Below are 61,487 nucleotides of genomic sequence, written 5' to 3'. Positions count from 1 at the left end.
TGGTGCTTTCTAGTTGCTTGTATATGATCAAGGTGAATATTGTGATTTTCTTGGTGTAACCTATGACGTTTCAATTAGTTATGTATTGACTCTTTCCAGTTGCTTGTATAGGACTAGGGTGAATATTGTGATTTTATGAGATATAATTTTTATGAGCTTAGGGTAGGTTATATATGTGTATGTTGGGAAGTGGCTTGCAATAGATGTTGGAGCCCTATAGATGTTTCTTGCGTAACCCATTATAAGTTGTATTAATAAGTGATATCTTTTCATTAATGGGGTTTAAATGAATTAACAAGAGTCAGTGTAATACCTTTCCCATGCCTTGAGTGCTAGTAAAAGCTAAAATGGGAGTAGAGAGGATGTTTGGTTGTGACCTTGCCTCATTAGTATGCCTTGTCTATAAGAAAGGATACAGATGCTGCATAGAGTCACTAGGGGACCGAAGTCTAGAGAGACTGCTAGAGTAACCTTAGATTTGACTCATGTGATGACACTTTCCCACATGCATATTAGGTTTCCTATGTGTCTTTGTTGCCTCTAGGATTATATGTTATTTGTGTACTTGGTACCTTTGACATAGATTGGTATCAGGACTCCTTGACCTAGACTCTTGTTATGACTTTTGGATTGTTATCTGTTTGGGACTTGGGATTATCTCCTCAACATGGTGGGAGTGGGTTATTTAGGTTCGCGGTAGTGTTTCTTATACCATTGAGTGGATGTCGATGTTGGTTGTATGTTGTGCAGTTGCTCTATTCTTCTTGTCTTGTGATTATGCTCTATGGTCATATTCTGGTATATTATATAATGATTATTTGAGATCCTATGGGATGTTGTATCTTATCATGATGTATAATCTTTTGTCATTTCATACCCTACGACGTTTGCAGAGGATGAGAATGCATTCTAGTTATACCATATGACATCTTTTGTACTTGTATATTCTTTCATGTGATTTTGTACCTATGGTTATTCTATGACATGGACTTTGTTTACTTATTAGATTTAATCTTAATAAAACTTATGTGTTTGATTCAATGTTATGGGAACCTTGAGAGATGTAATTGTTATTGTATTACTTATCTATGTATGCGAGTTTTTGCTTCCACTTTGTTATCTCTTGATTGTTTTAATCTTTGAAAAAAATGTTTAACACACTTAGTGACATTATAGGTTAATTTCTCTTGGGTTCGTTGGTGGGGTGTTACAAACAACATGTAGAATAAACTCAACTTGCAGCCTTCTACTCCTTCTTAGAGTTACACATGGAAGCTACACATTAGATAAATGAAACCACAAAAAACACAAGGCCATATGCATCATATTTTAGATGTAATTATTTCACTTCACATATAGAATATCTGTAACATGCCTAGCTATGAGGCCTTCTGAGTTTAGGCCTTAAATAAAATAAGAAATATACAAAATCAAAGCCTAAGCTCACATCTTCCTATTCAATAGGATATTTATTCTTCATAATCTCTCTTATCTTCTACTCTCTAAAATTCTACTTTCCTACATCTAACCAAGCTTCCTTTATAGCCAGCCACGCCACAAGTCGGCTAGTCAAGCATTAATTACAATTTAGGACCATACTTGGAAGAGTAAACAAAAAAATACACAAACAATCATATAAAGTGATGTGCACTTGAAGGTAGGTCCACATGTGTGTTAGAAGTAAGCTCCTAACTAGAAAAGATTCCATGTAAGCAATCAAAACTGATCTAATTAGATCAAAATGTTATGCTAGGTGGAAACAACATCAAAATAGAACCGTAAAGTTTGGCACAAAAATTGAGAAATATCCAACATAAGAATTGTTCCACTTAGGAAAAGCATCCAGGATAGGTCCTCAACATGATGAAACTATGCATAACTAAAAACAAAAGAAGAAATGGCTACTTCATGAATGACAAACTAGTATAGAAAATTAGAAATATTTTTGGTTGATGCAAGATTACTCAAAGATCCAAGATGCTCTACCATCAGAAGAGGAAGACATATTTAAGATTTAAGTGATGAAGAAATGAAAGAAGTCATTGTTGGAAATTTTGAACCTTTACTTGGACAAGGGGATGAATTATTTCTAAGAACCCTGACTAGAGTTAATGTCAGGGTACATTTCAACTTACCAGATTATGATGGTAAGCTATATTCTAATGGAAAAGTATTTCAAATATGAAAGTACAAATACATATAAGAATATAAAAAATTCTAACAAGATATTAAATTGAAATGGTGTTTATCATTATGGTGGGATCATTTACAAATTTACAGATACAGAAGAGAAAAGGAGAAGATCAAGTGTTGGTATAGGATGATGAATAACTTGAAAGATAAATTCTTTCCTGGTGATTATCAAGTTAATTTATTGAGGAATATCTAAAATCTCTAGTGAAAATAATCTACTATAAAGGCATATATCAAAGAATTTTATTGGTTGGATATCATATCTAGACATATGGATGATGAGGTCAACACAATTGAGAGATACCTTGATGGTTTGAGAACCCCTATTCAAGATGATATTAGTTTAATTAAGATGGAAAGTATTGAGGAAGCTTATTAATTTTCCCTAAATTTTAAGGAGAAGTTGAACAAGAGACAAGAACATAGATAAAGAGGAAGAGGTGGTAGATGTCAGAGAGGTGTGACATTTACCAGAGTACAAAGATAAAGTATTCAAATTTGAACAAAGGACAATCAGAATAAAAAGAAGAGATTTCATTTTGTGAAAGAGTAGGTTACCCTAGAGGTAATAATTACAGACAACAATATAAGAGTTTTTCAAAAGGAACTTACTTTAAATGTAGAGAAGCACATAGAGAATATGAACACACACAATAAAATTCAAACTTAAGAAGATTGATAAAGGTATAGAGGAATGCATTTATGGAGAAAGAATCACCATAATCTATGAATCAACTCAATGATGGAAATTCCCTTATGGTTAGAAGAGAATTGTAAAATTAGAAACTTGGTCACAAACCAACATTGAGGAAAATTTTGTTCAAGACAAAATGTAAAGTTTCAAGAAAAGGTTGTAAAGTCATCATTAGTGAGAGTTTAGACAACCTAGCATCAAAGGAATTGGTTATTAAGTTGCAATTGTAAAGGATGAAGTATCCAGATCCATATAAGATTGCATGGATAAGACATGATAATTGTGGTATTAGTAAGTGAACAATGTGTAGTAAAATTTAAGTTTAGATCTTATCATGATGAAGTTCTTTGTGATATAACATTATAGGATTGTTGTGATAATCTTGTTGGGTATACCTTGGTAGTATGATAGAGAAGCTATATATGATGGTAGATTAAGAAGGCATACTATATTAGAAAATGGGATGAAGAAAGTAATGTTACCTTTGATAGGAGATCCTAAGAATGAAAATTGCACCATAGTAGGGATTTTCTTAGTTGAAGGAAGAAAATTCTTTTGAATGGTATAAAGAGAAATGTATGTATTATGTTTTGATGTTGAAGAAACTTGATTTGGGAATAATATATAAACATCCTAATAGATAACAAAGTTAGTAGAAAAATTTAAAGATATTATATCATATAATGTACCAAATAGACTACCTCTTGTTAGAAGTATCAGTCATGATATGGATCTAGTTCCAAGAGAAAATTTTCCAAATAAAGGACCTCACCAAGTTACACCTCTAAAAAAATAAGGAACTGAGTAGACAAGTGCAAGAATTATTGAGAAAGGGTCAAATTAGGGAAATTTTATTTCTTATGTGAATGGAGATTGGAAAATGTGTATTGATTTTAGAGCTATAAAAAAAATCAGAGTAATCTATAAATTTATTTTGCCTAGAATGAATGACATAATAGATTATTTTAGTTGAACAAAGGGTTTTATCAAGTTTGATTCCAAGAGTCATTATCATCACATAAAAATTAGAGAAGGTGATAAATGGAAGACAACATTAAAGACTAATGAGGGTTTGTATGAATAGGTAGCTTCCCAAGAACACATTTAGGGTAGTTTTCCAATGAGAATTCAATGATATTACGATAGGAAAATAGTGGCATTCTAACAAATTCTTGAAAAAGATGATCATCGATAAAACATTGGTGGAAGGTCTGGCAAACACATTTTGCAATTCTAATGACTAAAATGTCAAAAATTATGAGTTATGCAATGGGGATTTTAGGTCATCAAAAAAGTGAAAAAAAATGGCTAGAGTTTGTCAAATTTTTGACAAAAGAATCCAACATGGGCACTGACAAAGTTATTGTGCTTGCGATGAAAAAAACATCATAGACCTACTACATTCTTATCAATTCTATGTGGGGGTTGATAAAAATTCTAACGAACTAACCCAAAACAAGCACTAATGAGAGTTTTGTGATAGTGACAAAAAAATGTTGCAATTACAATACTCTCATTGGCACCTACGTATGGGTTCGTCGATATTGTGAAAAACCCCAAGATTTATATATATATTTTGATATTAATGAATTATTTTGATCCAATAAAGATGATCAATAATCTAAAGTGTTTTCAAATTTAGAGAATCATAACCTAGTTCTATAGTTGATGAGTTGCGAAAATCATTGATGGATAGCTTTGTCATTCATTCTTTTGGATATAAAACTTTTATTTTAGTAGTATTTTTTTTTCTTATTTAGATCTATACAAGAATTAGTATAGAATATAATATCCACCTATGGAACAAGGTTAGAGAGGTGGAACAAGAGGATGTGATAGCCATCATTGTGTACCTCTCTCTCATGTCAATGTCTCATTCAACCAATTTAACTTGGAGGAAAACTCCTAAGGGAAGGAAAACCATTGGTACATAAAAAAAATCATGATACTAGATCGGATACCATAAAATAGTTTTTTGAGGTGTAAAAATATGGCATGACAAGAGTTGTCTTACAGTTATTGGAGAATTTGAATGTAAATTATTTATTATATGTGCATACATTCTTTATCAGAAAGTTGACGTATCAGTCCATAAAAAGCTTAGTAAATCTCACACATCCTCAATTTGAGAGATTTTCCTATGAACCTATTTGAGGGAGGGATTATTAGTCAATTAAGTTTGTCTATTTAAAAAATAAATAAAGATCAATTATTTTTGAAGTATTAGATAGCAGCCAAAAGGACAGGGGGTTAACCCCAAAGTACAAAAAAATAAGAGATTAGTCGGAGGTTACCTTCCAATCATCTAACCAATACCATTTTTATACTTCCAAAAGACAGTATGATCCAACAAAGAACTAACAACATCAGTCCTATTGCTAACAAGTAGATAAAAAGGAAAAGCATTCCAATAGTAAGGATGTTGAAATCTGATTGAAAAGGTCATTGATTGAAGAAGCGAGATTGTTGATAAAGAATGCTTTCAATCATTATTTTGTCACTGATGTCAAACCTGCTATTTACTGGAATGACAATTTCTTATAAGATCCAAGTACTATCACTTAGTTGATTGATGAAGAGGACTTAATCAACAAGATGTAACAAAAGCACCTAAGGGAAAGGTTGAGTTATGGTTTTGTAATGAAGTACAAGAATTAGTTAAGACAATGGTAAAATGATGTATTTGAAGAGGTTGAATACACTTAGAAACTCTAGAAGAATAAGTTGTAACAAAGTTGTCTACTAAGCTTGACTAGATTCATTAGTGGGTGCCAAGCAAGTTAGTTCATGCCAAGCAGATTATTAGTAAGTGCCGAGCAAATGTAAAATCTAGTGTAGGCCAAGTGAGATAGAAGGCGCCAAGCAAGTTCAAGTGTTGAATTATGCAATGGGTGTCAAGCTATGCAATGGATGCCAAGCATCAGTAAAACTTAGTTGATGTCAAGTGAATCCACAATAGGTGTCGATGAACATAGTATGTACCGAGCATCAGAAAGTCAATAGTGTTGAGCTGTTGCATTATTTGAAAAATTGAAGATTCACCAGATCTGAGCTGACAAGTTTTTTACCTTGAATTTTGTGAACTAGATGGAAGATAAGAATGTTGAGCTAGTGGCACAGAATTCTAGGTGAACCATTTTTGGGTGAATACAAGTGGATTCTACATGATGTTTCTAGAAGAAACAAGATAAGGGGTAGATACATCATATCTTACCTAATCCATTTGAACCAAAAATAAGAGTGGGATGAATTCCAAACATCTATTTAAGGAGTTACAGGTCAAGAAGCAAGAGTGGTTGGTCAGAGAGAGTATGTGGTGTCAAGGAGAAGGCATTAAGAAAGAAGAATAGAGTACAGAGACTCTACTTCGATAGGTGACCATAGAGGTTATTGCATTGGTACAATGAGCATGGAGACTCAAGGAGACAAAGCTTGAAAAGAGGACAAGTTGTTAGAGTTGTAGAGACTGAAAGCCAAGAAAATTTGTGAACTAAATTCAGATCTGAAATCTACAAGTTATGTTGTGAGTTATATCAGGTCAAAAGCCCTTATTATTACTCTTTAGCAATTGTATCAGTTAGGGAAAAATCATATGGACTTAGGTTGGTTTAACAACCATGTTGTAAATCCTTTAATAGGGTGACATTCCAAGTGAATATTCTAAAGTCCTTAAACCAAGCACACTTTTAACAGGGTGGTTGAAATCCCTTAATCGGGTCACATTTAACAGTGTGTTTTGTAGCCTTTCACAGGGCATCACTTCAAAAGAGTGAGAAAGGAGTAGCATGTTACTAGTGGTTTTTCCCAAATTGGGTTTCCACATAAATCACTATGTTATGTGTTGATCTTTCATGTCTTATTCCTGCATGTTGGTTTTTCAATAACTTGCCAAAATGAATGTTTAGCTTGGATGCATGGTTAGTTTAAGTGGGCTCACTATACTTAGTGAAAAAAAATTATCAGGACATTTGGACCTTGAATAATTGATTCATACCCCCCCCAATTATTATAAAACATTTCTAACAATTGGTATCAGAGCCATTTGCTAATTTGGTTTAAAGGTACTAGAAGCAAAAAGATCAAGATGTCCAAGAGAGAAGTCCCCAAGCTCAACAAAGATAACTTCACTGCATGGAAAAGTTTAATGAAGTTGTATCTTGGATCAATATATGATTATGCACAAACCTCAATTGAAGTGGAACATGTTGATCTAGCTGATGCTCCTACTGTAGAAGATATGAAGAAAAAGAAGGAGCACAATCAAGCAATGCTGAAGATTGCCTCTGCCCTCAACTATACTAAATTTGAAGACATCAAGGGATTTAACTCTGCATTCAAGATGTGGAAAGCCTTGTCAAATATTTATGGAGGGGATCAGAACGTCCAAAGAGCAAAAAGAGAAAGTCACAGAGGAAAATTTGATGACATGAGAATGGAGGAATGTGAGAACATTGCTCAATATGCCTCTAGAATAAAGGAAGTAGTAAGTACAATAAGAAGTTTGATTGGTCATTTAGATGATGATACTATTAATAGAAAATTATTAAGAACCTTGCTCCCCATCTATGCTATTAGAGTATCAACCATCCAAGAATTAAGATGCATACCAGGAAACAATCTAACTCTTGAAGGTATAGTAGGAAGACTTACTACATTTGAGTTATCCAACTTTGATAACTACAAACCTGAGCATCTTAAATTTTCTTTCAAGGCCAAGCTATTGTTGAAAGATACTGAAGAAGTGAAACCAAAGAAGAAGGAAAGAAAGATAAAATATGCATCCAATGACAACAGCACAGATGAAGAAGATGTGGAACAACTGGAAGCATTGCTGGCCGGAAGATTTCACAGAGGTAAAGGTAAATTCAAAGGTAATATGCCTATCATTTGTTTTAATTGCAATGAAGTAGGACATATTGCTGCAAGGTGCACACAGAAAAAGAACTATAGAGAAGGCAACAAGCAAAAGAGTAGAAGAGAAGATGATAATCGAGATTACAAAGACAAAGGAAAAAAGTGCTACATTGTTAAAGAAGAAGATTCTAATGAAAATAATGATGAGGTAATCTATGAAGCCATGAAGGATGAGTTAGATGAAGATGAGCCAATAACACTGGTAACCTATGTAAAAAAGAATGACAGGTGGATCATAGATAGTGGGTGCTCACATCATATGACAGGAGACAAAAGTAAGTTTGTTACTTTTACTTAGTATGATGGAAATAGTGTTAGATTTGGAAATGATGCTCCATGTCTAATCAAAGGAAAAGGTTCCATTACGATTATAGAGAAAATTTCATGTGATAATGCATATTATGTTGAAGGATTAAACTAATATTTGGTGAGTGTGTCACAGTTAGGCAATGTAGGATGCAAAGTAGAATTTAGAAAAAAAATTGTCAAAATCTATGATACTGATGGAAATCTTATAGGAAAAGGAGACCAAACTAGGAGTAATCTATTTTACCTAGATATGGAGGATGTTTCCTATCTCATTGTAAGATTTGATGATGTGTGGCTATGGCATAAAAGGCTATGTCAAGTCAATTTTGATAATCTGATTAACATCAATAAAATGAAGAAAGTTAGAGGTTTACCCAAACTAAAAAAGCCTGACAGTACAATGTCCAAATACTATCAGCTAGGAAAGATGACCAAGTCAAGTTTCAAAAGAAAAAACTATACTTCCAAAGAAGTACTAGAGTTAGTCCATCCTGATTTATGTGGTCCAATAGAGGTGCAAAGACACAAAGGACACAGATATATAATGTTGCTTGTTGATGACTGTCATGTTCTTATAGCAAAAATCTGATGCTTTTCAATTGTTTAAGTGGTATTTGGCTAGGATTGAGAAGAAAACAAGGAAGAGTTTGAAGTGCCTAAGATCAAACAGAGGAGGAGAGTTCACATCAAAATAATTTGAGACATTTTGCAATGAAAAAGAAATTAAGAGACAAACATCAGCACCTAGAACTCCCCCACAGAATGGAATTTCTGAGAGAAGAAATAGATCAGTGATAGACTGTGTTAGAACATTAATGATAGAAAAGAATGTTGCTCTAAAGTACTGAAGAGAAGCTATAAGTACAACTATCTACACCCTGAATCGAGTACAAATTAAGAAAGGTACAAATGTAGCACTTTTTGAATTATGGTATGGAGACTCACCCAATGTAAAACATTTCAAAGTATTTGGTTGTAAGTGTTATATTCTTAAAGATTCTAGAAATAGAAATTTTGATGCAAAGAGTGATAAAGGCATATTCCTTGAATACTCCACTAGAAGTAAAGCATATAAGTATTTAAATACTAACACTAAAAAAATTGTGGAGAGTGCAATTGTAAACTTTGATGAACATACAAAAGTTCAAGTTGAAGAATCCAAGAAACTAGAAGAGTACAGATCCTTTGTATACGTCTATGAAGGAATGCTTGCTGAAGAAGAAGCTGCCAATCAAGTTGGGAATTGACAAAAAGTTTTAGTATCAGCTAAGTCACAACTAGTGAATGCCAAGTTACATTCAGAAGCCAAGTTGCAGAATGAAGATAGTGTACATTCTAACTCTAAAATTAGTATACATGGAAGAGATGTAGAGCTACCTAAAAGAGATGTGCATAGTGACTTTGAAACTGAAATACCAAACATGGAAACAAGGATAGGACCAAGGTTATCCAAGTATGTGAGAAGACATCACCCTGCTGAACAAATAATTGGTGACAAGTAAGCTAGACCAATGACAAGGAACAAAGTAAGAAATGAATCCTGTCTGCTGAGCAAAAATGAACCCAAAACAGTGAAAGATGCACTACTAGATGATGACTGGTGTAAAGCTATGGAAGAAGAGATTGATTAGATAGAGAAGAACAAAACTTGGACTTTAGTTCCAAGACCAACTGATAAGAATGTGATTGGTACCAAATGGGTATTTACGAACAAGCTAGATGAGAATGGTGAGATCACAAGAAATAAGGCTAGACTAGTCTGTAAAGGTTATGCACAAGAAGAAGGACTAGACTATGGGGAAACATTTACCCCTATTGCAAGAATGGAAGGAGTAAGAACTCTACTTGCATATGCTGCCTACAAATGTTTTAAAGTCTACCAAATGGATGTAAAGTCTACTTTTTTGAATGGTATACTAGAAGAGGAAGCCTATATAGAACAACCAGAGGGATTTATTCATGAAAACAAGAAGGATATGGTTTGCAAACTGCATAAAGCACTTTATGGTTGGAAACAAGCACCTAGAGCATGGTATGAGGGACTTCACAAATATCTTGTGAAGATAGGATTTGAGAAAACAGATGACAACAACAACCTATATATCAAGGAAGAAAAAGGTAAAGACATTTTAATATCTGAAATCTTTGTTGATGATATAATACTTGGAGGAAAAGATGCCCTATGCAAAAATTTTGTTGATCAGATGAAACATGAGTTTGAGATGTCAATATTTGGATAAATCAAATTCTTTGTTGGATTGCAAGTACATCAATGAAAACATGGAATATTTGTTACTCAATCAAAATATATCAAGGAGATACTCAAAACATTTGGCTTAGAGGACTCAAAACCAATTAGTCACGAATGGTAATAGGACATAAGTTATCCAAGAATGATGAGTCATTTGAAGTAAATTAGACAATATATAGATCAATGATTGGAAAGTTACAATATGTTGTACACAGTAGACCAGACATTGCATCATTTATTGGAATAGTGGCAAGATTTTCTACAAACCTAAGAGAAAATGATTTTATGGTAGTAAAAAGAATAATGAGGTACCTAAAAGGAATAGATGACTTTTTTTTATACTAGAAGAGGACTGAAAAGTTTGAGTTGAATGCCTATACTGATGCAGATTGGGGAGGTAATATAGATGATAGAAAAAGTACCAGTGGAAGAGCACTCTTCCTAGGTAAAAGATTAGTCACTTGGACTAGCAAAAAGAAAATTTGTACCTCACAGTTCATAGTTGAAGCTAAGTATGTTGTTGTTGCTATCAACTGCACCAGCATTGTATGGATCAAGCACCTATTGAAAGGTATGAAGGAAGAAATAAGTGAACCAATGATACTCTATTGTTGTAACACAAGTTCCATCAACATATCAAAGAATCTTGTGATGTATGCCAAAAAAAGCACATTGCAATTAAGTATTACTATGTAAGAGAACTAGTGGAAGACAAACAAGTGAAGATGGAATTTGTTAATTCAAAGGAATAGATTGCTAACATCTTCACAAAACCATTACCTAAAGATCCATTTGAGTATCTTAGAGGTAAGTTAAGGGTGATACCCCTATCCAAGGCTGCTTAAGTAATAGTAAGACTACCCTTTATCAAATGAGTTGATCACTGAAATGATATAATTTGATTCAAAGGATACTTACTTTAGGTTTTTCCTAAAGTAATCAAAGTACTAAAATTCCAAATAAGTCACAGGCAAGGTGACAAAGGGAGAAATTGGAGTTCCTACAAATGCTACACTTGCATGATAAGATGTTGAAACAATATGTCTTTGGCATTGTCTGTAAAGAGGGAGAAATAGTAGAAAGTGATCAAATTTATAGGATCAAATGTGTAAAGGGAGAAATAGAAAAAATTGATCAAAGTGGAAAGTTATAGAAAAGAGGGAGAAATAGTAAAAAGGAAGGAGAAAGGAAATAGTAGCTAAGAGGGAACAAATAGCACAAACAAGAATAAATCAGGATGACAAGATCAAAGAGGGAGTAGAACAAAAAAGAGAAGACAGTGTATTAGCAAAAGAGATATATCCCTAATACTTTGAAGGAGGGAGTTATATACAGAATTAAGAGGGAGTCATACAAAATTCAAAGTTGCTAATAGAATGAACAATTTTGGATACAAAGTTTTCTTTTTGGCATTTGACTTACTATTTTAACCTAGTTAGCATTTTGATAACTTGGTTGATCAATTTGGTTTGCCATCAATAGCAAAGAGGGAGATTATTGAAATCTAATTGAAAAGATCATTGATTGAAGAAGGGAGATTGTTGATAAAGAATATTTTCAATCATTGTTTTGTCACTGATGTCAAACCTACTATTTGGTGGAATGACAATTGCTTATAAGATCCAAGTACTATCACTTAGTTGATTGATGAAGAGGACTTAATCAATAAGATGTAACAAAAGCATGTAAGGGAAAGGTTGAGTTATGGTTTTGTAATGAAGTACAAGGATTAGTTAAGACAATAGTAAAATGATGTATTTGAAGAGGTTGGCTACACTTAGAAACTAATCTAGAAGAATAAGTTGTAACAAAGTTGTCTGCTAAGCTTGACTAAATTCATTAGTGGGTGCCAAGCAAGTTAGTTCATGTCGAATAGATTATCCGTAAGTGTTGAGAAAATGTAAAATCTAGTGTGAGCCAAGTGAGACAGAAGCTTTCAAGCTATGCAATGGGTGCTGAGCTATGCAATGGATGCCAAACATCAGTAAAACTTAGTTGATGTTGAGCGAATCCATAGTAGGTGTCGAGTAACATAGTATGTGTCGAGCATCAGAAAGTCAATAGTGCCAAGCTACTACATTATTTGAAAAATTGAAGGTTTGCCAGATCTGAGTTGACAAGTTTGTTACCTTGAATTTTGTGAACTAGATGGAATATAAGAATGTTAAGTTGGTGGCACATAATTCTAGGTGAACCATTTTTGGGAAAATATAAGTGGATTCTACATGATGTTTCTAGAAGAAACAAGATAAGGGGTAGATTAATCATATCTTACATAATCCATTCGAATAAAAAATAAAAGCAAGGAGAATAGAGCGAGAAAAGTATTCCATACTTCTATTTAAGGAGTTACAGGTCAAGAAGCAAGAGTGGTTGATTAGAGAGAGTATGTGGTGTCGAGGAGAAGGCATTGAGAAAGAAGAATAGAGTATAGAGACTCTGCTTCAATAGATGACCATAGAGGTGATTGCATTGGCAGAATGAGCATGGAGACCCAAGGAGACAAAGCTTGAAAGGAGGACAAGCTGTCAGAGCTATAGAGATTGAAAGCCAAGCAAATTTGTGAACTAAATTAAGATATGAAATCTGTAAGTTATGTTGTGAGTTATATCAGGTCAATAGCTGTTATTGTTACTCTCTAGCAATTGTATTAGTTAGGGAAAAGTCCTGTGGACTTAGGTTGGTTTAATAGCCATGTTGCAAATCCTTTAGTAGGGTGACATTCCAAGTGAATTCTCTAAAGTCCTTTAACTAGGATCACTTTTAACAAGGTGGTTGAAATCCCTTAACCAAGTCACATTTAATAGTGTGTTTTGTAGCCTTTAACAAGGTAGGACTTTCACAGGGCATCACTTCAAAAGAGTGAGAAAGGAGTAGCATGTTACTAGTGGTTTTTCTTGAATTGGGTTTCCACATAAATCACTATGTTATGTGTTGATCTTTCATGTCTTATTCCTGCATGTTGATTTTTCACTAACTTGCTAAGATGAATGTTTAGCTTGGATGCATGGTTAGTTTAAATGGGCACATTATACTAAGTGAAAAAGTTTTATTAGGACATTTGAACCTTGAATAACTGATTCACCCCCTTCTTACTTATTCTAAAGCATTTCTAATAAAGGAAACATACTACTACTATTAGTCACATAATTAAACTTATACATGTAGGGCATCAAGTTTAGAGTAATCAATATCATAGCTACAAAAAGAAAAAAGAAAAATAGGGCTAACTACCCTTCTTCTTCTCAAGTTCCTCATCATTCTTCACCTTAGGCTCATCCCTGTTCACATCCACCCCTCCTCTTTGACAAGTTTTTCCAGGAGAGTCTTCAACCACTCCTCCACCAAGAAGTCGTATAAGGAGCAGGTAGTCTCTCTCTCCTTGCCTAGGTCTTTCACATCCTTATTCACCTATAGGAAATATAGGGTAGTGGACACAGAATGCATGAATTTAGTGAAGAAATCTGCCAATGTTTCAAAATTTTGGTAGATGCCAATGTGATTGTCCGCCAACTCCTTCATTGACTGCTCCAACCTATCAAATCAATCCTTTCCATGGCTCTGGCCAATGCTTCTCCCCCCCCACTCTTTAGGAGTAATTTTCATGGGGGAGGTGATGTCCTCACCCCCACTTCTAGGTAGGGAAGGGTTAGCTTCAAGGTTATCATAAATGTGGGAGGGACTGGGTGGGCTAGAGATAGGCATCTTTCAAATGTCTTGATGGGTTTTCTTCCTCTTAGTGGGTTTAATGTCACTTTCACTAGACTCCAAGCTAAAAAATTGTTTCAGGGGGGGGAACTTAAATTTCATTAATTGGAGATGTTTGTTGGTTCTCTGAGCACTCTACTTGCTCTTCCTTGTGTCCATATTGGAATCAATGACACTGATTTAACCTTAGGAATGGGGTTTTTCTTGATTTTTTTATGGCTAGGGCCAAGGCTGGGGTCCAGAGAAACTTGGGGAGTAACAATAGCCACTGGATTAACTAGGAGCAAAAAATTTAGGACAAGGTGGTGAATATACAATTTATTCATGAAACCTTGGTGGATGAGATAAAAGGTTTTTCTCTCTTCCTTCTTTTTCCTAGCCTTGAATATACTATCTTCCATTGAATTTAGCAAGAGGAACAGAAAGGAAATTTGATCCAGATTTTAGAAATGGTTAAGAATGGGGAAATGGTAGAAATAAAGTAAATAAAATTGATCCTTGGGGTAATGTATCTCGTAATAGCATAGAAGATCATGTCTCAGGGCTTCAAAAGATGTTCCCTAGAAAACCCACCACGCATTAGAATCAGTTCCTCATCAAACTTGAAGAACTTCCATAGACTGGTTTCATCATTCACACATTCTTGCTTTTTCTAGTTATTCCTTCCCATTGCAAACCCCCCTCCCCCCCACCTTAGCTATAACTTCTTGAGTAATTTCAAAACTCATCCCATTGGTGGTCAGTTTTTGGTCATTCCACAAGTTAAAGTACTGAATAGAGATGTTCTCCTCATGTTTTATCATCCCTTCCATAACAGGTAATAAGCCACCCTCCGCAAATAAACAATTTCCGCTTCACTCTTGTAGATGCGAGTCTCCACTCCCACAAGTTCAATATGATCATTGGTGCCCATACCATCACCGAGCTCAATCACAAACTCCTTTGAATTTTCTAGCATCGCCTTGTTGCAGGTAAGGCAGTCTCTTTATGTTAAATAAAATATACCCAAGCTGAAATTATAAAGGCAGTAAAAAACCATCATAAGGCTGCAATGTTTCCCAAAGCCCAAAAAACCTCACTCCATCATACATGTTAACAATTCCTTTGCTTTTGTAATCACCCAATGCCAGTTGTAGTTGGAGTGGGGTATGAACGAAGTGTCTTCGTTATCTTTGTTTGTAATTTTTGTGTATCTAGGAAAATCCACAACCTTCATCCTTTTGTGGAAATAATTATAGGTCATGGTAACAGGATCATAAAAGCAGATCCATATACAATCTTTTCGAATGAAAACTTTATGTAAAGAAGTTGACTTACCTTCCTACCCACGCAGATGCTTGAGGATGTACTAGTTGGTGTGATGATTTATGTGGCATTGTGAGAAGTACACTCATGTTCCATAATCACTTGAATTGATGATGGAATTAGGATGATGTTCTCCAATTCAATTAGCCACATGACACTATGGAAAAATTTAGCCAACTCAGTTGCCACACCATTGCCTTCATGGTAAATGTAGTCCACATGGATTTCTTGATATCCTTCCATCAACTTACAAATTTCATTAATTATAGCCTTGATCAACCAGCTACTCTGACCTTCTCCTTTAATATCTTTAATAATTAACATTGAATCCCCCTGAATTGTTAACCTATTAATTCCACATTTTCTCTCGATTCTCATTCCCCATAGAAGTGTCAAGGCTTTTGCTTCATTGTTTGAGCTTCCTCCATAGTTTCCAAAATAGGAAACTAAAATTTTTCCCATACAATTGTGTAAGACACCCCTTAGCAGTACTTCCCATCATGGTTGGGCCATAAAAATTCAGTTTAATCAATGTCTCAGGAGGGGGGGTGCCACACCATTCTCCTCCTAGCTAAAACTTTGGAGTTGTTAAATTGTGCAACCATTGGGCCTAATTCCCAGGCTAAAGCCCACTTCATATCAAGTCTACCTAAGAGATTCAGGAGGGGGGGGGAGGATTTCTACCACCAAATCCCACTACATTCCTTTAGGAGCCTTATGACTTGTTGAGCCACCTGCAAACTGGTAGTTGCTATATCCTTGAATATTATTTTGTTCCACTCCTTCCAGATTTTCCATGAAACATAAGTAGGAATTATTGTCGATAAATTATTTAGGTATGGGTCAAAAGATTGACCATTCCAGTGAAAAAATTGTTGCAATCCTTTATTAGGAGACCATTGACCCCCCGTAGGGAAAGTACCTACCTCCACACCTCCAAGGAAAAATGGCAGTGGATAAGAAGGTGTGGGATAGATTTCACATCTTGAAAACATAAGACACAGAAGTTAGCTAGCTGACATCCTCTCCTTTGGAGATTATCCATAGTGAGGATAGAACCATGTAAATCCATCCACCAATTTTTTTATATCTTTGGCAAGATCCATGGGTGCCAGACCTTTCTTGAATCTCCCCAGACCACTCCATACTCGAGACAACAAAGATACACCGAATTCACTATAAAATCACCCGAGGAGGTAAGCTTCCAAACCAAGGAGTCTTCTATCAAGATGAGAGGGATCCTATAACTATGCAGGAGGTTTTCATGTTCTAGGACAAGGCTTGTTCCAGTAAGCTCTTGGTGTTGAATTCTAATCCATTGACAATCTGGGGTGATATAGTTTTGAGCCAGAGACCCATTCGCTCTGATGCAAGCCTCACGCAAAGGTTAGAAATTTTTGTGTATGAGTGGGTTATCTTGGAGCCATTGATCTTCTAAAAAATCAATGGTTTCACCATTCCCTACAATCCAATGACAACCCATCTTTAGAATTTTTCAGGTGTGCAACACATTGCTCTAAATTTTAGATCCTTGGGGGAGAGCCTGGGTCCATAGGGTGTGATGAAATAATTTCCCTCTAAGGTGCTTGGCCCTCACAATGTTGCACCAGCTACCTAAATAATTCATCAACCTCTAGCCAATTTTGGTTAGAAGGGCCTTATTCATATGTCCTATCCTTCTTATATTTAAACCTCCAAGAGCCTTAGGATGACAAACTATTTCCCAGCTTACCAGACTCATCCTAGATCACTCTTCAGTGCCAAACCATAAGAAATTCCATTATATTTTTTCAATGATGTCTTTGAATCTACCAGGAAGTTTGAAAATAGAAAGGAAATACACTGCAATGCCCTTCAAAGAAGCTGAGAGAAGCCAAAGTTTCCCCAAGCTACTCAGAATCTTTCTTTTGTAGCCTGCCAACTTTATCTGAAAGTGTTCAACAAGACCACTCCAAAAATAATTGGAAACTTCTTTAATTGTGAGTAGGAGCCCAAGATAAGTGTCCAAGAGAAATGCCTCCTGGCATTCCAAAATTCTAGTCACCTTTTCTCTCAGGCTAGCAACAAGGTTGAAGAAATACACTTTTCTTTTATGATAATTTATGGATTTCCCAAAGACCATAGCATACTGATTCAAGATAGTTTTCCACTCCTTGGCTTCATGGAAAGAGGAGATTCCAAATAAGAAGGTGTCATTAACAAATAACTAAACAATTTTTGGACACAAGGATGTAGGTCTAACACCTTTTATTTTGCCAGAATTGGTCATGCACACTAAATTACTACTTAGAAGCTTTGCCATGATGATGAATAGTTAGGGAGATAGGGGGTCACCATAGTGCAGACCTTGGGAAGAAGAAAAAAATCCACCAGGAGTCCCATCAACAAGCACTAAAAAGGTGACAGTATTAACCATATTTTTTATAATTCTTATAACATTCTCATTAAATCTAAGTTTAGAGAGGATGGAATAAAAAAATTCCCTCCTAAGCTTATTAGAAGCTTTGGAAGTATCCAGTCTAAGAGCCATACCTGAGTTCTTTCTCCTATCCATAAATTGGATTACCTCATGTGTGGTTATGAATGCATCAAGAGTTTTCCTTCGTGGAATGAAACCATTATAATTAGGTCCTATAAACTTATGAAGAAGTGTTTTAATATGATTAACCATAATCTTGGAAAGGATTTAATAAATCGTATTGTAGAGGCTAATAGGTCTAACGTCTTTTAGACATCTAGGGTTATTAACCTTAGGGACAAGAACAATGAAAGTTAGATTGAGTTCCTTCAATAGTTTACCCATTCTAAAAAAGTCTCTAGTGGCATGGATTACATCATACTTAACAATAGCCATGAATTCTTGAAGAAAAAAAAGTTAGGGGAAAACCATCAGGACTAAGGGCTTTGTATTGATTCATGCTAAACATGGATTTTCTGACTTCCTCCTCCTTGACCTTACCATTCATGTCCTCATTCATTTGGTTATTCACCACTAGATAAAATAACCTCAAAATATCATTTTGCAAGTTACTGTCGACCTAAATAACTGGGGGTTGTAGATTTCCTAGAAATAGGTATTGACTTTACCTTTTGTCTCCTCCATATCATTATTCTCATGTCCACTATCATCCACTAGCATGTTTATGGTGTTTTACTTTTTTATTCTTGATGTCAATCTATGGAAAAAGGTCATATTCTGGTCACCCTCCTCCAACCACTAGACCCTTGATCTCCATTTCTAGAAAAATTCGTCCCGATTTAGGAGGGTCTTCCATAAGTTCCAACACTCCCTTTCCTCATGTTGTTGCTCAACATTATCATTGCCTTGAATTAGTTGGTTCTAGAGGGATTCTAACTTGAAAATTTTAATTGATTTCTTCTGTTTGGATATGTTCCCAAATGAAGACTTGCTCCATCCTCTCACCTCTTTTTGAATTCTTTCAAGTTTTCTAGAAATACAGAACATAGTAATTCCTTCAACCAAATCCTTCCACCACCGCACAATACAATCTTTGAACTCTATGTGTGAGTGCCACATGATATCATACTTGAAGGCCCTCCATCTAGTAGGTAGATTCTATAACTAAGAGAAAACCAACATAGAGTGATTTGATATGGTGCTCGGATCAACCTTTAAGGAAGAATGTTGAAAAATGTCTCAACTAGAAGAGATAAGTGCCCTATCAAGTCTAGCTTGAATCAAAAATTTCCCCAATCTATTATTAGACCAAGTGAATGAAAGACCATTTAGATCAATATCAATCAAGTCATTCATTCTAAGGAAGCCCTCCAAGTCTTGCATGCTATCATAAAAGTATTCCACGCCCCCCATTTTCTCCGAGGGGTACAGAGGGGTGTTAAAATCTCTCATGCACAAAATTATTCCTTGTCTCATAATCTCAACCATGTTAGTAGCCTCATCCTAGATAGCTAGTCTACCATTTCAAGTGTTGGCAGCATAGAAGTTGAACAATTTCCACCTACCATCTTGGGAGGTGAAACTTGTGACCATAAAATTGGTATTAATATAGGTAACTGATCCCACCACCTTGTCTAGGTTCCACAACATGGCAATGCCACCAGAAGTTCCATTAGCATCACTATAAGAAAATTTAGCACCTAGCCAAATGTAAGTAGCAACTCTAGAGAAAAGCTTCTCAGTCATTTTTACTCCCTGCAAAAGAATCATGTCAGTATTAAGCTTAATGATCTTTTTTTAAATTTCATACTACTTCCTAAGGCTATTCAACCCTCTTACATTCCAGGATATGATCTTCATCTTTTATGATGTTGGGTTTCCTTTACAGGTTTTTGTTTCCCCTATGTTATATCATTCTTTGTTTCATTTTGATAGATGTTCTTGATCGGAGGTCTCCCAACCCTTGTGGATGACCCAATGTCTACCCTACTCCCTCATCTGGGCTTTTCCTTTGGGACCATCCATTCAGGATCATTACTAAGGAGGTCGAGGCTTGGAATCTCAGGGGTGGGGGAAAGCATTTCAATAATACTTGGGAGTGAGACCACCAAGGATCCTTTTGTGAGCAGTGATCCATTCCCCATGAATAGGGATGAAATACAAGGATTATCAACACTATTAAATTCCATCACTTTGTTCATCAGTTCTTCACTAGGTTGAGTTACTTGTAGAGTGAGTGTGTCAACAATCTCCCCCTCTTCATGGTCAACTACATCATCTATACTAGTACAAATGACTTCTTCACCCTACCCATCAACGTCCTCCTTCATAGGAGTTCTAACCTTCTCACCATCTTTTCTAGGGTTTTCATAGATCTCCTGAAAGTCTTCCACACAAGTTTCATTTAGACGCATCTGTTCGTTATTCCCTTAGCTTTTGGCCTTTTCAACAATCTCAACTATTTTTGAGCTTTCAACCACCACCACAGCCAGTAAGGAAACTTTGTCTTTAATTTTCTCACCCCTCAAACAATCCACAAACAAATGTCCAAACATGTTGCACTTTTGGCACAAGGGAGAAAAATTCACATAGACCATCAGTTAAGACCAAGTGCCCCATTTAGATTTTAGATCAACCATAGTCAGAAAGGGTTTTCTCATTCCTACATTGAAATAGAACCTAGAAAAGCCTAGCTTAGTCTTAGAGCTAGTCATAATATCCATTTTGATGAACTGACCAAAGCAGTTACCTATCCATAAGAACACATGCTCATCCTAGAAATCCAAAGGTAGATCAGGTAATCTTATCCACACCGAAGCATATTTATAGAGGTCACTCTTTGAGTTAAACCTCAGTTTCTATTTTTCCATCAACAATGGGTGTTTACCAAAGTTCCAAGAGCCCGCCATGACCAAATCATGATCCTTTTTAGTAGTGAAACTAAAAAAGAAGAGGGAGCCAACTATCTCAAATATGGACAGCAAACTTGAGAGTTTCCACCTTGTTAGGAACCATTTTATCACTATATCCATTATAGGTTAGAATGAGACAAACTTACCAATGAGGAATAGGGTAAAACCCAAGGATATCAAATTGACCATTGAGTTTGATAGTGAAATCAGAGGATAAGTGGCTCCTTGGGAGATCGGATTTGATTATTGAGATCTACATCTCTGTAAGATCTTAGATCCAATATTCTTGTAGACTCTTGAGATTTACATCTCTGATAATAGCCCCCAACCAGTTTGACTTAGGGGTTGCCACCACTACAGACATCAATTTGGGACCACCGAGGGATTTGGAGCTCAATCAAGCATAATCATCAAGGACAGTGCCTAGTTCCATTAGGGGAAAATATTCTTGGTGTAGATCACAAGAATTTTTGGACTTAGTGAACAAAACTAGTTCCAAATCCTGACACACAAGAGCTGGCACCAATGCGGGGGGGGGTAAAGGTGTGGGGGGGACCATCCCCCAAAGATTGAGAGGGAATTGTTAACCACTTTTAGTAACATAGTTATCAAGAAAATTTGTTTGGATAAAAGCCCAATGGATTTGAAATCTAGGGAAGCATAATAAAGTTGTGGTTTTGTGTCAATCATTCCATTTTTAATAAAATTTGTGTTCTTATTGAGAGTTTGAATGTAGTGGTCATCTCTTAGAAGCCTATGGACAATCATGATGCTCTTCTTCAAAAGGTGATTCAAATAGAGAAGGGGAAACTTGTAATTTGACAATGGTGCAAGAGATTAGCACTGGAAGATTTAAAAAATGTTTCAATGGGTTGATCTAGAATGAGAGGGACAAATATCATTAATGGTGCAATTATGAATAAATTCATCTAAGTAAAAGTTGAAGACAAAACATGTGCCATCCTTTGTTAATATGTGTTGGAAATGTGAGTTGTATATCTTTGTTACGTACAATGGATTCATTTAGATTATTGTTCCAATGATTTAGTTATGGACTTAAAGTCATGTGAGTATAAATAAAAGACAACACCTGCATTAGCATTTCTCTATATTTTCTATCAATGAAAATTATATTGTAGTTACATAGTACTACATTTTTCAAATGAATTTACTTGTTAAAAATTTATAACCATAATGGATATTAGAGACAAATAAAGATAGGGAGAAGTTTATGATTAAAAGATAAATATTTGAAGTATAATTGATGATGCAATGATAGTGATTGGTCTATTAATGTAAGTTTCATTTCGGGAGCTCCCCCCCCCCCCCCCCCCCCCCGCCCCCCCCTTGCACTTGTGACCTTTTCCAAGTCCTGACATCATGATGTGTGCTATTTTTTTGTATGTATTTAGGTAAGGTAACCTAGGTGTCACTTATTTTACCCTTAATTCCAACCACAAAAATTGAAAGGAAAGTATACATTAGGGTCTTCACATTTTAAATTGAAAGATGAAGGGGCCTAATTGTTATATTCCATGGATGAGTTGTAAATTATTAACTCTAGTGCCACTTCAACTCCCTAAATCTAAGCTCCAACATTTTATTTGTAAACTCTAGCCCCCTTTCTACCAATTTCTAAATTTATTAATCAATACTACTCCACATATGAAATCACAACATTGGGGTGGCTATGTCATTCACTCAAACAAACAAATGCTAGGTGATGGTACCCAAAGTTAAGGTTGAGAGGAAATCATAAAAAATGACTTAATTAGGGAAGTGGCCAATCATGGTTCCAAACTCAGTTTTACAACCCCACTAAATGCTCTTAATAATTTCACCTCTTGACTCTATTGAATCTTTTTTTACACCTAGGGTTACATGTCATCCCCATCCCCAACCCTCCTTGTCCTTATCAAACTTTCTTCAATGCCCATCTTTAGCTCAACCTTAGTCTTATAAATCCATAGTCTTCGATGAGGGATTTATTATTTAAAGATGAAATGATTTCCTCCTCTTATCACCGAGGAACCATATTTTAGGTAGTATCGTGTAGTCTAATAACCCTATATGGATGTAATCTAGGATCCTTTTCTAAGAGACAAACCCTATATAATCTTAATCACTACCATTAGAGAATTAAGATTGTGCTTTATTTATAATAGATAACACTCCATTTACATTCATCCTAATGAAATATAATAATTAATATTGGAATGTGAAGGAATTATCTTATCCCATCTTGAATAAATTAGCTTAATTAGTCTCATGTTTGACGAGATTGATCACTACCATTGGAGAATCAAGATTGTGCTTTATTTATAATAGGTAACACTCCATTTACATTCATTCTAATGAAATATTAGAATGTGAAGGAATTATCTTATCCCATCTTGAATAAATTAACTTAAGTAGTCTCATGTTTGACGAGATTGAATAAATTAGCTTAAGTAGTCTCATGTTTGACAAGATTGATATCATTGTGTCGTTAGAAGTTGAGAGTTGATATTATTAGATTGGATGTTGAACATAATGTCTTTTAGAAGAAGATAGGTTCTTACATAGAAATCATAATGAAGGAATTCATAAAGTTGATCTTGGCCAAGCACTCTACTTATATATGTCCAAAAATGATTTTTAAGGTGTTGAACTTGTTACAACCAAAACCCCCAAGGACAAGGTTACATAAGCCAATATTAGTGTACTTACACAAGTTGTTAGACAGAACATTTACATTATATTTACATAACTATAAATAAACTCACAATAAGAGTGGGCTAGAATATAATGTTAGATCACCACTTCCAATCATAGAGACACATCACTAGATCATGGTATGTTCAACTAAACCATCACAACCTCAACATCAATCATTGGTCATCAACTTACCATCACTCAAGAAGACAAAAAAAATTAACTTATTCAACAACTATGTCACTTATTTACTGATTACTTATCGTTACACTGATCATGTCAATGAGTTGCAATCATAACTATATCATTTGAATAGTGTTATTTACTATTCCTTGTGATCAGTTTACTTGACTCTTTATAAATTTGAAAAACTACTAAAATCACCATCACTTATCACTAAGTGTTCTAGCAAGTGCACTATCAATAGAATAAATCATACCTCTATTCACTTCAACAGTAACAGCCATATCATAGACCTTCAAAGATATCCCTAGTTCATCCATAAGGCTAACTACCACTAAAACTCATTAATACAACACCTTATTCATCATGTTTATGCTTGGAAATATACTAGGAATATTAGGTCAATAGTTGACATCAATAAAAATACAATAATTTATCATCATGCAATCAAATATATATAATGATACCACTAAAGATCACAACATTAGTTATGGTAACAATATCCTCCTTCAGCATTGATGGAAATCCTTTCTACACTCTTCAAATATTTTCTACCAAAGTGATACTTTGTGCACAAACCTGTTCATCATTAATTGGTACTAGAAAACACAAAATATTTCAAATTTTTTCTTTCACTACTACTTCAGTTGCTCCCAATTGTATTGGAGCCCTCTCATCTATACTTCACCATACGCATTCTCACCCTTTGAAAATAACATCAAATATACTAAACACAATTGATATCTACTTTGTTGAGCCTAACTAACCAGAAGATATTACTAAAAATACCCCTAATGAGCAGCCCCAATACATCAATTTAAACTCAAAAATATTCAAACTAGATATTTAATATCGCATGTGATCTCTCTATTTGACTCTTTGTAAATTTGACAAACTAATCAAATCACACATCACTTATCACTAAGTGTTCTAGCAATTGCACTGTAAATTCACCAACTCATACATTTCTTCACTTCAACAATAGTGGTCATATCATGGATCCTCAAAGACATCCCCAATTCTCTCATAAGGATCACTACTACTAAAACTCATTGCAACACCTTTCTCATCATGTTTATGCTTAGAAATGTACTAGGAATATTAGGTCAATAGTTGACATCAATGACAACATAATAATTGATCATCATGCAATCAAATCTATATAATGATACCACTAAACATCGCATTCCATCATGACATAATTTATGCTAAAAATACCCCCATTTGAAATTAATGACAACCCTCTCTACACTCTTTTATTTTCTATGAAAGTGATTTTTTTGCACAAGCTTGTGCATTGTCAATGAGTACTAGGAAACAAAAAATATTTTCACTTTTTATTTCACCACTTTTTTAGTTTCTCCAACCTTCACCAAAGTCCTCTCATTTGTAGTTCATCATTCACATTATCCCCCTTTATTATCACATTCTCCCCCTTTGACAACAATGCCAAAGATGCTAAACACACTTGCTATCTACTCTGATGAGCCTAACTAACTAGAACATATCACTACAACTCCCCCTAAGGAGTAGCCCCAAGACATCAATTCAAGCACAAAGATATTCAATAGTGTTATTTACTATCTCCTATGATTTAGACTCTACTTGAATCGTTGTAAATTTGACAAACTAATCAAATCACCTATCACTTGTCACTAAGTGTTCTAGCAGTTATACTATCAATTCATTGGATCATACATTTCTTCACTTCAATAGTAATATTCATATCATGGATCTTCGGTGACATCCAAAATTTTCCCATGAGGATCACTACCAATGAAGCTTACTTTAATACCTTTTTCATCATGTTTATGCTTGACATTGTAGTAGAAATATTAGGTTAATAGTTGAAATCAATGACAACACAATAATAGATCAGCATGCTATCACATATATATCATGACATCGCTAATTATCACCTTCTAGTATAATATTAGTTATACTAACAATATCCCCCTTTGGAATTGATGGAAACCCTCTCTACACTCTTTTCATTTTCTTCCAAAGTGATACTTTATGCACAAACCTACACATCATCAATTAGTACTAGGAAACAAAAAATATTTCCACTTTTGTCTTTCAACACCTTTTCAATCGATCCCCCTTTCACTAGAGTTCTCTCATATATACTTTATAATAAAATTATCCCCCTTTATCAACACATTCTCCCCCTTTGACAACAATACCAAAGGGGCTAAGAAAACTTGATATTTTTTCTATTGAGCCTAACTAACTAGAACATATCACTACAACTCCCCCTAAGGAGTATCCCCAAAACATCAATTCAAACACAAAGATATTCAATGAGTACATTTGAATTGATGAAATTGCATATTCTTTGAGTTCAATGTGTGTAGGGGAATGACCCGTAGCCTACCTCTTGGATACTCAAATGTATCCTTAGACAATGGTTTTGTGAATATATCTACTATTGGCACTACTCTAGCTCATTACTTATTTTTCCCAAACCTTCTCTCTAAGAAAATAATATTTGATAGCTATATGCTTAATCTTAAACTAGTGCATCACTAGATTCTTTGAAATGTTAATGGAACTTGTATTGTCATAACCATTGGTTCAATAACCTTATCCTAACTTTCATCTAGAACCTACTTGATCTAAACTACCTATGTACAATTAATTGTAACAACCATATCCTCAGCTTCAACTGTTGATTGAGATACTCAATTATGCTTCTTGCTTGTCCAATATACAAGCCTATCACTAAGAAAGAATGCCCCACCACTTGTTCTCTTCTAAACATCAACACTACTTGCCCAATCAACATCAATAAAAATATTCAATGTGCAATTACCTAATGTCCATACCATAGGCCCCATAATATTCAATTCCCTTGAGATATCTAGAGATTCTCTTTACTACAACTGAGATTCATTGGGATTAGAGGAGAATATAGCCATTAACCCAACTTCCTCTGCTATATCTACTCTATTGTGTACTACATACTATATCTTATCGATAATTCATTTGTATAGTATTTCATCCACCACTTTGGAATCATCTTCCTTTGATAGTTTGCAACCAGTTACTATAGGAGTACCAACTAGTTTTGAGTCTTCTAACTCACAAGACATTAAGATCTCTCTTACATACTTGGTCTAACTTATGTAGATACCATCTTTAATTGTTAAAAAAAAAATTACTGATGACTTATATATGAAGAACTACAAGTCAACCTACCTTGACATGTTTCTAACTAGTTATTACATGCCATCATAAATGTCAATGTTTTTGCCACAAAATTATTACTTAGATGCTTAAGTTTGTCACTAAAATCTATAGATCTAATTTTAACTCACATTCCATAGAGTTAGATGTAAAAGAACCCACTGATCCAAAAATTCTTCAATTTATTATGTTGACCTATACCTTTAGTGGTTGATAAGAGTTAGATGTAAAAGAACCCATTAGATCTAATATTAACTCACATTCCATAGAGTTAGATGTAAAAGAACCCACTGATCTAAAAATTCTTCAATTTATTATGTTGACCTATACCTTTAGTGGTTTATAAGAGTTAGATGTAAAAGAACCCATTGATCCAGAAATTCTTCAATTTATTATGTTGACCTATACCTTTAGTGGTTGACATTAGTTATATATTACATCATAAAGGAAGCAAACTACCTTGGGACTTCGGGTTGAATTTAGAAGGTAGGACATAAGAAGAGTGAAGGGGAAGAAATACTGATGAACATCTTATCAATAGAATTAGCTAGTTGTGGAGGGTCTTTTGCATCAACCGTATTAGCAAGATCATTTGCATCATTATTACTGTGAAACATGAATATGAAGCTATAGTCTCATTAGATTGCCTACTTGTAGCACTAAGATGCAGCTTGCAGATGTTTTTCCCCCTTTACTATTAATACATGTACTTCTCTTACTAAAAATTGTGACTTCTTTCTCTGAGTATACCTAACATCATTGGGTTTGTGATTTGCTGCCTAGTTCTCTGTTGTAAAATGTATAGATGGACGTGATTATTATACAAAACAGCGTTATTATAATCTTGCATTATAGAAATTAAGGTAGGAAGATTCACATGAATCAGTGCAATTATTCCTAGAATTTAAACATATTTGACCCTATCAAATGTTTGATCAATATGTCCTCGGCTTTCCAAGCTACATATAACTGATGAATCCCATGGCAGGTTAAATTGGACTGCTATTTCTTCCACCAATTTCAACTTAAAATCAAGTGTTGCCAATTTATTAGACAATTTAGCAATAATCTGCTGTCTTACAGAAGAATAATAATTCTCATCCAATGCAACAGACATAAATTCAACTCCATATCTCTGCCCAAAAATACCTCGCAAGCTCTGCAAGTCAGGCAGGTCAGCACACCTTGCAGAAGCAAAAATTAAGGAAGGTCCTTGTGTCTTCGCATATAATGAATATGTTCCATGATAAATACACAAAAGCTTAGAATCAGATTATATCCATCCAACAGATTTTGTTCCTCGTATAGGAGTTGAGCACGCTTCAAGCAACTTTTGTGCCTCCCGTTCTTGAGAAGCTCGACGATATCGTTTCTAAACTGTTGAACTTGTGATTTCCTCTTGTTTTGTAATAATTGCAGGCGTTTTAGAAGTATTTCTAGCAGACGCTTGCACTTGGAGGCTTTTCTCCACCCAAAAATTCTCTCCAACATTATTGCACGTGGGAACGATCAAATGGATCGGTTGATTTGAGAAATATTAAATAGCTTTGTCTTCCAAACACAGGAAGACGTTGCAGCCTTTGGAGTGGGCGGCTCAATGTATGATTTTAACTTTTGCGAATAGTATGATTAGGTCAATTTGAATTTCTCGATGTTTTAACTTATAAATAATGAGTGATTGTGTTAAGTTTTATTATACTTTGATGTTTTTTTTAAAAAATAAATCTTCAGTCTTTACAAATTTTTATTTACAAATATTTTTTTTGTTTTTATGATGAAGATTGACACCAAAGTAGTTGGTTTAGATCAATATATGAACAGATCTATACATAGAATATTCAAAGTTCAAAAGGAAAATATAAGAAGTCATAGTTTGAGAATCATATAAAGACTCATAGAAAGTAAGCTTTAAACATATTAATGGTAACTCCAATCTCAAAACAATCTTTCCAAAGGTTTCAAAATAACGTAAAGAAAAAATAGAAAATTAGTAATCAGAGAATATGGAGGATCAACAAATTGTACCTATCAACCAACCTAATCAGATTAGCAACAACACACAAAGGCCTCAAATTGCTAGTATATATTATAAGCTTCCCTAAAAAGGACATTGAGGAAGGAGAGATAGTAGTTGAATAAATGGACATGAGGACAAGCCTCACACAGAAAACGTAACAAGGAAAAAATCAACAGACAATCAAAGATCAAAAAGGGGATATTAATAGTTGTCCAAGTAGGGATGATATAAAAGAGTTAGAAGATAAACATATTGAGCATAATATAAATAAACTCCAACAATGTGAACATTGACTACTCCAAAATTTGTATTAGGAAGATATCAAGAAAATTTAAACAAACATGGAAAGTTGGCCCACCAGTTAATATTGATCCAGAATGACTTAAGAGATCAATTAATCTTGTGGGAGAAAGCACGTTAAGGTCACTTAAACAAGGATAATAAATTGCCATCATTAGAGCACAAAAAAGGGCTTGAGATCATAAACATGCCTCGAAATTATAATTATCGAGCAATAGACGAAAACCAAGATCAAAATAAGGGGGGTCAAAATAGAGACTCGTCAAGAATAGAAATGGAAAGAGAGGAAAGACTAAGATACAAAAGGCCAAAAAATAGAAAACAACCTATGATGCAAGAGAAGATATCAATCTAATAGAAGTAGAAAATGCAAAAAAGGAAATTCTAGTGAATTTGGAAGCACATAATAGTTATATTAGAAATAAGAATGAAAGTCTTTTGTTGATTACTAATAGTATTAAAATTGACATATCAAAAGAAAATATAAAAGAATTAAAGAAACAAATAAGTCTAACAACTCAAGAAATGGAAAGGCAACCAAATAATTTGGCTACTAATCAGAAAAGGAAAACCAAAAAAGAATTGGAAGCTAGATAAATTTTGAAAAATGCCAATTGGAGTTAGACACCTCCTCAAAGAAGATAATATACTTGGAAACCAGCAAACTTTTGAAGGGAAACAGGAGAAAAGGTCCTCTCATGATCTTGAACTTGGAGAGGATGAATTTAGAACAAAAGATGTTCAAAATTAATTGGTAGATGTTAAGGAAACAAATTGTTTTCTATCTACATTAAATATAGTAAGTAAAATTGATCACCTTTTGTCCTCTGTCAAACACAAAGTCATAGTACATTAACCTTGAGTCTATCTACATTCAATATAGTAAGTATAATTGATCACTTTATATAGTATGTTAACCATAATAAATCAACAAATAAGAAAGTAACAATAGATCCACTATTAGATTTACTTCTGAGGCTTGATTCTAAATTGATTAATGTTAACATGATCATGTAGAAATCATCAAAAGAACAAACTAAATCTTTAGAAAAATTTCAAGCTGAAATCGAGACTTATGTCAATTTTAAAACCAAAATATCAAGGGACTGGGTTGAGGCTGATAAAATAGATAAGATTATTAGATTAAACCTTAATCACAGCTCAAATATAGTTTCAAAATCTCCTTTGGATGAAGTTGACTTAGTTGAATAAGAATTCTTTGAGGACCTTAATTATGAAGTAGAAGATGAAGAAAGTGAAGAAGCGATAAAAGAAAAAAGTTGGTTAATTGAAAGAATCATGGAAATGGATAAGGAGGAATTAGAAGATGAGGATTTAGAGGATCATAAATGAAAACACAATTCGACAAACATGAAGGAATATAGTGTATCAGTCTCAAATAAAAACACAGTCTTAGACATTTATGTATGAGTAGGGGAAGATAAAAATCTAAATATAGCAAAAATAAAAGAGTATAACAAAGTAAACCAAAAGGAAATGGAATCTATTCCACCCTTCTTAGAAAAAGAAGGAAAAAGAGAAGGAGCTTGTAGATATATTCCTATCGAGGTAGAGACATCTTTAATGAAATCTATATTGATAAATCAAGAAGAAATATTGGATAATTAGAATTTGGATAATCAAGATAGGAATAAAGTAGGAGAAATTCAAAATTGGAAGGAGTTTGAGATCCAGGAAATAGAAATATTTCATTAAGATATGGAAAAAAATAAATGGAGTAAATAATCAAATTAATAAAATAGTTAGCAGAGATGCAAATGAGGATGATAGAGGAATTAGTAAAAAATAATGAAATAATTACAAAAAGAATATTTAGATAAAGAGAAAGTTGAATCTATTACTATAAGTGTGCAGAATGTTAGTAAAAATTTAGATAACCTTGGTATTGTAGAAAATGTGCAAGGCTTAGAACATCCAAAATGTGAAAAACAAAGCAGAAAAAGAGGAAGAAAATCCTTAACTAAACTTAGAGCAACTACAAGTCTAGTTGGTAACTAGAAAAAGATTAACAATCTTTTGAATGCAAGAAAGGGGAAGTTCCTTCTCAAATAGAAACAAAGATAACAACATGGAATATTAGGGGTCTAAATGCCCCTAATAAAAAGTGCTTACTCAAGCACAATTTGACATTATATGAATTAGATATAGTAATCATACAAGAAATGAAACTTAACAAAGAAGAAGAAAAACTTAGAAGAAAATTGGGATCTTGGAAAATGAAACTAATTTATTCAGTTGGGGCCTCTGGGGGGATTGGTATTATATGGGATCTAAGGAGGGTAAATTTCACACCACTTCTATCTAAAATCAACTGGCTGGGTGGTCAAAACCTTCAGAAGTGAAACTTAGTTCCTACTTATTAATGTGTATGGACCAATACCAATATTGAATCAGAAAGAAATATGGAATAAGATTAGTGATTCTCTAAAATTAAAACCACTACAAAATATTTTTATTAGGGATTATTTTAATCCAATCATAGATTCAAGAGAAAAAGAAGGTGGATCTATGGCCATCACCCAAGTTATGTAAGACTTCATAGCATGGTTTGCAAAAGATAACCTTATAGATATTTTGTTATCTAACTGTGTCTTCACATGAAATAATAGAATAGCTAATGTGTGTAATATAGTAGAAAGATTGGATAGATTTTGTTTTAAATAAAATAAAATTATCTTTTTTAGTATAACCAACCTCCCTAATGCAAGATCTTATCACTGTCTAGTTAGGCTAGAAATAGGTAAACTATAAAATTCATCAAGAAATCATTTTAAGTGTAAAAGAATATGGTTTCTAGATAAAGATTTTCTTAATAATATAAATTAATGGTGGCATGAAGAGAAATTTGAAGGATCAAGGATTATTATTTTATAGCAAAACTAAACTAATTAAAAGAAAAAAATTAATAAATAGAATAAAGATAATTTTGATAACACTTTTAAAGAAAATTAGAGAAAAAAGAAGAATTGAAAAACCTAAATGAATAAATCATCAAGGTGTGGATGGATAGTGATAAATATATCAAAGAAAACTTGAACTCCTAGATAAACAAGAAAATATCCTTGCAAAAGAAGAAACATTCTGGAAATAAAAATCAAGAGAAACATGGTTTTTAGAAGGAGACATAAATACAAAATTCTTTCATAAAAGTACTATCAATAGAAGAAATATAAATAGAATTGTAAAAAATCAAGGATTACACAAGAAGGATAATTGAAAATCCAAATGAGATAGCAGAAAATTTTGTTAAATATTATAAATATATCCTAAATAATTTTTATAGCTGAGAATAAGATGTTAGGATCTATTCCAAAAATAATAACTGCAAAAGATAATAAAAAATTAAATAAGAAATTTTCCAAAGAAGAAATTAAAGATGTCCTTTTTCAACTTAACCTTGATAAATCTCTAGGCTTTGATGGCTTTCAGGATTTTTTCTTTCAATTTTTTTTTATACTCTAGAAGATGATCTTTGGAAGGGTTTTGATGTAACTAAGAATTTTGGATCTATACTAATTGAAATTAACAATATATTCTTAGCTTTAATCCCAAACAAATCTAAACATGAGGATCCAAGAAATTTTAGGCCGATAGCTTTATGTAATACAATCTATAAAATTCTCTCAAAATATTTAGCCAGCAAACTTTGAAAATTACTACCAAATCTCATTTTAGAGGAATGCATAGGTATTTTTCTTAATAGGTCAATTTATTATGGTATTATCATAATCCAAGAATTAATTCATTGTGTACAAACTAATAAGGAATCTTGCATGCTAATGAATTTAGATATCCAAAAAACTTACGATAAAGTGGATTATATATTCTTATGCAAAACACTCGAAGCTTTTGGATTCTCACTGTTACCAAATTTTACACATGCTGAATTTTACTTCAAGTAACATCATAGAAAGTAACATTGAAAAAGGAAAATGTACATTTTCTATTCATTTATATTCCATCATTTTTGCAATCATATATGAAATCCTAGGCGTGATAAGAGATACAATGTTTATTGCATAGGTCATCAAGTGATATGTGCAATTTTCATTTTTACAAAGTATGAAATGAATTAATGTGCTGATTAGAGAAGATCTCACACAAGCCGTGAGTCTAATTAGCTACGTTTCTTTCATAAGGAAATACATAAACAGAAATACATATGCACAAAAGAAATAGCGGTAGAGATAACTAGTCATTGCATGTTGCTTTGACTGGTTATAAACTGGATATTTGTTCCCGAGATCCCTGCCATAATTGTACAGCTCCGAGCTCCACGTTCTCCAGTAGCTACAAAAAACATAAAAGCAACTAATGTTAGATCTCAAAGGATCTAAGCAATGACTACCTATCTCTACGGCTACATATTCTATCTGTCAATGTATTCTGTCTTGAAAGAAAATAAGCAGTGTTATTGGCATTTAGTGCTAAAAGAAATAAAATCATTTGTGAGTGTCATGAGCCCATGCTCGAACCTCATAAGATATGCACAGGATGGAAAAGATGAACAAACTAACAAATATGTATTATGAAGTTATTTATGGACATGTGCAACAAGCAAATGGGAATTTGATTTTCGAATTTTAATTCAAAAAAAGAAATATGAAGGGGGAGTATCAATCAGAACATGGCACTAATATGCAGCTTGGTAATATAAGTACAAATCCAAGTTAGAAGGACAAAAGTGTGAAAAATAATAGGGGTACTGAGGAATATTGTTTACATCTTATTTACAACGAAAAATAACAAGTACCTCAAGTAATAAAGTTGCTAGGTATTACACTGAAGACATAGAAGGTGGATAACAAAGTTCGGACGGCTGGTAAGAAGCCATTTCAATCCGGGAAGACCTTTCTGTCTACATACTTTCTCAAGCACTGGAAATATGATGCAGCCAACGAATGATACACACATGAGTTGAAAAATCATAATGTCTCACAATTTATAGGTTTCATTCTTTCCAATGAAAGTGCCATAAACACAAAGATTTCCAAAATGCAGCAAAGAACAAAAAGTTAAGCTTGTTTTCCTTTGGGGTTTCAACAAATTCATACAACTTCAACAAACCCATCCATAACAAATACACATCATCAACAACATATCACTTCTGTATGTGAAAAAAAAAAGAAAACCCTCAGTATATGCATTTTGTGGTGGCTTCACCAAAGTAAAAACCCCATCTGGATATTTGTAAAGAAAAGAACAGCAACTTGTATTCATGGTAAATGTTGGTCCAAAGGGAAAGATTCCAGAAAAATCGTCATTTAAAATAAATTGCAACTCACAAAACCAACAAAAGGGGGAAAATTTGGATGCTATTACAACTACAATAGGACCCAGAACGAATTTTTTCTACCAGCAGGGATGAAGTAATGCAGGATTCAACAAAAAAATAAGAAAACATCACTTCTTTTTTTGCATTTGAACAATGCATTTACTAGTTGGAAGTTTTTCACAACTAAGGAACAAGTTAAAATGCAAAAAAAAAAAATTAAATCCATCTAAACTCGTAATAGCAAGTACTCAAAGCTCGAGTTAATAATCAACAAAACCCATATGTGAAGAATGTAAACTGGAGTATATAGTTACAACAAGTATGCATGGTAGCCTTCATCACAAAACAAAAATATGTTTTAATGGAGATTAAAAGAGTAAAACCCTTCCAAAAATAGTAAATCTTTGTTATGGTGGTTGTAAGATTCAAAAAATGAAACCCTCCTATGTGGGATGCCATCAAATGTTCAAGCATACGGACATCAAAGAATAGTCAGAGAGTTAAACTCCAGATATTTCTCAGCAAGGGAAAAAAAAATATACATACAAGAATAGTGAAAAGGAAAGGAGCAATAGGGTAATTTTATAACGACACCCTACCTCCAAGCTCAGCAATAGAAATACATGCCCAACATAAAAGAAAGCTCGTATGCTCACATTTTGTTGGAAGAAGGCAGAAGTTTGACCTTTTTTTTTGGTTCTAGAAAACACAAGGATGGCGGCCAAAACACCAATAAAACTCTTCTAATAATAGAAAGCTCGATAAAGTTGCGAAGGAAGTAGTCAAGTTCTATCAAAAGACCAGCAAGTTCTCATGGCAACTTTGCAAAAGCCATCAAAATTTTCCAATGGCGTAAACGTAAACCCTCATTGCCTCCTCACAAATTCTTCTTTCTTCTAGAACATGCGAATGTAAAAATGGTGAAGAATGAATCCCCTTTTAGGGTAACTAAGGCTTTTTGCCTTTTCAATATTTCATAATCAGTGAAGTCTGCAAGTAGTAATATGGGATTTTAATCCCTTTCAAATTTTTATGTCATATGAGGAGGGGGATGTTACGTTTTGCCTTAGAGGAGACTTAACATAGTGGTGTTTTTTTCATTATTTTGCATAGTTCATATTATAAGAGATAATATTTAAATGATAATTATTAATCATTTAATATTATTTTCTTTTTTCAAATGCAAAATAAAAAGGGCATCTTTTTTTAAATTATTTTCTTGCATTGATATAAATCATTGTAAAGGATTAATATTTAATGATATTTTATAAATCATTAATGTTAATTCCTATTTTAAAATGCAAGAATAAGGGTTATTATTTATTTTCTTTTGCATGAGTTTACTTGTAAAGAAAATATTAAGGTGATAAAATTATAAATCACTTAATGTTTTCTATCATTAAATGCAAATAGAGGTAAGTGATCTTCTTCTTTGTCATGACCTTTATATCAGATATTCTGGAAATATCTAGAGGTTTTATATGTCTAGGTCGGATTTGATTTTGTCAGGGCAGTTGAGGGGTCTTTATTGCATTTTGGATACTTTCGGAGTTTGCTCAGAGATAATAACTACATTTATGAGCGACAGTTGTGATGACTTCTTAGGCCATGCTTTTTGGGGGATTTTGTACACCTTTTGGAGTCTTTTTAGGGACTCAATTTTGGCCTTTGGGGTTGTATATAACCTAGAATTTATGGATTTTAAAAATGTAGTTGGAAAAAGGTGTTAAGTATGAGTTTTTCAACTCATTGTAGGGGGTTCCGATTTTATGGATAGAAGTTTTGTGGCTCTTCTCCGAGTACTGGACTTTATTCTACAGGATCTGTAATTCATTTCTGGAAATATAATATAGGTAACAATAGTGTGATTATGCTTTGTAAAGTTATCAGTTAGGCCTTTTCCTTTCTACAATTTCTGTGTGCATTTTTGAATGATTGGATGGATTAACTTGTGAAAATTTCATTATTCCTTATTTTTCTGTCTCATTCCAGCACCTTTGTGTAGAGTAGTAAGTTTGTTTGTAGGTTATGATATGTGTTTTTAGGTGAAATTGGTCAAAGTGAGGTATTAGTTTATCCTACTTTTTGTAGTTTCAGTGTGAAAACCTTATTATAAATCAATTGTGCAAGCCTTTACAAGAAGTTGTGCTTCATCTGTGTTCCATAGAGCTATATAATCCTCTCTGTTACATGTGGGTTACGTTTCGATAACCTTTTTTTTGTGTGTCACCTCCTTAGTTTAAACTTTAAGTTTTAAGTTTTGTTTTCAGTAATTTCTTCCCCTTTTCCCTCAAGTTTTTCTTTAAGTTTTAGAGGTTATCACTGAAAGATTGAATAGGAGCCGGCCTAGAATCCAAAGGTTTCATTCATTATCTAGTCTCATATAGTGAAATGAATCCCATGTTATGTAAGGATTACTGAACATTTCCAATTCAATAAAGGGTGCAAATCTTAAAACTTAATAGTTTTGGCACGGCCGGTGGGACTCGAACACATTTTCCAACTGTGCTGGTATAGTTGAGGGTTATTTTTCAACTAGCCAGCAGAGGATGATGAGTTTATGAGAAAGATACAAACACGAAGTTCTAATTCTTTTGAATATTTTTAGTTAGAAACTCCAAAAAGATGTGCAAGGAGTATTGCTAGAACAAAGCCAGCATCAAGAATGCAACTTTCAGCCCCTGGTCTTTAAGTGTATAGTAGAACACATCAAAAGAAAGTCAGGCATTCAACAAGTCCATTAGTTGGTGTTGAATCATTTGACATAGCTACTGCATTGGTTTTATACTAGTTAGTACAATAAATACAAGCTTTTAGCAGAGTGTTCCTATTCAACAAACATCTTGTACAACGATAACCAATGCAGCATCCTGTATAGCAACCTCCACTAATGGCAAGGGCATACACTTTTGTACCTTTTAATCAATGGATTCCCTTGAACTTTTTTCAACATCACGATATACCACTTGCAGCATTGAAGAGTTTGCCAGATTTTACTGGAGAAAACTAGACTATAGCTTATGAACACATAAGGGATGTTGCTACTTTGTGCAACATACATCACGTTACAGAGGAGGATGTTGCTACTAAGTTACTAGCAGCATTTTTAAAGGGGAAAGCACTACAGTGGTTCAGAAGCTTGATTGTTAGCTCCATAGGCTCATGGGATGCTTTGGATGACACTTTGATGAAACATTTTGAGGATAAGTCTGACTTCTTGTCGCTGGTGGAGCAGCTCACAACCATAAAGCAGGTGCCAGAAGAGAAAATGATGGATTTTAACAACTGATTTCAAAGAACCTGGACTAGAATACCCATTATGGTAAGACCTTCATCTGATCATGCTTTTATTTATTATTTGAGAAGCTTAAATAGTGATATATCAATAATGATTCAATCTATGGGAGGTGTTTCACTACCTCAATCTTATGATCTCACCATTAGAGCTGAAAATAGTCTTATCTAGGCTGGTAAAATAGCCCCTAGGCCTCCAATGCCCATTTTTCCAGACATTTACCCAAATATACCATTGACCATTCCACCATTTAACTAATTATCTATTGTTCCCAGCCAAGAAATCACCATGGCAGGCCCTTCACAAGAGCTGCAAGAGATTAAGAATAGTCAGCTCAAAATTGAAAATATGATGCAAACTTTTAGTAATGAGCTGGTTAATCTTAAAAAGTAGCAGTTCCAGCCTAGGCCACCTTACCAACAACAGAATCCAGTTGTAAACTTGCCTTACCAATAGCAAAATCAAGGTCAGGCCCAAGGAAATAGATAACTGTTTCAAGGTAATGCAATAGGTTATAGACAGAATATCAATCAAAGGCATTTCTGACCTTATAACCCAATCCCTCTTAATGTTGCAAATCTAGTAAGAGACATAGTCTCCATGCAAAACAAGCTTGCAAAAAATTTTGAGTGGTGTTACCCTTGTAGTGAACCACATAATCAGGCCACATGCACAAATGGAGTTATAAATCAGGCATTAATGGTACAAAATACAGTGGCAGGACAACAAAATGTCACTTATGATGCATCTGAATAGTAGCATGATGCACCTGCTCCTGAAATTGGTTTCCTTAACTGGCAGAAAGATGAGTTTTGTGCAATCAATAATGACTCACCAATATCAGCAAATACCCGAGCTAAAAAAATAGCCCTTGAAGTAGAGCAAAAAGAAAAGAAAGATAAGTCACATGATACTACTGAGCCATCATCAAGTGCTACAAACATGGTGGGAGACACTCACGTCCCTATCACCAAGGAAACCGTTCACAAGCCAGCAAAACATGGTGTTGTTAAAGCACATCAAAAATTCCACTTTGCTACACCATTTAATATTATGGAGAACATGAAGAAGATGAACACATCTATGTCAATGTGGGAGACTTTGGCCATTCCTAGTCAAGTGGATATCTTGCAAAAGGCTCTCTTAGATGAAGCAAATCCTGCAAGGGTGATGGATGAACTAGCAAGAGTAGTGTTAACTAGCATTGATGAAAAGGAGGAGGATAGCAATAAAATTTCCAAGGAGCCAAATAAGGTAATAAAACGGCCTCCTTTCTATCTTTCCTTCATCATTGACAATAAACTAGTCCATAACTGTATGGTAGATAGTGGAGTTACAAGCTCAGTCATGCCAAAAAGGATAGCTGACTAGTTAGGACTAAGATACCAACCCATTGAAAAGGGTGTTGTTCAACTTGATGGAACATCTGTAGGTACTATAGGCATGATTAGAGATGCAAGTGTCACCCTTCATGCCTATCCTAATTTTTCCATTCAGCAGGATATCTATGTTATAGATTTACCTCCGTACTTTGCCATTTGTTTGTCTAGAGATTTCATAGCAAAGATTGGTGGTTATTTGTCATCCGATTGGTCCCACATGCTTTTTAGGACTAGATATGGCACAAAAGTAATGATTAAATCTGAATTACTTGCAAAAAACCATATAAAGCCTTATGTTCCTAGTTCTGTCAATGCAAACCTACTTGCATTTGACCAAGCAGAATATCATGCCATTGTTGAAAATCAAACCCAGCGAGACAATGTCTTGAATATTCTTCTTGATGAATGGGCATCAAGTTAAACCTATGAAAACCTATTTTATCATGTGAAAAATGCTGACTTAGGGACCTATATTATATGAGTAAAATGAAGTTATTCCCAATCTAGTCAAACCAGCACATCAATTGAGAGAGTCCCAAGATCAGCTATGGAGCATGTTTTTTCATGGTTTGAGGGGTAGAAAAGGTGCTGGTGGTGGCGTCATATTAGTTTCACTGGACAATGATAGGTACTATGCCACTTTCATATTCAATTTTTCTTTTACCAATAATACAACAGAGTATGAAGGGTTAATTTAGGGATTAAAGTGAGCAAGAAAACATGGTATTAAGTGCTTGAGGGTATATGGTGATAGTGAATTGATAGTCAATCAAGTCAAATGTTTGAATGCTGCAAAAAATGACATTTTAAAGTCTTATAGACATCAGGTTTGGGATTTACTTGAAAATTTTGATGCCTTTAATATATTGGTTATCCCTAGAAAAGAAAACCAGCATGCTGATAAACTGGCAGCTGTAGGAGCTCAATATGATATTGTTAACAACGTGTCCTCACATACTAATCAGCATCATATCAAAATCATTACTAGGCCTTCAATTCATGATAATGATGTTAGTTGGAAAGTCTTTGATAGCAATGAACAAATTTTGCATTTTTTGCTGGAAGAAGACGTTTTTGCCAGTTCTAACTAGTAGAGATACAAAGATTAGTATCATGATCAGGTGATACAATTGAAAAAAAAAACAAGTTGCCAAAAGGTTTAGTAATGCTGGAAAGCATTTTTCACTCCAATGATTAGCTGAAACCTAGAAAAGCCAACTTGCTAGTCAAAGAAAACTAGTATGTAGATCTGGAAATTGCACTGGGTAAATGCCTAAAATTTGGCAAAGTAAATTCAGCTGAAGAAAAAGAAGCTTTTCTTCATTTGTTCCAAAAATTCAATGATGTCTTCGCTTGGCAATACAGTGATTTAAAAGGATTCAATCTAGGACTTGCACAACATACAATAGAGTTGGAAACAGTAGCTAAGCTAGTTCAACAAAAGAAAAGGCCAATCAATCCTAAATTGGAACCTTTGATGCAAAAGGAAGTGTTTAGGTTGATTGAGAGTACCTATCAAACACACAAGTTGGGTTGCTAACTTGGTCCCGATAACGAAGAAAAATGGTGAGCTACGACTGAATGTAGATTTCAGAGACTTGAATAGAGTCTCATTGAAGGATAGACACCCACTTCCATCCATGGAGAATATATTACAGTGTGTATCAGGGGCTGAAAGATTCTCTTTGTTGGATGGATACTCGGGTTATAATCAAATCCTGGTGAAGGAGGAAGATTAGTTCAAGATAGCATTTACAACAAAATGGTCAACAATGGCATATAAAAGAATGCCATTTGGATTGTCCAACACTAGAGAAACCTTTCAGAAAGCCATGGAAATGGTGTTTAGTAATCTGATGTATACATTCATCTTGGTTTAGTTAGATGATGTCACTATTTATTCATAGAAAATAGCAGATCATATTGATCACCTAAGATAATTTTTTAGCACTATAGAAAGTTTGGCATCTCATTAAATCCCAAAAAGAGTATATTTTCTATGCGTGAGGGTAAATTACTTGGATACATTGTATCTAAGTTAGGCATCACGGTAGACCCTGAATGATTTGTAGCAATTCTGGAGCTGCCTCTACCACAACACAAGAAAGGCCTTTAAAGTTTCATTGGCTGCATTAATTTTGTATGGAGATTTCTGCCTGACATCGCAACTCTTCTCAAGCCATTAATAGCCATGCTTAAAAAGAATGCAGTGTTTGCATGGACAAAGGAAGCCAAAGAGAATTTTCAGACCATTAAAGATGCATTAGTAGCAACACCTGTTCTAATCAATCCTAATTTTGGTAAGGATTTCATTCTTTATGCATATGGTGGTCATGATGTGATTTCAGCCATGCTAGTATAGAAAAATGCAGAGGGATTGGAACAGCCAATCACATTCGTTAGCAAAGGATTAGAAGAGTATGAGCAAAGGTATAGTTTCATTGAGAAACATGTCCTTGTTGTTGTAAAAAGCCTTAAGAAATTCAAGCATTTGTTGACACATAACAAGGTCATTTTGCGTGTCATACATCCAACTGTCAAAGAGTTCCTCCTGAGTAAAAACTTGAATGAGAAGCATGCTAGTTGGATCACACGGATCATAGAGTATGATGTAGATATCTAGATAACCAAGTTGGTTAGAGGAAAGGGGTTGTACGAGCAAATCGCAGATAACGATATTTCAGAGCTTAAGGGGCAAGCAAATGCTATTTTACTAATCGGTGCTACTGGAAACAATGATGGAACAATAAGCTAGTCACAGGAAATGATCTATTTTTTGAAAACTAGTCAATTTCCAGCCACCTTAGATCGAGAAAAGTGAACATATTATCGCTTGCAATCAGTCCCTTTTGTGCTAATAAATGACATTTTATACCGGAAAGACTTCAATGGAGTCCTTCTCAGATGCATAGATTCAGATCAAATCGCTCAGATACTACATGAATTTCATGATGGGCATTCAGGAGGACATTTTTCTCCTAGAACAATAGCCTATAAGATTCTCTGAGCTAGCTATTATTGACCTGATTTATTTAAAGACTGTCATGCACATGTCAGAAAATGTGCTAAATGCGCCATGTTTACAGGAAAAGAGATGCTGCTAACTTTGCCCTTGCAGCCAATTAAGACAGAACAACCCTTTTAGAAGTGAGGCGTTGACTTTATAGGGTCCATTAACCCTCCATCAAGTATGAGTCACAAGTGGATCATTAGAGCCATTGATTATTTCACATGTTGGACTGAAGCAGGAGCATTAAAGGACACAAATGAAATCGCATTCCTAAGCTTTTATGATGACATTGTGAACAGATTTGGAGTACCAAATTCCATTATCTCTGATAATGTGTTTACTTTCATTGGATTAAAAGTCACTAATTGGGCTTTTAATCATGGAATATATCTTAGCACAAGCTCTAATTATTACCTGCAGGGTAATGGGTTAGTAGAGTCTTCCAACAAGAACCTGATAAGAATCATCAAGCTCAATTTGCAAGAGAATCAGAGAGTTTGGCATTCAAAATTGAAAGCTTCCTTATGGGTTGATAGGATCACCCCAAAGCAAGTCATTGGAAACTCACCTTATAGGCTTGTTGATGGGAAAGAGGCTAGATTGTTAATTGAGACAGAATTACTAGTGCTCGATCTTGCTACACAGCTAGTTCTATTTGAGGAAGGTGACCCTATGCTAGTACGGTGTGCCCAATTGATGGAGCTAGAAGAAACTAGGAGAAAAGCCATGGAAACCATGGAGTATTAGCAAATGCAGATAAAGAGGAGCTTTGATAAAAGAGCTTGAGCTTGAGAATTCTATGTTGGCGACATGGTACTAAAGTTGGATGTTCTGAAGAGCAAGTTTGGTCAGCACAGTAAATTTGATGACATGTGGGCTGGGCCATTTTAGATTGCTGAATGTAAATAGCATAATGCTTACCAAATAGCTACCATGGAAGGAGACATCCTACCGATCCCTGTGAATAGGATCCATCTCAAACCATGTTTTGAGGTATGAGTTTTAGTCCTACCTTGTACATACTAAGTTAGTTTCCCTTGTTTTCAATAAGTGTGTCTGCATTTAGTTTTGTTTTGTTTCTGTTCTAGGTTAGATTCCTTTTTTGTTTGTAGTTTAGTTCGATTAATTTGTTGGTTTATGTTGTTGAGCCATCATATCTGCTCATTTCATTCATGCATGCATAAATATGTGAGCTTAAATGCATACACATATCCAACATACACATACATATACACATATATATCACTGCAAATAAATGTCTGGCTGCCAACCATACATATATGCATACCCATGCATATGCTGCATACATGCATTCATTTAAGCCCACACATTCACCCATACATCAACCAAATGGTTGACTATGATGGTTTTGACTCCTAAAGTTCATACTTGAGTTCTGACCCTACATACCCGTCAATTTAATAAGAGTTTAGGTCTTACTAAACTCGCATGCATGCGTTCAAAATTGAACCAGAAACTTTAGAAGTCACTTTTTGTTAGGTCTAGGTGCTAGGAATGCATAATCAGACTCTGTACCCAAGGAATAAGCACAACTAAAACACTGGTCAACTATCAAGCAGGCAGACAATTAGCAGAAGTCACCAAAAATGTTACCAAATTTTACACATGCTAAATTTTACTTCAAGTAACATCATAGAAAGTAAAATTGGAAAAGGAAAATGTACATTTTCTATTCATTTATATTCCATCATTTTTGCAATCATATATGAAATCCTAGGTGTGATAAGAGCTACAATGTTTATTGTATAGATCATCAAGTGATATGTACAATTTTCATTTTTACAAAGTATGAAATGAATTAACATGTTGATTAGAGAAGATCTCACACAAGTCGTGAGTCTAATTAGCTAGGTTTCTTTCATAAGGAAATACATAAACAGAAATACATATGCACAAAAGAAATAGTGATAGAGATAACCAGTCATTGCCTATTGCTTTGACTAGTTATAAACTGGATATGTGTTCCCGAGATCCCTCCCATACTCGTCCAGCTCCGAGCTCCATGTTCTCCAGCAGCTGCAAAAAACATAAAAGAAACTGATTTTAGATCCTAAAGGGTCTGAGCAATGACTAGCTATCTCTATGACTACATATTCTATCTATCAATGCATTCCATCATGAAAGAAAATAAGTAGTGTTATTGACATTTAGTGCTGAAAGAAATAAAATCTGTTGTGAGTGTCATGAGCCCGTGCTCGAACCTCATAAGATATGCACAGGATGGAAAAGATGAACAGACTAACAAATATGTATTATGAAGTTATTTATGGACATGTGCAACAACAAAATAGGAATCTGAGTTTTGAATTTTAATTCAACAAAAGAAATATGAAGGGGGAGTATCAATCAGAACATGGCACTAATATGTAGCTTGGTAATATAACTACAGCTCTAAGTTAGAAGGACAAAAGTGTGGAAAATAATAGGGGTACTGAGGAATATTGTTTACATCTTATTTACAATGAAAAATAATAAGTACCTCAAGTAATAAAGTTACAAAGTATTAAACTGAAGATATAGAAGGTGGATAACAAAGTTTGGATGGCTGGTAAGAAGCCATTTCAGTCAAGGAAGACCTTTTTGTCTACATACTTTCTCAAGCACTTGAAATATGATGCAGCCAACGAATGATACACACATGAGTTGAAAAATCATAATGTCTCACAATTCATAGGTTTCATTCTTTCCAATGAAAGTGCCATAAACACAAAGACTTCCAGAATGTGGCAAAGAACAAAAAGTTAAGCTTGTTTTCCTTTGGGGTTCCAACAAATTCATACAAATTCAAAAAACCCAGCCATAATAGATACATATCATCAGTAACATATCACTATTGTATGTGAAAAAGAAGAAAATCCTCAATATATGCATTTTGTGGCAGCTTCATCAAAGTAAAAACCCCATCTGGATATTTGTAAAGAAAAGAACAACAACCTACATTCATGGTAACTATTGGTCCAAAGGGAAAGACTCCAGAAAAATTGCCATTTAAAATAAATTGCAACTCACAATAACAACAAAAGGGGGAAGAGTTGGATGTTGTTACAACTACAATAAGACCTAGAATGAATTCTTTCCACCAGTAGGGACAAATATACATACAAGAATAGTGAAAAGGAAAGGAACAATAGAGTAATTTTAAAATGGCACCCTACCTCCAAGCTCGGTAATAGAAATAAAATGAGTGCGTGCCCAACATAAAAGAAAGCTCATATACTCACATTTTTTTGGAAGAAGGGAGAAGTTTGACCTTTGTTTTTGGTTCCAGCAAACACAAGGATGGTGGCCAAAACACCTATAAAACTCTTCTAATAATAGCAAGCTCGATAACGTTGGGAAGGAAGTAGTCAAGTTCTATCAAAAGACCAACAAGTTCTCATGGCTACTTTGCAAAAGCCATCAAAATTTTCCAATGGCGCAAACTGAAACCCTCATTGCCTCCTCACAAATTCTTCATTCTTCCAAAACATGCGAATGTAAAAATGGTGAAGAATGAATCCCCTTTTAGGTTAACTAAGGCTTTTTGCCTTTTCAATATTTCATAATCAGTGAAGTCCGCAAGTAGTAATATGGGATTTTAATCCCTTTCAAGTTTTTATGTCGTATGAGGAGGGGGGTCTTACATTTTGCCTTAGAGGAGACTTTACATAGTAGTTTTATTTTCATTATTTTCCTTAGTTCATATTATAAGAGATAATATTTAAATGATAATTATTAATCATTTAATATTATTATCCTTTTTGAAATGCAAAATAAAAAGGGCATCTTTTTTTTAATTATTTTCTTGCATTGCTATAAATCATTGTAAAGGATTAATATTTAATGATATTTTATAAATCATTAATGTTAATTCCTATTTTAAAATGCAAGAATAAGGGTTATTATTTATTTTCTTTTGCATGAGTTTACTTGTAAAGAAAATATTAAGGTGATAAAATTATAAATCACTTAATGTTTTTTATCATTAAATTAAAAAGGAGGTAGGTCGTCTTCTTCCTTGTCATGACCTTTATATCAGATATTCTGGAAATATCTAGAGGTTTTATATGTTTGGGTCAGATTTGATTTTGTTAGGGCAGTTGAGGGGTCTTTATTGCATTTTGGAGACTTTTGGAGTATGCTCAGAGATAATAACTGCATTTATGAGGGACAGTTGTGATGACTTCTTAGACCATGCTTTTTGGGGGATTTTGTACACCTTTTGGAGTCTTTTCAAGGACTCAAGTTTTGCCTTTGGGGTTGTATCTGACCTAGCAATAATGGCTTTTGAAAATGTAGTTGGGAAAAGGTGTTAAGTATGAGTTTTTCAACTCATTGTAGGGAGTTCTGATTTTATGGATAGAAGTTTTGTGGCTATTCTCTGAGTCTTGGACTTTATTCTACAGGGTCTATAATTCATTTCTGGAATATAATATAGGTAACAGCAGTGTGATTATGCTTTGTGAAGTTATCAGTTAGGCCTTTTCCTTTCTACAATTTCTATGTGCATTTTTAAATGATTGGATGGATTAACTTGTGAATGTTTCATTATTCCTTATTTTTATATCTCATTTCAACACCTTTGTGTAGAGTAGTAAGTTTGTTTGCAGGTTATGATATGTGTTTTTAGGTGAAATTGGTCAAAGTGAGGTATTAGTTTATCCTCCTTTTTGTAGTTTCAATGTGAAAACCTTATTATAAATCAATTGAGCAAGCCTTTATAGGAAGTAGTGCTTCATCTATGTTCCACAGAGCTATATAATCCTCTCTGTTACATGTGGGTTACATTTCCATAACCTTTTTTTGGTGTGTCATCTCCTTAGTTTAAACTTTAAGTTTTAAGTTTGGTTTTAAATAATTTCTTCCCCTTTTCCCTCAAGTTTTTCTTTAAGTTTTAGAGGTTATCACTAAAAGATTGAATAGGAGCTGGCCTAGAATCCGGAGGTTTCATTTCATTATCCAATCTCACATAGTGAAATGAATCCCATGTTAAGTAAGGATTACTGAACATTTCTAGTTCAGTAAAAGGTGCAAATCCTGAAACTTAACACTCATGTCAATGGATCAATTAAATATATAATTGCATTTCAACACCAAAAAGCCCCCTCCTCATTAATGGTACCCCTAGAGGATTTTTTAGCATATCTAGAGGAATGAGAAAAAGGGATCATATATCACCCTTTCTCTTCATTCTTATGACAAAAGCTTTTGACAAAGCCATGATAAACGCTCGATTAGAAAGGTAAATTAGAGGAACCACAATAAATAAGGAGGTCCCTAAAATAAGACATAAAAATTTTTGTATGACACTATTCTACCAAGAGAAAGTATGAATTAGGCAAGTGTTGTTTATCTTTTAATAAGGGATGACATCAACCCTAATCGTAGGTAGATAATTATCTCAATCTTTACCTGATAAAAAGTACTATAAATTTTAGAACCTTCAAAGTTGTAATCTATAGCTTTGGAATTGCAAAAAGTTGGTACCAAAATACTATGACAATTAACAGTCTCGACCCTTATGTTGTAGTTTTGGAGCCTAGAATAAAATGTAGGTCTAAAAAATGCACCAAAAAGGGTCCTCAAATCTATGCTCAAAACTCTCCTCCAAATCGTGTAAATCTAAGAAGTATATATGTGGGTGGCTATATAGAATTTGTCATAGTCAACCACCCATTTTTGTGATTTTATCTCCATGAATAGTTTTTAAGAGATATTTAGTATGTGTTTCTCTTGTGATTCTATGATATGGATCGAGAATGCAAGGATCTATTTAAACATAATTTAAAATTCCAAGATCTAACCTTAGAGAGTGAAGCGTTAGCATGTAAATGATATTAATATGTGCTAGTGAATATTTGTTAGATTGTGGTGATTGATCAGGTAAGTACTGTACATACTCTATAATTCCTCAATGGGGTTTGAGGTCGGGCTAGGCCTCAATTGGGGGTTTGGGGGCAGCAACCTCCAATATAGTCGAAGCCTTTAGGCCATGACTATTTGGGGGTTTGAGTGTGGAGCCCTCAAGAAATTTTTTTGGGGCTATTTTATCAGCATTTTATGGCCGACATGTTGTAACTAATTTTAACCCTAAGGTGGCAAAAATACTTGTATAAAAGGTATTAGGGTTAGGGATTTTTTTATGGTGGGTGATGCAAAAATTGCTTCCTATGGCGGTATTGAGTTGTAAGGGATTACAGATTGTATCACTAGATCATAATAATATTGTACTTGATGTTTGGTGGACATAGCCTAGGGATTGGGTGAACCACATTAAATCTTGGTGTCTTGTGTTCTCTTCTGTGCAATCTCTTATCTTTTGTTATTGTTTATATTTGCATGTAATTGTTATATCTATTTGAGGTTAATCCTAGCTTTATTAATATCAAAATATATAGAAATAAACAAAAAATAACATGGAAATAATAACATCCTCCAAGGGCTAAATTACTCATATCCATCCTCACAATTTGTTTATAACACCATGATATCTTGAATGCTTTATTGGATGTTTGGTAGTAACATTTGATAGATAATGCTTGATTGAATGTCAAATTCCTTTTACTTTGATGTACAAATCTTAAAGCCTTTGATTTTCACCTTGCAATTTATCTATGTCAAAATTGAGATTCCAAAAAAATTGTGCTCTCATTCATATGTTTTTCCATTCATTCTTATTCTTATCAAATTAATAAAACTTGGTTGCTTAAATTGTTGTGATTTAAAGATGAAACCCCACAAGACCTAACTGGGAAGGTGCTAAATTTTAAAAGGACCTAAAATCCTATTAAATTAGTGGGCCTCAAGTAATGGACAATCTATTTGCTTACCTAAGGAAGGGATGAACTAACCCCTTACCTAAGGTAAAGGGTGACCTCAACCATTACCTAGGAGGTTTTTCAGATTGGGATGCTCTGTAGAACTTAAAATGTGCAATTAGTCTAGGGTTAATCATACAGATAATAAAGAAACCATTATTTAAATGTAAAATAGATTTAAAATAATAAATAAAGAGGAGGATGCACAATGATTATTGTTGAAACTACAATTGAAACAATTTTTGTATTGTCAAAAAGATGTCAAATCTACTAAAGAGACATGTTGCTATCTAATCTAAATGTCATATCTATTTGATTGATGATGAGGATTTGAGAAGTTTCTCATAAAAAAATCATCTAGAGGAAATTTTGAGTTATGAAAAGGAAGCTACTAAAGACATTTGATTAGTTAGACTTTGAAAAGACAAATTGATTACTTAAATCATGTTGATATTCAAGTTTTTATAGTGTAAACTTCAAGATATATCACTTATGTAAAGATTAACCAAGAAAGAGAGTAAAAGATCAAGGAACTTTGAAGTTCATTCCAAGTGATGCTAATGTCAACTGAGCCATAGTATGTGCCAAGAAAATTTAGTGTTCATTGAGCATTAGTATCAACCGAGTGATAGTAGTGATACCAAGCTAGAAGTTCATCAACAACCAAGTGATTCAGTGATGATCAAGTGTTAGAACTTAGTGATAGCCAAGTAATATTATTTTGAATGCATATGAGGAATCCTAATGAATGAATTTGATGAGATATTTATAGAAAATAAGGAAGTTAACAAATACAATGAATCTATTGGATCAAATTGCAAACCCTAAGATCTATGGTGATCATGAAAAATGGCAAAGGACCAGAATTACCTATTTAAGGAAGTGAAAAGCCAAAATTTAATATAAATGAGTGAACAAGTGCATGAAGGGGTGATATAAGTGTGAAGTGTGAGATACAAAAAGACATATCAAAGAATTTCTACATGTTTCCAACAAGTGGGAACAAAGCTACTAAGGTTGATAACCTAATCTTAGAAAAAGGCTTAAGTTTGTTGAGAAAAGAAGGATGATTGCTTGAAGGGTTTTTAAGCAAATCAAAGATAGAGGTGACAAGGAAGGATTTTCATAAAAACATCACATGAACTAAACAAAGATCTAAAACTTCAAAGTGAGTTGCAAACATACATGATCAAACCCTACTATTTCTTTCTAATCATTATAAATAGTTTGTATCGAAATTGTTTTAATCAAAGATTGATCTAACAATCATTGAAAGACTTAACAGTCTATGTAAATCCTTTAACGAGCTAACATTCTATTGGAATGTTCTAAATCCCTCTAACAAGGCCACTCCTAATAGGGTAATCAAATCCTCTAGCCAGGTCACATTTAATAGTGTGTATTGTAACCTTTAACAAGGTTGGCTCTTAACAAAGCTCACTTCAAAAGAGTGAAAAAGTGGTGACATGTTGTTGGTAGTTTTTCTCAAATTGAGTTTTCACATTAAAATCCTAGTGTCAAACTTGTGTTGAATTTTTTATGGTGTTTTACATTTACATGTTTACATTTAGCAAGTATGTTATATTAGGACAATAAAGTGCTAGTAAGTTTGTTTGTCAGTATATAGTAGAGACTGAGCTACTACAACATATGTTCTTTAATGTTTGATTGTTCAAGTGGTTCTTATGGACCTTGAGTGACTAATTCACCCCCACCCCCTCTCATTTATTCTAAAAATTCTAACAATTGGTATCATAGAAATTGGTGCTTATAAAGAGAATTTTGAAGGTACTTAAAGCTAAAGATCATGACTCACAAAAGGGAGCTAAAAAAGTTGAACAAGGAGAACTTCCTTGCATGGAAAACATTGGTTAGGCTACACATAGTTAGTACTAGTGATGCAACAATAAAATTTGTGGACAATGAATATGTGAAGATAACAATCATTCCTCTAATGGCTCAAAAATTAAAAGAAAAGCAAGAACACAATTAGGCATTGTTTGAGATTGCTTCAACTCTATGCTATGTTGATTTTGATGATATAAAAGTTTGTGATAGTGAAAAAAAAATGTGGGAGAAAATAAAGACCATGTATGGAGGAGATGGCAATGCCTTGAGAGACAAATGAAAGAGTCTGAGAAGTAAATTTGACAAAATGAGACTGATGGAAGGTGAGAACGTAATACAATATTGTACAAGAGTCAACAAATTTTTCAATGCTATTTGAGGTGCAAATGGAGAAATTAAAGATGAAACAGTGATAAGAAAGGTATTGAGAACTCTACTCCTTATATATGTCATTAGAGTTTCTACAATACAAGAGTTGAGATGTACTCTAGGTAACACTTTGACTTTAGAAAGTGTAATTGGTAGACTTACTACTTTTGAGATGTCTAACTTTGACAACTACACACTTCCTACTATTGAATATGATTTTAAGTCTCAACTGGTTCTTACCAAAAGGAAAGGAAAACATGTAAAGAGTGAGAGTGACACTTCTAATGATGAGCTTAATGAACTTGAAGCACTTGTTGCAAGAACATTTGGAAGAGGCAGAGGTAAATACAAAGGTAAATTACTTATAATTTTTTTTTCATGCAACAAGGTTGGTCATATTGTTGCTAGGTGTCCTAACAAAGAAGATAAGGATGAAAGGAAGGAGAGAAAGTAAAAAGGAAGAAAAGATGACCAAGATTACAAGAAGAACAAGGATGAAAAAGGTAAGAAGTCTTGCTATATTGCTGAAGAAAAAATTGACAATGAATCTAAAAGTAATGATGATGAAGTTGTCTATGTTGCTATGAAAGAAGATTCTAATAAAGATGAGAAAATTATTTTAATCTCTTATGTGAAAAAAAGTGACAAATGGATAATTGATAGTGGTTTCTCCAATCATATGATTGGTGATAAAAATAAATTTGAAGATATTGGACTGTACAAGGGTGGATGTGTTAAGTTTGGTAATGATATTCCATGTGTTGTGAAAGGTAAAGGAACTATTCAATTGACTAAAAAAATCAAGTGTGACAATGTTTTCTGGATGGAAGGACTTAACTATAATCTTTTGTGTGTTTCACAACTATAAATATTAGGCTACAAAGTTCAACTCCATCATAGGAAGGCAAAGATTTATGATGTTGATGGTAATATAATTGAATGTGGGGATCAGACAAGAGGTAACTTGCTCTATCTAGATTTATCTGATGAGACATGTTTGTTTGCACAACAAGAAGATGTTTGGTTATGGCACAAAAGGTTATGTCATGTGAATTTTGATAATTTGGTGAAAATTAGTAAAATGAAGAAAGTAAGAGGATTGCCAAAACTAAAGAAGTCTAACAATGCTATGTGTAAACAATCTCAATAGGGAAAAATGACTAAGTCTAGTTTCAAGAGAAAAACATGCACATCTAGTGATATTTTGGAGTTGGTCCATACTGACCTATGTGGACCTATTGATGTTCAAATCTATTATGGAGATAAGTATTTTAGTTTGTTTGTTGATGATTATTTAGAATGATGTTTGTAATGTTTCTCAAAGATAAATATAATGCCTTTTAGTTATTTAAGTGTTATTTGGCTAGAGTTGAGAAAGAACCGGGGAAGAGTTTGAAGTGTTTGAGATTTGATAGAGGTGGTAAATTCATTTCCAATAAGATTAGTACCTTCTTCAATGATAAATGAATTAAAAGACAAATGTTAGCACCAAGGACCCTTCCTCAGAATGGGATAGTTGAAAGAAGAAACATATCAATAATGGATTGTGCCAGAATGTTGATGATGGAGAAGAATATATCATAGAAATATTAGAGAGAAGTTGTTAGTACTATTGTCTATACCCTAAATAGAGTGCAAGTGAAGAAAGGTACAAATGCTACATCTTTTGAAGTATGGTATGAATATTCTCCTAATGTGAAATATTTTAAAATATTTTAAAGAAAATGCTATATATTCAAAGATAATAAGAATGGAAACCTTGATGCAAAGAGTGATGAAGGTATATTCCTAGGATATTCCACTAAGAGTAAACTTTATAAGTGTTTGAACTCTAACATTAACAAAGTTGTCAAAAGTGCAAATGTGAAAGTTGATGAGTTTGTAGAAAGAAATGATATTGAATGTATGAAAGAAATTGAAGATTATAGTATATTAATCTATGTGGATGATGGTGCTACCAGCACTCCTACTGAATAAGAAAACCAAGTTGTAGTTTCCCCATAGAGAGGAAATGATGAAGTGCAACAATATATTTTCAAGAAATAGATATAAGATGTTGAGTTAGAGACAAGAAATGTCAACCATCAGATAGGAAATGTTGAACATGCAGAATTAGAACCTGAACCTTGACAAGAAAAAGTTAATGAGCCTGAGATTATGTTTCAAGATGAACCTATTGAAGAAAAGATAAGGAAACCACTTGTGCTAGCCAAGTATGTAAGATGATATCACAAGCTTGAACAAATAATTGGTGATGCAGAATCTGGTGTTATGACAAGAAAGAAACTAAAAAATTATACATGCTTACTTTGTGATTTTGAGCCCAAATCAGTGAAGGCTTCTCTAGAAAAGGAAGATTGGATTCAGACAATAATTGAAAAAATTGATAAAATTAATACTTGGACCCTAATACCAAGACCAAAAGACAAATATGTAATTGGAGCAAAGTGGGTTTTAGGAATAAGTTGAATGAGAAAGGTCAAGCTACTAGAAACAAAGCTAGACTAGTATGTAAAGGATACACTCAAGAAGGAGTTGACTGTGAAGAAACTTTTGCTCCTCTTGTAAGATTGGAAGGAGTTAGAACTTTGCTTGAATATTTAGCCTACAAGAATTTTAAGGTATATTAGATGGATGTCAAATTTGTATTTTAATATGGTATACTTGAGGAAGAAGTGTACATAAAACAACCTGAAGGATTTGTGGACCCAAACAAGAAGAATATGGTATGTCAATTGAACAAATCCCTATATGGATTGAAACAAGCCCCAAGAGCATGGTATGAAAGACTTCATAACTACTTAGTGAAGATTGATTTTGAAAGGACAAATGATAACAATAATCTATACTTGAAGGCTAGTAAGAAAAATGAAGTACTTCTATCTGATTTTTTTGTTGATGTCATTATATTTAGAGGAAAAGAAGCATTATGCAAATCATTTGCTAATGAAATGAAGAAGGAATTTGAAATATCAATGTTTGGTGAAATCAAATTCTTTGCTAGTTTCCAAGTATATCAAATGAAGTTTGGTATTTTCATTACTCAGTCTAAATATATCAAGGAGCTACTAAAAACCTTTGGAATAGAAGAGTCAAGACTAGTGAGAAAACCTATGTCTACATGACATAAGTTATCTAAAAATGATGAATCTGCTGATGTGAACCAAACACTATATAGACTAATGATTAGAAAATTGCAATATGTTGTTCATAGAAAACCTTTAATATTGCATTAGCAGTTGGGATAGTTGCTAAATTTTTAGCAAATCCTAAGGAGAATCACATGATGGGAGTGAAAAGGATATTAAGATATCTGAAAGGTATAGAAGATTGTGGACTATATTATAAGAGAAGTGATAGATTTGAACTAAAGGTATTCACTGACTCTGATTGGGCAAAAAATATTGATGATAGAAAAAGAACTAGTGGAGGTGCATTATTTTTGGGAAAGAGATTGGTGTCATGGACAAGCAAGAAACAAAACTATATTTCTCAATCAACATCTAAAGATGAATGTGTGGTTGTTGCAGTGAATTGTTCAAACATTATGTGAATCAAGAAATTACTGAAGGGAATGAAGGAAGAAATTATAGATCCAATGGTTATCTATTGTGATAACACAAGTGCAATCAACATATCAAAGAATGCAGTGATGCACATTAAAATAAAGCACATTGCTATCAAGTATCACTACTTGAGAGAACTAGTTCAAGAAAAAGAAGTGAAGTTAGAATATGTGCACACCAAAGAACAAATTGTAGACATATTCACTAAATCCTTTCCTAAAGATGCTCATGAATATCTTAGAGCTAAATTAGGGATGATTCCCCTAAGCAAAGTTACCTAAGGAGAAATAGTGCCTTGCATCAAATGTGTTAATTAGAATATCATACATATTGATGCAGATAGTACTACTTTAGGAGATGCCTAAGGTAGTCAAGATCAATATAGAAGAAGAACAACATGACAAATTAGTCATAGATAGATGATTGAATTCAGCCAGACATGCAAATATTTGCATAATCTAGATGTATGAAGTAATTGAAGACAAGAAAGGTAATGTCTTTGGCATTGTTGTCAAAGAGGGAGAGAATGACCAAAGGGGGAGAATGTTATGATTAACCATGAAAAAAATAACAATTACATGCAAATATAACCAATATCATAAAATAACAAAGTGCACAAATGAGAACACAAGACACAAGGATTTAATGTGGTTCACCCAATCCCTGGGCTACATCTACTAACAACAAGTCCAATATTATTATTATCCATTAACTACAATCTGCAATCCCTTACAGCTCAATGTCACTACAAGAAGCCAAAATATCACCATATATTATGAAATCACTAACCCTAAGCCATTTTATACAATCTTTTTTGCTTACAAAATTAGGGCTAGAATAAGTCATCCAATAAAAGAATAATAGTTGATGACTTTTACAATAGTGAGTAATTTTTGGCTTCAGGAGTGCTGCCCCTAAAAAGGCCCATAGGGGCATTTCCCTTGACCCCACCCTGTAGAAGCAATCTGGGGAGAAATCATGCTGAAAAAGCTCTGAGTCTAATTCAGCTCCACATCACAAAAATCTCCCACTTGGAGACTGATCAGACTCCACAACAATAACCTCCCACTTGGAGACTGGTCATAGCACTGCTAAACTAGTAGCTCCCACTAGAATATCAAAGTACCCTAGATTCTAGCTATTTGTAAACAAATAATTATCCCACTATGGATGTCCCATTTCTTCCATGAAGAACTAAAGCCATATCATCTCCTTGGTTGTCTTAGTAGTGTTGAGTTGTCATTTTTCATAATGTTGAATGGCAGGGATCCTTTCAAATCCCTCTCTTGAAAAGATTATCAAGGACCAACTCTAAGGATCCAGCTTGATTTTGTAACCTAGTCGGTTTACTCAATTGAAGATAAATGTGTATGTTCATAAGGAGGCCTTTGCTAGTTCAAGCCAATCTGATTAATTTGTTGTTGTATAAAATATAACCTCAAAAGAGATATATTTGTTTAATTTTTTGTTTTATGATCAATGCAATTTATCAATGCAACTATATGAATTCATATTTTAGCCAAGTGTTTGAAAAGAAAATAACAAAGATAGATTAATGAGAGATCTAAATAAAATAACTTGAAAGGAAAATTCCTAACAAACATAAACCAAGGTAACAATACATTTTCAAATTAAATTATCAAAAGGATCAGGCAGAAAATGAATGAAATTAGGAGCAGTGCTTCCTCAACTCCACTAATGCAATCGTTGATGGGAGTTCAATATAAACCAAAAGATGTTTCATGTTTCATTGAATTTCAAGGCCATAGAAAGTGTGCTCATGTGAGATAAGATGTTATGAAAGAACAAAAGATGATCCATTCTCCAATTCATCACAATAGTGGAATTCATTAACACAAGGCAAACACCAGAACTAAAAGGTTGCACAATCATAAAAACACAATAAAACCATTGGCTCCATTATTATTCATGAACATGCATTCAAAAAAATAACACACATTGGCAAGCATAACTACACTCAAAATGAGAGTTCCAATAGCATATATTATTACATCAACATAATGGTCTGGAATACATATTACATCCATGTATTTATAAGAAATCATCTCCTCTCTTTGTGTTAGGAGAAAGAGCTCTTAAAATGTATAATTGTGCTAAAAACCATTAAAAAATCTAATTATATACAAACTAACTCTCTAAATGGTGCTAAGTAAATCTCCACCCTAGTTTATATCTATTAATGGGTCCATGAGCCTTTAGATGGAACAAAAGAATAAAAGAATAAGAATATAAGAAGAAGAAAGCTATGAGATGATTTGGAAGTCTCTAGAAGCTCTAAAAATGGGATCTTGGCCTTCTCTAGGCATTTTTTAGAGTTGAACTGCCATCAAAATGTGTTTCCAGTGCATGGAATGCTCTAAATTAGGAACTGGCAGTTAACTATCAACATATTGCTTCTACTTCAAAATTTTTGGTGCACCTCTATGAAAAGTGCACCTGTCCACCTTGGTGATAGGTTCCCCAAAAAAAAAAAAATCTTCTAAGTGTCAAAATTGAATTTCCAACATCTGGGTTTTCTTCCCCTTTAGACCAAAGATTATGTTTGGATGTTTATTCTTGAATTTATCTATCATCTCATATACTTGGCTAGCTTCTAATAAATCTAAAGCCTCATACTTATTCTTTATTACTTTCCAATAATTACAAACTTCTATGCTTGTATCTACAAAATCTTCAAGTTTGGTGTCGAGTTCCAATAATGTTTCTTTGGTTTTGAATGGTTGTCTAATGTCATCTTTTGACGATGCTTCTTGAATTTCCCTCTAAACTATTTGACTACTGATTGCACTACAAAAAAATCAAGGCTAGTGGTGTTGTAATACCTTTTTTCTTCCAAAAATTTCCCTTGAGATTTATCTTTAATCTGTTGGATTTCCTCATGCAATCTCTCCATCACTTTATTGATTGTAGATATTTTCTCAATCCAATAATCAAGCTTACCAAGCTCCTTTGTAGCATATATCTCCATCAACATTTTGTACCTTTTGTCCTCTATTGATATCAATGCCTACAAGTCCTTGGCTAAGGTATGTACTTCATCCATCATCCCAAAATCTTGGTTCACTATGGAAACCAACTTGTTGACAGTTGACTAGATGTTATGCAAAAAGTTCAAATTTACTTGTATCATCTGCACTCACCTTTCCTCAAAACTATCACTCCATTGTTGACATGGCTCCAAAAATCTATCCAACCATGCTCTTGATTACTTTCTTCCTAGTGCCTCTCCAAGAGTGATCTCTAGATATTCCAACTCAATAGGACCCACTACTTCATTCAAGTAGCCTCTTAATATCTCATACTACTTGCGTAGTGTTATTAGTTCATGTTCATCCTAATCCATGTGTTGGAATACCTTCTTCAAGCCTATGGTAATCGATACTTAGGTCATGTCCACTATGGGCTTTCCAAACATGACCTTGATTTGGTAATCATTTGGAGCCAGTTCTGTAGTGTTGGCGTGACAAGGAGGAATAGCGATATGTGTGAGAAGGTCCTAGTCTTGGTTCTTCAATTATGAAGACTAGTGTTCTTGCATCACCCTTAGGTGGCTTAGGCCTCTTTACCACTTTAACCAATTCTTTCATTCCTTCCCCTACTTTTAGCTCTATCTACCTTTTTTGTCAAAATATAACCTCCCTCTTCATCCGTAATAGTGTGGTGCCCATGGGCGACATATACTTAGTTGAAGATGTTAATTGTGCAGTAGGCTCCTTTCCCATATCACTTATCTCTAGACTCTTCTCATGTCAAGGAAGATCTTAAGTAGAAGTCTTTGTGCTCTATTGGGCTAAGGATCTAGCCTCTATATCTTAAGGAGTTTTTTGAGTTTCTTCTAGTATATTTCCTTCCTTGGATACTTCACTAGCATGAAATTGTTGGAATTCTTCTTCTTCAGTTCCTTGTTCTTTTGTTTCTTCTTGAGTGACCAGAGGAGGTGGAGTTACTAACCCTTCATCCAAAATGACCATATCCTATGATGGTGGTGGTGGAATGACTAGAATTTCTTGAGGTAGAGAAGGCAATTTATTCCAATCATCTCCTAAAGGCTTGCTTGTGGGAGTATCTTTGATCTTCTCTCCCACCATCTCAAAGCCAACTAGCATCAAATAAAATTCTGAGAGGTCAAAGACATCATTTTCTTCACTCTCCATCTCTACTATCCACTTTTTTTGTTCATCCTCTAAAGTTGATACTTGAAGAGGCTCTCTTGGAGTGGATGGAGGTTTCTATGTAGATCTTCTTCTCCTATCTTCCTCTATGGCTTTAGCCAAATAGTTTCTTTGTCTTAAGGGAACAAACTCTATTTGTTCCCTTCTTCTTCATCCTTGGCTTCTGAGATAGTCTCTGGAACCTATAGGGATGGAGTATTTTTCTTCTTCAATATCCTCCTCCATGTACCCATCATATTTGTTTCTATCCTTTCTCTCTTTGGAGGTGAGGGAGAGGCTTATTCCTCTATAATTATTAGCGGTGAGACCCTATGTTACTCTATTCATTTCTCCTCCTCCTATTCTGGAGGTGCCTACTTTGGAGGTTGATCTATCAGCTCTTCTTGAGGCTCAACTATCCCTCACTTGATTTGTACCTATTCCATCCAGGTTCTTGGGTCTCAACCACTTGCCTCTTTGCCTTTGGGGCTACCTATTTCCTCTTCTTTCCCTTATTAGTCTCAAAGTACTCAAGCTCCCACTCATGTTGATTTATCATTTCTAGCCTTACTAGGGATTGAGCAGGGTAGGTTGGTACAATGACTTTGCACCTTTACCTTTGATAGCCCTGGTTGTGGCTAATATAGGTATGGCTTGCAGAATGTGATCCATTTGAAATGGTTTTCAGATCCATTCCCTTGTCAATTCAACCACATGTCTGGTCTGATGATTTATGTCATCATTTTCTTCTCACCATATCTTTGCATTCATAATAGGCATGTCATGTATTTTGTCTCTATTTTACAAAGGATCCATGGCTTTAAGGAAATCCTGCTCTATGACCTTCAAAGGAATCTTCATTTTGAGCACATTCTCTGCTAGATATAGACTTATCTTGCAATATTCCCTTATATAGACATCATAGTAATCTATTGTATTCATCTAGTGGTCTTCTAGGGCTTCAACATTGATAAACTATTTCCCTACCAAATGTTTAACCATCCCTATATTGTCAAAGAATGGGTGAGGGGAGTTGTATTCGTCCAAGGGATATTGATCCCATTCAGAGTCAAAGGTGGCAATGGCTTGTTTTTTCTTCACCTTGAAAGAGCCAATTGTGATAGGCCAGACCCATGTCTTCTTATGTTGTTTTCTCACTCTATCATAAGTAGAAGTAATTTGGTAGGATATCTCCAGGAGTATGAGCATGTCTGAAGGGTATCTCAAAAGCTTTTTGGGGTATAGAAGAGTACCAGCTACCCAAAGATACATGAAAGTCTTGAATTGAATTTATTAGGCACCTATCTCTATGATTATGGTTTTTGCCTCTACTAATATTATCTTCATATAATATCCTTCAATTAATTTGATGATGGAAAAGATGAATCCATCATTAACCACATTGTGTTCCACACTCTATAGTGGGAGCTTCATTTTCACTAGTTATGGGTATACCACATAGGGCCAAGCATTTGAATCCTGCATGCTTCCCTTTCTATACAAGCTTGGATAGTTAGTGGTTTTGGCTGCTAGCAAGTACACCATATATGATGTCTTGTAGAAATGAGGATCAATTTTGACAGTGACTAGGTGCTTGTCCAAGTTATCACTTAGGATGGTGGCCCAATCAATGGGCATTTGTGTGGTCCTTATGGTTTCAATAAAATGAACCATCCATGTTTGAAGATGACCTATTGTAGGAAGACCCATAACTCTTCTAAGGAGGAATATTGAGTATCTGATGTTGTCTTTCATGTATCCTCGGGTCATATCCACCTTGCCTACTCTACGGCCCAAAGGTGTCCTATCAATCAGAAATGAGGTTTGTACTAGCTCTTTTGCCTCTTTCTCATTATCTCTATACCATCACTCTAATCCATCATATGATATTAGGATGTATTGGTCCTCCCTTGGAATGTGAAACCGTTTCTCTATGTTTTGGACTATCTCTCTAGTGACGCTGTTTACAACCTTTTCCTCGGTCACATAGTGTTGTGCCAATGTCATTATTAGTTCAAAAGATTGAACTAATGTGGGATGGGATGCTATGTTGACTATCCTAGACTGGATCAATGTAGATACCATAAATGACCTCTCCTTATGTTTGTTGCAAATCATTATGAAGGAATTCCAGTCGATTTGGCCCAGTTCTATGTCATTAATTTCTATGTGTCCATCTTGGAATATTGATTTCTTAGGGGCTCCTTGATATTTGAAAGCAAAAATTTTCAATGTCATTTTCTCTACCATGGAAGATGATGATGATGATACCATTGATCTGTGCAGAAGAGGAAAACATTAGTATTGTGAATATCAGAAGGAAAAAATGACACCTAAAAAAGAACCTAAACTAACTCCAAAATAGCTCAAAATTATTCATAAGGGACAAACATGTTGTGAATTTCAGCACACCTAATGCACCCTTATAGGTGTGCTAGTGCACTTAATTAGCCTCTTATATGGATTTGTGTGCAGTCGTGCACCAGTGCATGTGCACACCTTGCCAAGGTGTGCACATGCATAGTGGTTTCTGCAAAAGCGGGGGGGGGGGCTCAATGTTTTTAGTGTACAGAGGTGTGCACATGCGCACCTCATGGGGATGCACATGTGTGCACCTTATTGAAAGCCTTAAGCTGTTAGTTT

General features: G+C 34.2%; 1 pseudogene; it reads right to left on the bottom strand.

Moving 5' to 3' along the window:
• Positions 1-27,675: 27,675 nt before the first annotated feature.
• Positions 27,676-28,262, bottom strand: LOC149569145 (uncharacterized; annotated as a pseudogene).
• Between the last annotated feature and the right edge of the window lie 33,225 nt (positions 28,263-61,487).

This window comes from Cupressus sempervirens, chromosome 3, assembly GCF_028749045.1.
Source record: "Cupressus sempervirens isolate cs-2001-9-10 chromosome 3, ASM2874904v1, whole genome shotgun sequence".
Lineage (NCBI taxonomy): Eukaryota > Viridiplantae > Streptophyta > Pinopsida > Cupressales > Cupressaceae > Cupressus > Cupressus sempervirens.
The sequence above is the reverse complement of the archived record's forward strand: the minus strand, read 5'-3'. Positions and strand labels throughout refer to the sequence as shown.